The sequence below is a fragment of the Perca flavescens genome, chromosome 2, assembly GCF_004354835.1.
Source record: "Perca flavescens isolate YP-PL-M2 chromosome 2, PFLA_1.0, whole genome shotgun sequence".
Classification (NCBI taxonomy): Eukaryota; Metazoa; Chordata; class Actinopteri; order Perciformes; family Percidae; genus Perca; species Perca flavescens.
The window spans coordinates 13,577,313-13,633,845 of record NC_041332.1 but is presented as its reverse complement, the minus strand read 5'-3'; the positions used below and the strand labels follow the sequence as shown (position 1 = coordinate 13,633,845).

Sequence of the window (56,533 nt, the reverse complement as noted above, 5' to 3'; positions counted from 1 at the left end):
AACGTCGTGGATATAGACTAGTACGGGACAAACAGCTAACAGGATGTAAGGCCGTATCATTAGCTCCACCTGGTTCATTTTAACACTGCCTTAATTGCGTGTGTGTTGTTCATGTTGGTAGTCACAAAGCTTGAAGTCACAGAGGCCCTGGTCAGACCTGGCATTAACATGCGTTTTGGGTGATCCAGCCATAACTGGACAGCTGTAGGACACATATGGTCACATTCTTTTAGCAGGGTATATGCGAATGTGTCCTGGGCCACATTGATGGACAGCCTACTCAAGGGCCATAGGAGCTTCAAACCAGCTGATAACTGGAAAAAGTGGACATGAGCTAATCTCATGGATGAATGTGTTTTCCTCTGTTTGTGTAACCTACCACAACGATTTCAAAGAAATGTGAAGTATACCCATATAAATAGAGTGAGGGCCTCTTAGATGTAAAAGCCTTATTAAACATGCTTCAGTCAATCAATCAATAAATCAATGCAAATACAGTGTGACAGTTGGCCACTGTTTAACTGGTTTTCATTCAATAAAGCCACAGAGACTTACTGCAAACAATTTGTGGAGTGAAAGTGTACAGTATCTATGTACAGAGGAAGTTGTTTGTCATTTTTCTGTTGGATGTCATTTTTCTGTTGGATGTTCACTATCAGTGTGTTTGTAATTAATGAATAAAACATGTCTGGGGGGGATCTTTAATATAACCACTGGTCATTGTTTGATAAAACCTAAAACTCAATGCCTATTCTGTGGCATTGTATTCATACTCTCTACAGAGGGCAGTGTTGTCTTAACAGACCGTTTGTAAAATCACATTTCACTCAATTTATTGTGGTAAATGTACTTAAGTTAGCTGGCTTACTTTGGCAAACATACAGTAGTTTGGTTTCAAAAGCAATTTCTTAAAATGTATTGTAGTACAGCGGACAGTGACACATTTATTTTTGACTCTTTTATTTGTACCTAGTGTTCATTTACATTTCACAGAGAATATATACTATTCAGTATTAACAATTGGTGTTTATGATACAGAAATTACATTAGAAATGGCACAAAATCAGGCCTAGTTTATATATATATATCATACTCATTTATCTCACAAGGATTATATACATATATATGTCATAGAAACATACTATTAAAATATATTGGTAAAAAAAAAAAAAAAGGTGCATAAAGAGGTGGACCTGCACTCTCTTCTAGCCCTGCCACATCAGCTATCTTAGTACTTTGTTCTTTTGGATGTACAACGGGATTGAATGTATTGCAATTCTGACTCCTTTGGTCAGTAACCGTCATCGTACTCATTCTGGGCTTGCTGCCGGGCCAACATGGCCTGTATGAGAGCGCTGGAGCCAGCGGGAGATGGGTTTTGTGTGGGAGCTGGGACCCACTGAGGCCTGTCCTCTTCCTCTGCTATCTGCCTGGCCTGCATGACTTGCATCATAACACTTGACACAGAAGATGGCAGGTCATCTGCTCCGTCCTCCTCCTCTGCTCTCTGTCTGGCTTGCATCGCCTGTGCGACAGCGCTGGATGTGTTGATAGGATTTTCAGAAAAATCGGTGCTGTAGTATTCATCCGTCTCTTGACCCTCTGCCATCTGCCTGGCTTGCACGGCCTGTGAGAGGGCGCTGGAGGATGACAGGCGTTCATCTCCATCCTGGTCGTAAGCTCTCTGACGGGCCAACATGGCCTGAATCAGAGCGCTGGAGGTGGAGATGTCGGAGGGAACGGGCACTCCGCCAGTGTCGCGTCCCTCCTCCTCCTCTTCCAGCTGCTGGCGGGCGAGTAACGCCTGAACCATGGCGTTTGAGTTGGACTGACCGCCCAAGGAGTGTTCATCTAAACGTTTGGTGGGCTGAAGGACAGGAGAAAACATGCAGCGAGGTTGATAACAAATCTCAGGCGGAAAGGAGATTAGTTAGCATGGAAGAATGTTCACAACAAACCTTTTTTTTGAGTCTTCTGTTTGGATTTTTTATCAGGCTGACATTTCTGGAGGCTCTGGAGCTTGTCTAACAAGAAGGACTTGTCTTTCCCTTCCTGGCGAAAGGAAAATAAAGAGAAAACAGAGGAAGAGAGAGAAGGAATGAATTTCAAATGCGGCCATGTGATGAACAGGCATACAACATGGACAAACATACAAAGGCACAATTTTAAGAAAGTTCTAACACTCACATTAACAATCTGTTGTCTCAGTAGAACAATAAGCTGCTTGCGGCCCTGAGTGACTTGCCAGAAGATATATATGATGACTCTGAGTAGGAAAAATGATCATATAAATTACACAATAGATACAATTGTAAATGAATACACACACACTCACACTGTATGCACACATTGTTCCAGTCTGTATCAGCCTATGTTTTATTGTTTTATTAGTCAAATACAAGTCAGCAAGGACACTGCAACATTGTGACTGCTTGGTATGATGCAGTTTTTATGTTGCTGAATTGAGCACCATGTTTACCCTGCGTGACTGAATCACTGATGTACACTGCTTATTTAATGTCCTAGCAAACCTTAAAATCAATTATCTAAAAGGTTACTGCTTTGGACATGACAGACTATCACAATAGTACATACACAACACACCTAATGGACCATTTTGTTGACACATTGCCTCAGTTACTTAGTTTCTTAGTAAGATTTTTTAAAGCTATAGTGTGTAGTTTCTGTCACCCCCACTAAGTAATGACAACAACACTGTTGGCGCATCCACATGATACAGCCTTCAGTGATTACACACGCGCCCCCACCCCTCCTCCAAGCAGTTGCTAGTAGCTAAAGACGACACGGAGGATTAAAAACATGATGGACTCTTCAGAAGAGGTAATTATCTTCACTCGAGCGTCTGCACGGGAAAGTCACCGGACGCCACAATCTTCTGAACGTGGGTGGTGATGGCGCAGTGGATATGACATGTGACTTTGGTGTGGGCAATCCAGGTTTGATTCCCACTGCATAAATCAACCAATGTGTCCCTGAGCAAGACGCTTAACCCCTAGTTGCTCCAACGTTGCTCCGCATTTTACTTCTGAGATATATATATATAAAAGCGTCAGCTAAATGACATGTAATGTAACATAGCTATACTGAGAAAACATAGAGAGCTGTGTGGAGCTGATAGTCTTAACTAGCTTTGTAGCAACTCATTTGGCAATGGCTTCAATAATATCAAAACGTTACGCACTAAAGCTTAAATAATAATAATAATCTTCAGAATTATTTTTGATTCCATCAACACAAAACATACTGCACAATGTGCATGAGCCATGTATGGCTCATGCACAATTCATGTATGGCTCATATTCTATAAATATGTGTAACATAAGTACAGCCTGTAGGCCTACATATATTCAAAAACAAAATATCTAATTTCAGCATACTCATATTTTCAGCCACGCTAGCAGCGAGCCTCTATGACAATATTGGTCTGTCTGTCCTGACTGAAATTTCTCAACATCTATTAAAAAGCGTTGCCATGAAATTCTGTTCGGTGATCTCTTAACTTTTGCACCACGAGGTCAACATTCTGATTCATCCAATACTTTGATTTTGGGTGAGATTGAGGTGAGATTGTTTTTTCAACATTAAGAGTCACATCGGAGCTGCACATAATAATACAAGACAATAAACTGTGGTTTTTTTTTCTCCTGTTTGATCTGCAGGCCCAGAATGAGTGAAAATGTGTTTCGCTAAAGCTGATTCCGAACTGGACTTTATCCGCTTTAGCACAATCCATGCCTCACACACAACATATACACAACATAGCACCTGCACTATGCACTTACATGATGATGAGTGAGATAAGAAAGTAGAAGATTTCACTTTTGATGACATTTTGGTAGATCCATACGACCCACTGAGAACCAGGGATCCCCCCTAGATCATCTATCCAGACTCCAACCACACTGAAGGTGTTGTTGAGTCCCCGAAAAGGGCCGCACTGCTCTGAGGGAGTCAATCTAAAGAGCAGGACAAGGTGGACAAAACAAGACTCAGGTTCAGTTTGGGGGGAGGGGGGATTTGTGTACTGGTAAAGAGTGCAGCATGTGTCAAAAATTGGTATTGTTGGAGTTTTGTTACAATTTTGCTCTTGTAAAAATAATTCCAGGCTGTTATTGTGTTATTAAAGTTTATAATAGTCAAAATAGGTCATGTCCCCGTACATCCAGGCGGTGTATGCAACCATAGACAGGGCTCCCACAAAGCAGGGTAAGAAGAGGAGGGCGATGAAGATGGTTTGCATCTGAGCTGCTCTGCCTGATCGCCGCGGAGGCTGGCAGTTCCTGGTCAGGCTGACCTGGGGAAGTGGTAACAAAACACACTAACATGACCAAAGACACATAACTCGAAAACCAAATTTCCGCCCATTATTATTGCAATACCTCACGATATTATTAAAGTTTACAAAACCATGAGCTCATTTCAGCCTTACCTTCATATCTATTTCACTCCATTATAGAGAACACAAAGATCTCATCAGAGCTTTTAATGGCATTGCTTCAAAGGCCATCCCTCATGTTCATGAAACATTCAACAACACCAGATCCAGCCTGGGTCAAATTACCAATCGTACCAAACTCATTTACTCTAGGATTGATTGACCTTGCATGGTACAGTGCAACCGAAAGGTTTACTCCCTAAATCCCAAATCCTACCTGTTTTTTTTCATAACACAAAGTAAAGCATGCTGTCAGTGTGATGAAAGGATTTAAATCAATTATTGAACCAGGTGCACGTAACCTGAACCTAAAACAGTACATACTGGAGAGCGACTCGGGCTGCGATGGCATTGTATCTGCCTACGGCCGATTCATTTACCTTCTTTATGTAAAACAAGATGAACAATTTGAAGATCTGGATGGCAGGCAGCAGAGGAGAGAAGTAGATTCCAATCCTATGGAGAGAGGAGAATGTTTAGTAGTAAATAGTAAATAGCACTGAGACCAGGAGTGATTTTAATTCCACTGAGTTGGTACATCCTGTAGTAAGTGTTGTATTGTTCTTACCAAGCCAGAGTCTGTGCGTAGATGAGTTCAAGAACATTTCTGGCTACGTCAAACTCTGGAACCCCCAGACGTGGTAGTAGTCGTGTCCCAATCACACTGTTACAGAGAAATTATAAATATGAATTACATCTGAGGTTATACCTACGCCATTTCTATGATTGTGAAGAATACAAACACACTGAAAGTGTGTAACTCACTTGCTAAGAAACTCTCCAAAGAAGGATCCCAACATCAGAAAAAGGAAATCAAAAATGACCAGACGGTACAAAGCCTGTCCCACCATGGACTCCCAACACTGTAGAGAACACAGTAGGTTCATGAATGACTGTCTAAACCAATGTCTATTGGTGAAACTAGGCAATTAAGGGTTAATCCCTGTCAAACATACCGAAAACTTCTTTGCCACCACATTCATCCAGTAATAACACAATACAGCCAGAATGGACATCTTGAGTAAGACATTTCTGTGGGAAAACAGAAAAAAAGATTTCAAGCATTATTGACACTTAAAAGAAAAAATTTGACATTTTGGGAAATATGCTTATTTGCTTTCTTGCTGAGGGTTGGATGAGAAGATTGATTCCACTCTTGTGTGTGAGTATAGTATCAATCTTCTCATCTCATTCTCAGCAAGAAAGCAAATAAGTGCATTTCACAAAATGTCTTAACTCCTTCTAAAATACATTTTCCTCCATCTTATGTCCTTTAATTCATGTACTATATGTGTCCGTGCTGTCTAACCTGACTACCAGAGCGTAGATCTGTCTGCGATGGCTGGAGTAGTGCTCAAACTTGTTGAAGAGGGAGTAGAAGAGTGGGACAACCAGGTTCATCAGAGACACCACAAAGGGAACCAGGAGAGTCTGTGCCTCCTGCAGCAGAGACCAGTTGGCAGCATCTGTTGCCTGCTATAAAGATAAAAGATGGAAGTCAGCTTAAGATAAGTTAGACAACGAACACTGTGTGCAATGAAATTAACAAAACCCTGCGCTGCTGAGTTGCAAGTTTATTATGCATGCTGATATGGATTTTAAAGACCTAATACTAACAGAAAGTTAACCTATGCAGTTTCTCTACAAATGCAAACAAACTAAAGACTAATTATTTCACCTTGTGTAGCCTACCTGCTGTTCGTATTGGCAGAGATAATAGATGCTAGCTCCACAGCCAACAGTCAAGCCGGTGGAGAGGAGCCAGAAACCCAGATAAACCCCAAAGTGCTTCAGCTTTTCAGAGAGGGTTAGCAGCTCCCTCTGGGCCTTCTCTGACAAAGACTCCTGAAGAGATGGCAAGAGGACAAACATGGTGATGAAAAGTAATTAATGTGTCTTTAAACAGGAATTAACATCTAAGAGGTCTGAGATTTGTTGAAAGCTTTTTGTGAAAATATAAATTACAACCACAGCTGATATCTGAAACTACAAAGCATAGAGTATACCAAGTAGAAATATTAATTAATTATGTACAGTATATATTAAACAAGTTCCAAGTATATTTCATGATATGTATGTGAAATGATCCGGTAACACATTACAATAAGGTACATAAAAATATAGGTAGTTCCTGAGGAACGAATGAGTAATGAATGGTTTGATTAGTTACTAATTGACTGATTCAAGCACTAATGTTTAGTTACTGATAAACAGAATGGTAGCTACTGTTAAATGAATGAGTAACGAATGGTTAGTTAAGTCAAGTCAAGTCAAGTTTATTTATATAGCACATTTAAAACAACCAGTTGACCGAAGTACTGTACAAATTGAAGAGCACAACACAAGCACTAAAATCAAGCAAAAGGAGTAAAAAAGAAAAAAAAGCAATAAATGCAAAAAAACAAAATACAGTACAATATCATATTAAGATAAGTTAAAGGAACACGACGACTTATTGGGAATTTAGCTTATTCACCGTAACCCCCAGAGTTAGACAATCCATACATACCCTTCTCATCTCAGTGCATGCTGTAAGGCTGTCTGACGGCTCCAGCGGCATCAGGCCGAACAGAACATGCAGGTGAATGGTTCCAGCAATCCTACTGCTCCGAATAAGTGACAAAATAACGCCAACATGTTCCTATTTACATGTTGTGATTTGTAGAGTTACAGCGTGTACAAAAAACAACATAACATGAGACACAGCCATCTTCTAACTGTAAACAAACCGGGAACTATATTCTCAGGCGGAAGAATATAGTACTTGGGCGGAGTGATATGCTCGCAGCAAGCCTGTCTGAGAATATAGTTCCCGCTTTGTTTACTGTTAGAAGATGGCTGTGTCTCATGTTACGTTGTTTTTTGTACACGCTGTGACTCTACAAATCACAACACGTAAATAGGAACATGTTGGCGTTATTTTGTCACTTTTGTCACAATTCGGAGCAGTAGGCTAGTTGGAACCAGTTACCTGCAGGATCTGTGCTGGGCTAAGCTAATGCTGGAACCGTCAGACAGCCTTACAGCACGCACGGAGATGAGAAGGGTATGTATGGACTTGTCTTACTCTGGGGGTTACGGTGAATAAGCTAAATTCCCAATAAGTCGACGTGTTCCTTTAAGAATTAACTACCATTGGTAGGTGGTTGTTAATCATTAATGAATGATAAGTTAAGCATTAACTACCATTAATGCTTGAATCAGTCAATCATTAGCTAACCATTCGTTACTCATTCTTTCAACAGTAGCTACCAGTCTGTTTACCAGTAACTAATCAGTGCTTGAATTAGTCAATCAGTAACTAATCATCAACTAACCATTTGTTACTCATTCATTCCTCATTCGTTCCTTATCCGTTCCTCAGTAACTACCTACATTTTTGTGTACCTCATTGTAAAGTGTTACTAATGATCCTATAATGAAACACCTCTCTCTTTGCTCACTTGGTGTCTTGATTGACAAAAGTGGGTCTATAACAGACACTAATAGTCACCTTGAGTTGGACACGTAGATTATTCTTGCGCTGTCTCACTGCTTTCTCATTGGTAATACTAAAATCCCAGCTGCTCAGAAGTTGCCATGCTTTGTTTGAAGATGGGTCTGCTAGTACATAGTTCTTCTTGAATGAGCTGGCCATGCTGGGTGAGGAAAATAGGTACCATGATTTTTGTTTGTATTCAAACTTCTGTTAAACAAGGAAAATTCAAGGAAATGTACAATAAACCCAAAATATTGGGATCTACATTCCATAGTTACAACTGGACTGACCTAAAGATAAGTGCAATTCCACACAGAACCATGTAGATTGCAATGGTGAAGAAATAGGCCAGCTGCATGTTGTACTCCACCGGCCCCTTTAGGGTTTCATTGCTGTAGCCACCATAGTACATGACAGTGTATTGGAAATAACCCTGGACAAAACAAAACACATTTACTATGCATTGAACAAAAATATTGTTACTGTATTTTTGGCCACTTGTGAGCAGCGCAACTGGCTGTAAACGGAACATTGACAAGTTAGAAAACAGTTGCCTATTGACACATCCAGCAGACACAGAGTAACAATGATAGTCATTTGGAGTTTAAGTTCTGGAAAAATGTACATCCAATATCTACTCTTCTTTTAGTTCTATTTTGGTCACCATCAACTCCTGAGGGCAATATCTGGTTCTTTAGCAACTAAATATGCTCCACTATGTTCACCAGCTAGTTGCCAACTGTGTCTGCCACTTGGTGATTGGCAGGTAGTGTTGCAGAAAACCAAAACAATGAGCTGAAAGATGCTAAAAAAAAGGCTGGGTAAAGCTGAGGGGAACTGCAGTTGGGTGATAATTCTTTGTGGGGTCATCCATAAAAGCGTCTCTTTAACATAACACATCATTTCATAAATTATTAATTCAAAAATATTGATTAAAGCAGCTTCCAATTGCATGTACATATTTGAGATAATTTGAACATTTGTGGCTTTACAAAAAGGTATGTGGTGTGGTAAGAGCCTCCACTTACAGCTCCAGTCAGTATCTCCAGTCCTCTGAAGCTCACATTGGGAGGTATGTTGGGTGAGGGGTCAAAAACAAGCAGCGGGATGGTGATGAAGCCAAAGTTGACCAGGAAGGAGAAAATGTTGAACATAAGTAGCCACTTGAGGAACACGAAATAAGAGAGGACACTGGTTCCAAAAGTGCCACCAATCTCTTTCATGATGCCATGCCACAGCTCCAGGGTCTGCCTGGCTGACCTTAAACTGTAGCCGCACCTGCGGAAAGACTGAGAGAACAGCTTGTGACAGTAAGCATTTAAACATAGGTTATTAATCAGATGGCTGTACTCAAAATGACTTGTTTAAGTATGGCGTTGCAGCATATTGTTTACTTACCAGTGACACATTCTCAGAGCAATCTGCGAAACATGTGAACTGGCGAGATTGCTTGGAAGACTTAAACGCCAGCACTTGGCTCCTGTGGAAGTCATTTAGAACATACGGTACTGTTATTTGGTGTGATAATGAAATTAGTGCCATAATCTACAGTGGATGACCAGGGCAAATGCGCTACAACGCCCCAAAAAACTTCCATTAGGGAAAATGTGCAATAGATTGATATATAGATGAAATATGACACAACGCTGGAGAAAAAACATTGGACTTTCTGACATTTTTAATAGTTTCTTATGTAATGTACCTTGATACAAAAGAGCAGTGTGTGTTTGTGCACATTTAGCTTTTCCTCCAGTTATCTATATTGCAACACAGTATCACCTTGTTTTTGTATCCTTATCTTATGGCTCTCAACAGGGTGCAATGGTTAACTCAGTGCCTAGAATGATGCTGACAACAAAGCTCATAACCTTTGACAATGACTGCTTGTCAGATCAAAACCCACCTGATATGTTTCTTTTCGTCAACGCTCATCGGAAGGTCCCGAATGGCCAAAATTCGGTCTCGTGTTGACAGGGCAACGAGCTCCTTGACCAGGTTCTGTTCCTCTGTCACACACAAGACACAAGATAAGCTCTTGCTGTTATCTTTACACAGACTACCATGCACAATGTAGATCAGGTGTCACACTTCACATCACAATCCGACACCTGCCTTACCATTCTCCATCTCGTTCCTGATGGCGTCCTCTGTGAAGGCTATATGGGTAGGATTACCGTTAGGAAACATGCTCATCCTTCTCATTGTAATTCCCCTCCATCTCATTGTCATGTTACCTGGACAAACAAAAACGTGAAGAGTTGAATGTGTTTTGCTGTTTGGCATAGGTCAAGGCCTTTTTTTCTATGAGCTTGATATATAAAAATAAACTCAAGGGGAAGAAGGTTGGCGTTTTTTAAAAATGTAACACCTGCAGCTACTCCCACATGTAAACATTCACTCTCCCACCCCACAGCTTGACAGAGATTTAATTTTGTCTCTTTATATTTTCCTGATTAACTACTTTCAGTTATTGTAAAAGTGCTAATGTGGGTGCTAATATTCCACTGACTTTACATTATCTTTACTGCTGATCAGTGACGGACTGGTAATCTAGCATTTGGGCAGATACCAGAGGGGCCACGGGCCCTCGTGGACCGTTTGGGCCGGCTGGCCAATCAGAGAGCTGCATGATTGTCACAGCCACACGGCCCATGATGTGGCCATACGTCAATGGATGCGGCCCCTTAATTGTAAAACGGCAGTCCATAGCATTTCTCTCGGGCCCCCTTCAAGCATCAATAACAAAGTTCTTTGGTCATCTAGGAACCATAATTCCTAAAATCCCTCACACCTACTGTTGCTGTTATCTGATCAGTATTTGTACCACATATGATTCTCTTCATATTACTCATGGTTGCCCTCTACAGTCACAAACTTTTACATCAGTCTGTATTGTTTTGTAGCGAAATTACTTACTTACTCAGATCAGATGTTCAAAAACGTGCATGGTTTGAAATAAAACACATCTACCTGCATTTTCTTTATTTTACTATTTGTTTGCAAAAGTTAAAATGAAGCAATGCCTTATGCGAATGTCAAGACGGAATCACGTTGCCCGCGTCAGCGTGGTTGTTGTCGGAAGTTGAAGATTGGAACTTGAAGTTGGAAGTCGGAAGATATTGAATGAAAAAATGAAAAAACACAAGGGGGGAGCGGAGAAAAAAAGAGAGAAATACAAGAGAGCACTGTTGGCTGACGGTGAAAAATGCTGCAAACTAACAGATTTATTTTTAAAATCAAGTGCAGCTTCAGCTAGCACAAGTGCTAATACTACTAGCAATGTTAGCGTTAACGACACATTTGAGCCAGCACACCAGGGAGAAAATGACACTGAGGAATATGAGGAAGAACAAAACAAGGAAGAAGAGGATGAACAGACCATAGACAGTATATAATGGACCAATAGACCCCGTTGCTCTGGACGGAGACCAGTGAAGGCTATTAGAAGCACTTTTCCGGTGATGGCCAGCTTTACTGTGCAGCCTCCAACTGAGAGAATGTGATGTGAGCAACGTGTCTGAAAGTTGTAAGTCTTCTGGTAGCTGTGCCAAGAGAAATCTCAATCATTCCCAATCTTACAGATACGGAGACTGTAGGTGTATGTAAGGAGATAACATGGGCACAGGCTAATTATTGATCACTAACATGCTAGTTAACATTAGTAAATAAACCTAAACATCTCATGTAAGTCGAAACTGCCTGCGAGCTTCTCCTGTACTATACGGTAATTCCTCTACTATGCGACAGTAAATCACTTGGTTATGACACAATCGTTAGCTTATTTTTACAAAAACGTCTGCTACGGAGCCATAACGTGAGGTACAAGGTAATGAAGCCTTTTATACATTGTCGTGTTTCTTTGGAACTAAACAATGGACAAATAGAGTCTTTAAACGCTTCAGATGTAAAGTTATTCGCAGTCAAGTGACGTAAAAAAAAAAATGGCGGTCAGCGGAATGCTAACAGGAGGTGATGGCCAGTTAGCAACAAAATGGCGCCATGATGGCTCGAGTTCTGAAGCGAAGCTTACCCTCTTGGAACAGACAGACAACACATATGGATTACCAGCAACAGAGGTGACCAATGCTGCAGGAGGCGGGAGTGTAGCAAAAGGTACAGTGGCTACTTCAGAGGATCAGATCAACTATTTCAGTTGGCCAAACTCCACTACATTGAACTTGTTTTTCAAGTTTCATCCAAATTATTTGGCTGATGATGCAAATATCATGAAGGCATTTAGCCGTAAAGATGGATCACAACGCAGATGGGTCAGCTATAGCGCTGAGAAGCATTCTCTCTTTTGTGTTGTCTGTCTAGCTTTCTCAAAAAAGACTGAGACAAATCCTTTCATGAACGGATGTAACGACTGGAGACATATACATCAGAGGCTAAACGAGCATGAAAAAATCGCTACCCATATGGACTGTGTTAAGGCATACTTCTCATGGATAAATCTCACAGACCTAAGATCTCTGATTGATACTAACCAAATGACAGAATTCCGAGAACAAGTGCACAAAAGGCGTCAAGTTTTAGATCGGGTAGTGGACATAGTAAAACTGATCGGGAAGCGCGGGCTCAGCTATCGCGGTAATAAGACTGAATCTACACGGTCGTTATCTGACATGTCTGTTGACCACGGGAACTTTCTGGAGATACTTTTGCTGCTCAATAAATATGACAGCTGTTTACATCAACACGTTCAGGAGTGTATTGAGAAGAGCAGGGAAGGACACGGAAGAGGTTCTTTTGTGACATTAATGTCCAAAACCACAGTCAATTCTGTCATTGAGGCTATCCGGCAGCTTATTAAAGAGAGGCTTTCTTCTGACGTCATCCGAGCCAAAATGTATTCAGTGCAAATCGACTCAACAAAGGACTTGACAGCTAAAGATCAGCGCAGTGTCATTGTCCGCTATGTCACTGACACTATCCATGAGAGGCTCATCGCAATCGTTCAGTGTGAATCCTCAACAGGAGAGGACTTTCTGAACCTGCTCCAACACACGTTGGAGTCTTGTGGCATAGACATGAAGAACTGCATTGGGAATGCAACGGATGGGGCCACTAATATGCAAGGGACATACAAGGGGTTCTCTGCTTGGCTGTCCAAAGAATCCCCAGGCCAAGTCCATGTTTGGTGCTACACCCACTATTGCGGCTGTAAGCAGTCCAAAAGGTGCTGCCGCGAGGGGCTAAACACTGAGAGATACACACTGTGACGCGCTCGAGATTGTATTGCAATGATTTTTTATTCTTCTTCTTCCACACGTAAAATACACTTAGCACTGCAGTTACCAAATGTAATTGTTACCTGGTGAGTAGAATAATTGCGTTCATGCAGCGTGATGCGGTCAACAAAAGTGTTTGCTCCCAAGCTCACCCCCTCTCTGTCAATGCCCAAAAACCCAGGTGCACAGGTGAAGCAAACAAATAGACTATCACTTCCGCTCAAACCGCGATAAAACGCCCACCACCCACAACATCAAAGCACAACACAATAATAAACAAACAACATGAATAATACCATAAACAACAGCCAATATGTGGCTCCTACACCCACGTACTTAATCTGGTTATGGCCGAAACGACAAGTGTCGTTATAGCAGCATCATCATTGTTTACTTTGCTTAATGACATTGCGGTTTTTTTCCGTGACTTCTATCGGCGGATGAACACTTGGGAAGGTGTCAGCCAGGACCCCAAGCAGAGACGGGTTTCGTTGATAGGTGAGCCTCAAAACCCAAGCTCGCGGAAATGCGTGATATCAAGAGAATCATATGTGGTATGAATACTGATCAGATTACAGCAACAGTAGGTGTGAGGGATTTGAGGAATTATGGTTCCTAGATGACCAAAGAACTTTATTATTGATGCTTGAAGGGGGGCCGAGAGAAATGCTATGGACCGCCGTTTTACAATTACGGGGCCGCATCATGGGCCACGTGGCTGTGACAATCATGCAGCTCTCTGATTGGCCAGCAGGCCCAAACGGCTCACAAGGGCCCGAGGCCCCTCTGGCATCTGCCCAAATGCCAGATTACCAGTCCGTCACTGTACTAAAATGACAACTGTCATTCATAAGTAGTATGAAAATGCTTAATAATACAGTCTGCAAATTACAGTGTTATTAAATTACACAAACAAAACGAAACTAAACTAGTCCAACAAGTCTACAGCCATGCTAGCAGCTCTGTGAGTGTGTAATTAGACACAGCAGTGCTCTAAACTAAATGCTAGTACTCACAATGACAATGCTAACATGCTACTGTTTAGCTGACATAATGTTTACTACTTTAGTTTAGCATGTAATATTGCTACCATTTGCTCATTAGCATTGAACAAATAAAAAATGTGGCTGGAAATGTCTTGATAGGCATTTGGACATAAACCAAAGTATTGGACAAATTAAAATGTTGAACTGATGATGGCGCTGATGATGGCGCTACACAGAAAGTGAAGGTACTGTATCACCGAAGGTATCACAGTTCATCCTGAGAAATATGTGATTGTTTAAACATAATTTCATGGCAATCTATCTAATAGTTTCAGTTTCATTCTGGACTGAAATGGTGAGTCATAAATACTGTACGTAGATCTCAATTCAAGAAATTGTGGTTCCAATTGCAGCAAGTCTAAAACTTGACCCAGGTAAGATTGCTGCCAAATGGTTCCATCTCGGAATGGCAAGTGAGAGTGACAGATCATATTATGTGTTGTTTCATATGTATGATCATGTTTCTCCAAATGCTCTGTATAGTTTCTATTTTTTACTCCATATTATATTATATTATATTATATATCTTATTATTTATTTCTGTTACTTTTTTACTTATACATATGTATCTATGTTGTTTCTATTGTTCTGCTGCAACAACAGAATTTCCCCATTGGGGATCAATAAAGGTGTATTTTATCTTACCTTATCTTATGCTGCTTTTATGGCTAAAAATGTCATGTTAAACACATAAGCTGAAAGCTAAAGATGTAGTCATTGTACAATAATTTTGGTTACAGTACAGCACAAAGGACACATTGCATTTAACCTTTCACTAAATGTCCACTTTTCCTTTTTACAGACACATTTCCTTTAGATTATGTCTTTCACAACCTTTTCCACACAACCCCTTAACTCTGTTTATTTTCTTGGCCAACTTCCTTGTCTCCCTTGTCATTTGATGTTGTGCGTAGCGCCATTAATAATTATCCAAAGTTGATTGATAATCAACTTTGATAAGTTGATTGATAATCAACTTAAGTCAATAGTTCAACATAAATGTCACATTTATTTCGAAATGATTGCCTTGTAATGCACTAAACAACTTTGTGTGTTTAGCGATACCACAGCAACAGCCTACAACTATGAAAAGAAACTACTATCCATGGAGTAAGATTAGTTTAACCATTACCTGACGGTGCAGAAGGAAGGCGGACAGAAGTGGATCGATCATACTGAGAGCCAGGTGGGATTTGGAAGGTGCTGTGATCTGAATAAAAGTGAAGAGATAGAGTAGAAGTATCAACAAAAGTGTCACTAAGCAACACATAGAGGCACATAATGTGAGCCAAATGACATAGTCTAAGTAGTCAACAACAAATTTTCTACGACAGATTACAGAGAGTATAGACAATAAAATGCATACACAGACTTAATAGTGTTCTATAGTTAAGTGACTCTCAAAGTGAGGTCTGTGGACACCGACTATAGATTAATTCCTTTAATTTATCGTGATAAAAAATTGTGTTTTATTTTACAAAAGGCTTCATATCTCAACAAATATTTAAATTTTTAAATCTATTATAGTTCATAGATTACATTATAATCTAAAGAATCTATTACTCTTAGAATCTGCAAATATGTTTAATACAAATTTGTTAAAAAAATAGAACTGGACGCACTCATCTCACTAAGATACTTAGAAATGATGTCTCTTGCATTGTTCTTTCACATATCTAAGACTGCAGGTCTGGTATGTTCTCTATCTTGTAAGGAGTCCTTGGCCAGAAAAAAGATTGAGAACATCGGCCCTAGTTATATTTAGCTTGGCCACTCACTGAGGTCATGCTGCCATGAAGGACTCCCGGGGCGCGTTGACATGAGGCCCATGGGGATGCTTTCCCTCCCTTTCCAGCTCTCCTCCTGCCAGCCCCCCCAAGGTACTCTGCCTGCAACATCATCACTGCTGGTCGGACCAGTCGAGTAATGTGCGACTGCCCTGTCATCCCCAGCATAGGGGTTAGTGTGGTGGGTTTTGCTGGAAGACCTAGAGACCACACGGAACAAATAATGTGTGACGTGAGAGGTAGATCATTGAGGTCATACACTTTATGATACTTAAGAGCACTGTGGTTATCAATTCAAAGAAAGGAACTGGAATTTCAAGTCATCAAGATCCTAATCAGTAATTAAGTGTCATAGATATGACTAACATGGAGGTGAGGTTTTTTTCCCCCTGTAGGTAATTTTAAGGATACATATTGTAAGAAGTGAGATTTCCAAGTCTAGTGGCTATATAAATACTGTGAAAGTATTAAAAAAACACTCAACTCCTCATCCTCAGAGAAATGCACACAGCCCATATTCAGAAATACAGGTATATACAGACAGAAAGGATGACAAAATAATGTTGTTTTGAACATTTAAATATGTTCTAGCAGAAACCCATAATACAAGTATGAACCTGAAAGTCAGTATAATATGGAACCTTTAAGTTTTTGAGACCAATAAACATGAAGTTTACTGTCATGTTTTTGAGTCTTTAGACCTTAAAGTGTTTACCCAAAAGGTGAAAAATAAATTTAATCACTCTTACAGCCTGGAACATAGCCAAGATAAATACCACACAGCAGTCAATTCCTTGAAGACATCCTGTTCATTTTTCATACATGACATGCCCTTTGAAGTTCAAACACAACCCTCACTCAAATACATTCCTTGATAAATTAAAATGAGGGAAGCAATTTTTTTCAGGATAAATGGTTCACTCATGCACATTTGAAGACAAAACCACATTTTATGTTATTACATTAGCACAAACCTATCAATTTCCAGAGTCTCGCTGTCATGGTAGGCAGGGTTGAAGAATGCTCCGTTGCTGTAACTTGTCATGAAATCCTTCAAATTGATCCTTTGGCTCTTCTTTGGAGACAACAGCTCACCCTGTCGCAGTCGCTCTTCAATCTTTTGATGTGTGTACAGTCCAGTTCCAGTAATAAACTGCAAAACAATTGCTCTTTAGATGACTATAGTAGTGTTAAGTTATCATGAGAAATATAAGAGTGTATGCCTTCGTTACATGTTGTATTGAGGCTTCAGTTACTACGTCAACTTTAATATTACCTAAACAAGTAGCATAACGTATTGAGGCCAAGTGCCTTTCTGTGCTCAGAGTGACAGCTACTTTGTCAGGGCAAAGCATGCGTAATTTAATCTCTGGGTCCCATCCTTATCTGTTCATCATTAATTCATACATTAGTGTTGGTTTCCACCACATAGTCTATGGTTCTCACACAGAGCCACTGAAGCATGGCAGAATAGGAAAATCTCTTAATGAACAGAAAACTACAGTCTGACAAATCAACAATGGAAGTTAGAAAGAAACAGCTCCTACAGTGGGACTACAAATAGAGCGTGCGCGGATATAGGCTGTCATAGATTTACTACACTGTGCAGATAATGACAAAGCCGGATGAGTTATATTCTGTTCTGTTGTCAAACACTGCTTACCTGGCAAATTTGTTGTGATGTTAGGAGAATTTAGAGAAGATAGTCCAGACAAAAATGTTGTAGAGTGGCAGATGCTTAGAGCCTTTAAAGAGTCTTTTTAGCAGTCCATGCAGACCAAGCCTGAGAAATGATCTGTGAATCAGCCTGAGAACCACCGTCAGTAAAAATAAAACAGACTGTCTGGCTACCAGGAAATGTGTGTGCTGACATATAAAGGTAAAAGTCCACTGCTCCTAAATTGGTCATGTAAATCCCATATGAACACTTGTGTTGTGACAAAAATAATTAAACCTCTAAGGTTGCAATTTTAATTGGCTTCCTTATTAGGACTTAGGTGTGTGTCAAAGAGTCCATGTTGTATCTACAGTACATCTGTATAGGTTGACCTACGGTGGGGCTTAGTAACTAAGTAACTTAAGACGTTCTGTTCAGGGAAGCAAACTGGATTTGGTCTAAAGGGAAATTCCCCCGACACAATAAATATGCCCTCAGCACTTAGTTTTACACACTTAAATTTCATTGTAATTGCAGAACTGGTACAGTCAGATATTACACTCACATAAACATCTAAAAAAAATCTGTTCTTATATTTTTACAACTTTATTTTTGTAGGATATCAAATGCACCAAATGTCTTCTTTGGGGCTGGAGGGAAAAGTCTAAGAAATATAACTCTGACGATGTCATCAGAGTTAATTATCTCAGGTGAGACTTTTTTCAAATTTAAATTTGACCCTTGGATGGGGTATGGAGTTTGACAGACATGGGCATTTACCTTTCACAAAAGATGGTATTGAGTTGCATTATGGGAAATGTATGATTTTTTTTTTTTTTTTTTACCCATTTAGCAACCAAAACTCAAACTGGGCTGCATCCATTTAAACCATTCTTCTTTTTAAAGTGTCTTTTGCAACTTTGTTAAGGGGCAATACTAGACGCGTTATGAGTAACCTTTAGCTCTTCATTTCAGACAATCTAATTCATTGTCCATTCTATTTTTAACAATGTAATACCACTTTATGAAAAATGTATGTAGGCTATACAAAATTTAATTAATTTAAAATGTCTAAAACCGGTAAAGTAAGACGGAATGAAATAGGAAAAGGTACAATAAAATTACATAATACAGTGAGACTCTCAGGTCTGAAGTCAGAGTCGCTCCCATAGACAGTATAGGTTGCTCCTCCTGTAGGCTATCCAAAATCAGGAAGTTGTCTCTGGGAATGTGTTGTCTTCCTGACAGAGGAGTCAACTCCTCCCAGCTGACAAAGTCTGCTAGGTTCATTGTTAGCTAATAGTATTAATAAATAGCTATTGTTATTCAGAAAAGGGAACGATGGAGGTCGACTCAGGTAAACTTCAAGTTAGCGCGATAGTTGTGTCCGGTCGCAGCTATCCTTACTGATAAGTTATCTAGGTTCATTAAAACTTACCGCAGCGTTAGCTAGCTAACCAGCTAACGTTAATAAACTTGGATCAAATAGCAGCTAACAACAGCAACAACTTTGACCTGCTAGTTGATGATTTGATAAAGGGTCTTTGGAAGAGCACAAGTTAAAGCGTTTAGGGTAGTTGTTGACTTTGTCGTCTCTTTACTAACGTTATCGTAACTGTTGTTTTTGCTGCATTTGCTGAGTCTGCTTCTTGGTTAGCCATTGTGATGTGTAATGCTGGATAAACACAACAAGCGAGAATGAATAGTCTCAATCAGTATGTGTTGCTCGCAACAGAAAGCCTTACTTTAATTGCCATAAGCAGCAACTTGTCTTACTACAGTTTTAACTTTTTAACAAGTTACACTGTCGGATGGGATGATGGCTGGCAAACTAATTCATCAAAAACATTCCTTTGTAGGCCTGTCATTTTGAACATTGTGTAATGTATTTTTCTTCTTACAATAATTTCATCCGTCATCATACCCAGGATTCATTACACTGAATAACACGGATGTATTTTCAGTCCCACTCAAGATATTGAATTGTGGATACAATCTAAAATTGGTAGATCAAAATCAAATATACAATCATTAACAAAATGTATATCTTTACACAACTGTTTTTATTGTGGAAAGTCACTTATGGCAGGCAAAGGTATCCTTTCAAGGCATGGAACTACCTGTTGATATTTACATGGATGGAAAACCATTTTAAAACATGAATGGTGATGAATAGGCATATCATTATGTGACTGACATAAGTACAACTGCAGTGATTATCTAAACACAGTGGATTTTAATTGCCCCACATACATTTTTGATCGATTCTCTTCAGTCTAGTCGAAGTAAAAAAAATATACATTTCACTTTATGTCAGTTTAAAACCATATCGTAACTGTTGTAAATGAAACTTTTAGAATTGTATTAAACGGGAGCCTTGAGCACCACAATATCGAATACATTAACTCTGTAAGATCTAATCATATTTGTTTACCTTTTCAAGTCTTCTACACTGATCATAGCGGAAGAGTCCACAATAACCCACTGCTGGACCAGCTCCCCAGCTACCAGTCCCTACTGTACCGCAGGAAGTCGTCCAATAGTGGCACCAAACGAAGGAGTAGCTCCAGAGGACGATCTGGTTCGTCTGGCAGTGGGAAATGGGGTGTGAGCACTGTCAGCCGACGTGAGGAGAAACAGAAAAGTCAGATGGTGCAGAGACCCATCAGGGAACTAGCCACGACCATGGCGGAGAAACGCATACACGTGTAGGAAAGACATTCTAGTATCCTTTCCACATCTGTTTGAAAATGTTCAATACATTTTTTTCTTGTTGGCACTGTTTAAAAGGTATCATATAGCGTAAGTTCTCAACAAACAATGTTTTTGACTTTTAGAACACAGCGCTTGGAGGAGGCCCGAGAGCTCAGTAGTTTGAGACAGTTGAGGCAAAGCACCCGCAGGCATCTGCGGAGGCTGAGGGACGATGCCCAGGCATGGCTGAGCTGGCTGAAGCTCTGGAGGGGAGACATCCGCCTGATAGAGGGTAAGAATGACTGTCCTTAGCCTCGGAGGTAGGGCTGCGCAATTAATCAAAATTTGAATTGCGATTACGATTTTGGCTCCTAATGACCACAAAAACGGATGAATTGAATAAAGTGATTATTTTGCACGTTACGTTTTGCAAGTGAACTCTTATTTTGTCTTGTGTTCTGAATGGAAGCAAAAAAAAAGTAAAACGGCAAAAGTATGAAGGGAAATTTCACCGTTCAAGGTGTTTTCATTGTTGATTTGATTAACCGTTTCCCTTTTTCTTTCTTTAAGTTCAATAAATGCAATATCTTTCCAAAAGACAATGAGCAATCGTGTTAAATAATTGTGATACCAATTTTGACCAAAAATAATCGTGATTAACTTTTCCACAATCGAGCAGCCCTACTCAGAGGCAAGTATTGATAACATGAGTAAATACACTTTTGCTCTAACGGAAAGTGTACCAATCAGGGTTTTGTTGTCCCAAAGTTATCCCTCTCTTCTCCTTTAACATCCTCAATAGGGATGTTCGGCACAGGGATCCTGTCTTACTTCTCCTTCCTGCGCTTCCTCGTCATGCTCAACTTGATCATCTTCGTGCTCATGTTCAGCTTCATCATGTTACCCCTCATCATAGCCCCCCATGCTTCAGGAAATATCACCTACACCCAGAAAGTTGGTGAGAGGACGCTTGTTTGTTTCAGCCTTGAGCCTACACTAAGCATAAGATAGTCTTGAGCTTATACTTTCCTGTATTTTACTACAGGAAGTGTGTGCAGTGAGTATTCAGGCACTGCCCGTCGAGGTCTGGTCAACTTTCATGAGCACATTACAGATCTGCTGTCTGGTGGAGTAAGTATGTATGATTGACATTTAATGGTCCCTGGAAGAAAAACAAGTTTGGTTTCCTCACTCACCTTTTTTGTGCTTTGCCTGCAGGGCTTTCTGGAACGGACCTATCTTTTCTACGGCTACTACAAGGTGGACAAAATACACTTTCCCAAGGCCACTTACAATTTGCCATTGGCCTACCTGTTGGTCACCATAGCCTACCTGTTCCTCAGTCTCATCTGGATTGTTAAAAGGTACTGAAAAGATGAACAAAAAATCATGAGGAATTAATTTCAGCTTCTGGAGATGTTCACTTTGAATAACTTTATTTCAAGGTCTGCCACGGGATTCAAACGCAACCTGATTCAGGATGAGGATCGCTTTCAGAGCTTTTGCAATAAGATTTTTGCTGGCTGGGACTTCTGCATCACCAACGAGAACGCTGTGAGGCTGAAGAGAAGCAGTTTGCTGTATGAGCTCAGGGTCAGTTGATCATTTCCTTTTTTAAATCCGATGTTTCATAGGACAGAATTTAGCAGGAGGAATAAAATAAGATAAGGCATCAATGGCCGTGTTTACATGAGTTCAATGTAAACCTTAATAGCAGGATAGTTTAGGAGAAGTGTAAAGCTATAATATAGAAGTAGGAGTATAACTAAGGTTTCTATCGCTCACTTTCTTCTGGATGTTTTTATTTTTTAAACCCTTTTCAAAAAGCTCTAATCAGTCATGAAGACTGATGTAGTGTTTTTCCCACAGAAATGCGCTGCTGGTTGCAAAAGTTGAATCTATGTATCCATTGAACGTTTGCCTGCCTCATTCTAAAAGTGTATAATTTTATATCCCCAGACGGATTTGGAGGAGGAGAGGATCAAACAGAAAATAGCAGATCGCACCCGCAAGGAGAGGTGTCGGATTTACCTCATCCGCCTCATTCTCAACCTGTTTGTCATCGGTGTACTGGCTGCATGCTTCTACAGCATTTATGCAGCCACCATCTTTTCCCAGAAAGTACAGATGGATAACATAAAGGTGATGAAATGTTGCTGGTGTCCTTTGAAATCCACTTTTGTCTTGTATTATTATTATTATTATTATTATTACTATTATTACATTATCAAATAAATGCTTGTCATTGCTAGAAACTTAATTCACACTGATGTTATTCTCTTCTAGTTTAAAAAATATATAACACATTTTATAAAATTGAGCTCCTGACTCTTAAATGTCCTCTTTATCCTATTGGGACAAAAGCTTTAAATGCATCACTTTTTGATTGATTGCAGGAGAATTTCATCGTGGATCTCATCTATGAGTATTTACCCTCAATAGTTATCACCTTGGCCAACTTCGTCACCCCCCTCCTCTTCTCCGTTATCATCAACTATGAGGACTACTCGCCTGCCTTCGAGATCCGCTTCACTCTCATGAGGTTTAGTGGCTTCCCTTTCATTTGTTCACTCTTTGTCTAATAACCTTTTCCACTAGAATTAGCACATGTATGCAGGTTTTTTTAAACATTGGAAAACCACTAAAAATAAGCCATAGATTATTTTCCTATTGCCAGTAGACGAATATGCCTTTCTGATAAAAAATAAATAAATAATGGTGCGTCACGTTCAGCGACATGATTGTGCCGGAAAAACAGGTGTTAAAGCTTTAGTGCGTAACGTTTTGATAATAATGAACGTCCGTTACATTCAAGCCATTGCTAGATGAGTTGCTACAAAGCTAATTAAGACTATCAGCTCCACACAACTCTCTCTGTATTTCTCACCATGGCTATGTTCAGAAGATTGTGGCGTCCGGCAACTTTCCTGCGCAGACACTCGAGTGAAGATAATTATCTCTTCTGAAGAGTCCACGGAAGGCTTGTACCATGTGGACGCGCCGACAGTTTTGTTGTCATTACAACAGAAACGCACTCTAGCTTTAACTTTTCCTGCTAAAGCTTTCCGATACAGTGCGCAAAACTGCAAACCCTGCTGTACATTCACTTGATTCACTACTAAACTTAAACTCTCCTCCGCACAGACCAATTTCTCTGCATTCACCATCACTCTCTCGCTCGCTCCACCACACACTCTTATTCAGTCTCTATATTTCAAACTCTGTGCCGACTAATTTGGAACGATGTTTGAGCGCTGCTTAGGCGGAGACAGACAGTTTGTGGCCTAGTTGACGAGCGTCTTTGCATCACGCTGGAAAAGTAGCCATGTCACGTTTCCATCACTATCAATAAATACCCATGACCCCCTGGAATGAATGCCTATTGTAACTTCTTCCACTAAAGACTAAATGCCAGATGTTAGATGATGTAGGTGGGATTTTTTGTCCAGGAGCTTTAATCATGAGGTTTACTTGAAAAGTAATTGCTTTAGGAAAAATGGCATATTTGCCAGGACTTAATACATAGTCAGTACAAAGACAAAATGTGTAGAACTCGGGGTGGGGGAGTTTTGGTAATTCTGCCAAGAGTTTGTTTACTTCCCTGCGAGTGTGTGATGCCTCCTTTTCATAGTGATACATCGTGGATATGTTTCCGCTGTAATGCATGTAACACTATATAGCTGGATTGCTGTCTGTAAAACATGTACTAAATTGTTTTCTGTACTTCTTTCTCTTCCTTTTTCTTTTCTCCTTCCTTTTCTTCGCAGGTGTGTCTTCATGCGGTTGACCAGTATCGGGGTTTTGCTCTTCTCTCTCTGGTCTCAAATCACTAAATGTGACAACGGGCCCTGCGTCTGTGGCTATAACAATAAGCTTTACTCTGTAAGTTTCCTGCATTCCAATACAATAATCAATGATTCCTTGGAATAATACACAGGTGCCAGCATCAAACCCACCTTTTATCTCTGTTTCATCATGCATACGTGTAGCCCAAAGCTTCTATCTAAGGCAGGGGTCTTCATCGTTTTTTAGGCCAGGGACCCCTCAGCTGAAATAGAGACCGAGTAGGGACCCCCTACTGCGTACGGTTATTGTATACAATTGAGTTGCATATTAAACTGGGCCAAATAGATGAAAATAAATGGTTATTATTTATACATCATGTTTTAACATTAAACATACCATACATGTACCTTCATGGTTGAATGCACTTAATAGAAGTCGCTTTGGATTAAAGCGTCAGCTAAATGTGATGTAATGTAATACATGTGGAAGGCACAGTTGATCCTTAAGCTTAACTGTATGGCTGCCATAGTGGCTACCTTACCTACAGTATACCTACTGTTTTGTTTTTTTTCACAAATAGGCCAGTTTATCTTTGCTATTAATATGTTGGATTCGTATTAATGTATATTTTCAGATATTTAAATTCTAAAAGATTTTTTTAACACAATGTGGCGGCCATCCTGCACTAACTCTGAGGACCTCCTAGGGGTCACGGACCCCCTGTTGAAGATCCCTGATCTAAGGTGTTGCCAAGCTATTAAGATTTCATTTTAGACTGGTAATCCTGTATATCTCTTTAAATAAACCTTGGTTGGATAACTGCACAGGTTTGTGCACTTTTTTTTGGTCTTGATAAAAATGCCATTCATAGGTAAGTGAGCACTACATTTGTTCAGTCCTGTGTCACTCGTTTTGATTTTCAGTAGGAAATCCCATCTTAAACTGTAACACAGGGTGGAACTGATCCTGGGATTTCCTCCAATCTTCTGGCGATACATTCAAAGTACTTTTGTTGTCCACAGTGTTGGGAGACCCGTGTGGGCCAGGAGATGTATAAACTCACCATCTTTGACTTCATCATCATTGTCGCAGTCACCATCTTTGTGGAGTTTCCCAGAAAGTAAGTCCTCATCTTAAAAAAAAAAAATCTCAATAAAATCTTCAAAAACTTCTATTAGTCTAGTTTTGTAGACAAAATGTCATCTTAATGCATTTCAAGACGTTTAGACTTCTAAATCGTATAAAAGTACTCTGTCTCTTTATGACTGTTGACTTACAGTATTTTTGAAAGCCTTGCACAACTTGAATACCGTGGTATTTTATTCTATGTCACCCCAATCAATTGTCTTGCCTTCCCTCTGGTGATACTTTTAGGTGGAAATCTTTCTCACCCTTTGTTCTTTAGTCATTTGTAACGGTGTCCTTGTGTTGTCCCGTGCGACTCAGGTTGATAGTGAATTACTGTGACTGTGGCCTGGCTAAGTGGTGGGGCCAGCAGGAGTTTGCTATTCCTCAAAATGTGCTAGAGATCGTCTACGGTCAGACCATCTGCTGGATCGGCACGTTCTACAGCCCAATGCTGCCTGCCATCTGCACTATGAAATACTTCTTTATCTTCTATATCAAAAAGGTGATTTTTTTTTTTTTTACATGGATCAAAATTGGATATTTTAGAAATTTCCGATGTTCTAGTACCTTTCTGCTCCGTGTATGTAGGTCTCATTGATTAACAACTGCCGTCCAGCCACACGTCCGTTTAGAGCTTCCAGCTCCAACTTCTTCTTCCTGGCTGTGCTGCTGATAGGCCTGGCTCTGGCCTGTGTGCCTGTCACTTTTAGTATGGCACAGTGAGTAATGCATGTGTGTGTGTGTGTGTGTGTGTGTGTGTGTGTGTGTGGATAGATGGATAGATAGATGGATAGATGGATAGATGTCCTTTCTATCTTCTGAATATACAAATTTAAAAAACAGAATTTCCAAAAGATGTTTTATCAATGCGTGTAAGTCATGTAGATATCCAGAAGATGGCAGTCACACACAGCAGTACACTGTATTATGTATTCATGATATTACACAGACTATAAGGTCTGCATTAAAAAATGGGCCTGATTCAGGCCCGCAGGAATTTTGAGAAATTACAGTTGGCCCAATAAGGTTCGGCCAGACAGTCAAAGCTCTAATTATCTACTCCTTCGCCTATCCCTTGTTGCACAGAATAAACTCTTCCCACGCCTGTGGACCATTTGTTAATTACAACACCTCCTGGGAGGTGCTGCCAACTACAGTATCCAAGCTACCAGGTGGAATCCAAAAACTCCTCTTGGCTCTCTCATCGGAGGCCTTCGCCGTCTCCTTCTTTGTTGTTACATGGTACGTGTTTCCGTCAGGTATTCCAGCAGTTATGATCATTGCAAAACTGATGTTTTTAATGGTTGGTAACAAGTGGTCTTTTCTCTCTTTGGTTGTTATTTTAAACACTTTTATTTTGCCCCACAGTTTGGCCATGTTTTATGTGATCGCACTAGCTGGAGCTCACAAGAGAGTTATTGACCAACTAAGGGAGCAGCTAGCCATGGTAGGTTTACTCAAAAACCAAGTATTGTCAAGTCTATTTCACTCTGTTCTTAATCATGCATTGACCATGTTTGATCATCATTTGAGTTATTACCAAAATTGGGCTCTATTATCTGTGTGTCATTTCCCAGGAGGGCCGTGACAAACGTTTCCTGATCCAAAAGCTGTGCCAGGCCCAGAGGCTCTCGGCTATCAAATCCCCAGTGTCCAAATCTCAGCCCTGCATAAGCAGCCCCAGCTACCACACCAGCTTCTCCAACAATTTTAACGAAGCTGTGTTCCTGGCACACTCCCCTCCAGCGTCCTCCACACATGTCTGAGGCAAGGGCCTGATATTCCCGACTCAAAGCAAGAGACTGACCAGATGGAGTGGAGTTAAAAACGCAATTAATATCTTAAAGAGCCCCTATTACGTTTGTTTTGGATTTTTCCCATCTTTTAGTGTGTTATATATTTTGTGTGTGTATGTAATAGGTGTATAAGGTACAAAAAACACATTTCACTCCAAATGGACCTTTCTCTTCCACAGACATCACTTTTTCTCAACTTCCTGAAAACGGCTCGCCCACATTCCAGTTTGAAATTCCTCAATTAGTGATGTCATTGATTGAGAAAGCCAGCCCAGTTTTTTAAATGTGCTGCCCATAGGTGCTGCCTGAGCAAGCACAGCCCACCTAGTGGCTTGTTTGAATTTGGTTGACCAATCACAACAGAGTGAGCCAGTTGACCAATCATAGTAGGCTGGGCTTTCAGGAAGGTGGGCCGAGAGCTCAGAGCTCATGTGAAAATACTTCAACTAGGGAGCTTGTATGGACCTGCTTACATTATTAAGTATTTTTAAACCAAAAAAATTAGTGCTGTTTTTTTGTGGTGTTTTATCCTGCTGTATTTACAGTCATCTTTCCCTTCTGAGAAGGACTTGCTACTAACTACTGGAGTTTGAAAAACCTTTCTGAGTTGTATGCACTTTAAATGTATTAACACTACAGTTTTCTCACTTTTACAACCTGTTTTTACAGAACAGTGTTTTCATTGTGCATCTTGAGTGTTTTTAAATCTACCGTTAATCATTATTAACCCTGAGGTTGTATTATAATGCAAAGAACAAATACATTTAAAAATACTAAACTAATAGTTCATTTGACCATTTCTTGTGTGAGGATTTTCTATAGGTTTTCCAATACAATCTACATCTTATACACTTCTCTCATTAAAAAAAACAACCAACAAATCAAAACATGCAACACACACATAGTATTTATGTTTTACTTGTTTTATATGTTTTACTTTGTGACGCATTGTATGTGACCTTGTTGACTGCCTTTACTATTAAGATGTTTAAATGGAAAATAAATATTCTAATTCGTCAACACGTCTTAGTCTTTTTTTTTTTCTCTTTCTTTCTCCTATTTTCTCTTTTCTAGCCCATTAGATCTGGCCTCACAGAGCTGTCATTAGCGTCTTGTTATACTAACTCCAACCCAGAAGGGGTCGCTGCTCATGACACTTTCCATTGTCACTGACAGCTGCTCGGCTGGTACGGAACCGGAGGCAGCGTGCTGTTGCTCGGCTCTTCGAGATATCAGTCAGCCAAAATGTTGAGAATTACGATCCGGGCAGACGTGGGGGCCATTTGGGTTTTATTCTGTATCACCTATTCCCAATTCTTGACTGTTTCATCTGAGGACATTGTGGTGGCATGCGGGGGATTTGTGAAATCCGACGTTGAGATCAATTACTCTCTGATCGAGGTGAGTGAAAACCTTCCGGCTAGCTTGCTAGGTAGCTAACAGTTAGCTGGTTTATAGTAGTAGCTAGCTAAGCTAAAGGTTACCTATGTGAAGACTGGATATTTGGTTGAATGATAGTTGCATGAAATTATCACAACCATAGTCTACTTTATCTCAAAGTTAGCTCTCTGTTGCTAGCTAAACATGAATATAATGCAAAACGTGAAATTTGACGTTTATTCAGGTAATGCTATTTTGCTAGCTACTTCTGATGTTTTCTCTACGCAGTGACGGTTGACTAAAAAAACCCATATGTTAGCATAATGTTACATTAGCTTTAACATATGTTACACTGCTCACTCTTAAACCATACAGCCTGGCCGTCTGTTGACGAGGAAGATGTTAAGTGCTAGCCATCAGTCTTATAATCCTTGCTCATTCACAGGCTCCATGGGATTAGCCATTTAGTGAAATTAACTAATCCGGATAGCTAGACTGGCCTGGTTGTGAATGACATCGGATACAAACTACTCAACCATTTTGCTGTTTAACGTAGTATTTAAAGCAACAGAGACGGCTACCTAGTGCCATAACGGTTTAGGAATATTAATTAAAATATATACTTAATAATCAATTTCTGTCTGCTTTCATGCACAGATTAAACTGTACACCAAACAAGGTTCTTTGAAATATCAAACGGACTGTGCTCCAATCAATGGCTACTTCATGATCCCCCTCTATGACAAGGTATGAGATTCACTCCTTTGAGTACTTTTAACTCTTATTCACTGATGATGATTGTAATCTTAAGACTTGTCTCTTTAACACAGGGAGACTTTGTTTTAAAGATTGAGCCTCCTCTCGGGTGGAGCTTTGGTAAGATTATCTCATCCTCACAATTAATATTTTTTATGCTAAACTGTTGATTTTATAATGCAAAGACAGTCTAAGAGGCGGTTTTGCATAGGCTAATCTATATTCCCGCGTCTGTCTTTTGGTGTTTGATTTTGCTATTTGTTTTATTTTTTTACTTGTGCTTTAACGCTCACCAGAGCCGACCAGTGTCGACCTCCATGTGGATGGAGTGAGTGACATCTGTACAAAAGAAGAAGACATCAACTTTGTTTTCACTGGCTTTTCAGTCTCAGGAACGGTGAGAATTGTGAAGGAGTTGCCTCATTAATGGGAACTTTTTGTCTTGAAAACTTTTGACTGAGATCAAAGAAAGTGGAAAAAGTGCTCCAGTTCAGCTCTGCACATCAGTGTCTATTTTGTGTGTGTGCTAATAACTACCACTTCCCATCTATGCACCAGAAAAGAATTAGTCCAGGAATGAATTCATGTCATATAATATATATCTGTCTTTAGGTTCTGAGTAAAGGCCATCTCCTGGGTCCGGCTGGAGTAGAAGTCAAACTCACCCCAGCGGGAACAGAGGAGAAACTCCAGAGTGTTGTCACACAGCCTGGAGGAAAGTAAGTGGCTCTCACCTTTCTGTTTGTTAGGGCTTTACACAGGTTTTTCTGCAATTTAAAATATGTCTCTTTAGACTGTTTGCCATTTTAAGGGCTTTTCTTTCTTTGGTCTACCTAACACAGGTATACTTTTTTAAAAGTACTCCCTGGAAATTATGACATCACAGCTGCCCATCCCTCCTGGACTCTGGAGCAGGTTGGTACCAAAACGTTTCATTAGGCCGTATTAACAGCACAGACTATTAGTGGTGTACACAAACAATGTTCTCAATGCTCGAGTTCATGTGTAGAGCCACTGGTGATACTTCGAGCAAAGTTTCACGATTTTGATGCGATCATAGTAGTGCCCCTAGCACTCCCATTCAAAAGGCTATTTCACCAAAAACGAGAATACGGTAAATCTTAAAAGTGGCGTTTCCGTCCTAATTATGCTTTTTAAACGGAAGTTTGACTCGGGTATTTTCACAAAAAGACCCTAGGTTCCATTTTGGCAAGAGTTACGCTTTTAAGGAATGTTTAAATTTAGGTGTTCTTCCTTCTGCCTGCTTTGTCATTTACTGGTGCTGGAAAGTCCTAATTTTATCAATGTGGTGGAGCTGTGGAGTGATAACCTGGCAAACGTCCCTGTTAACCTCTAATTTTAAGCCTTGGTATGTTTTTATATATATATTTCCCCTGGTGACACTTCAAGGAAGTTGAAGATAGCTTTTGGGACCCAAATATGTATTATCTCTATATTGTGAGAGTTAATTAATATTACTGAGATTATTTTTCCAAAGACCTCACTACAATAAGAGATTTCTTCTTGTAGTCATTATAAAAAACTACATCATAAGGCCCTTTTGCGCTGGCTTCAACACTTAGCCCTGCTTACTGCTCCTTCATCAAACCACTTTGCAAGACATTGTTGTCATAGTCAAATATTTCTTTACTCTGTGATTCCCCTAAAATGTTACTAACATTCTCTAACAAGAGAACAAACTATATGTATACTCTAAATTGCACAGACACTGTAAAAAAATACAGTAGTAGATACTTGTATAGCTCGGAATATAAATAGAGTCCACCACAATGATGGTTTAGAAAAGATTGATGAAGACGCTTGCTCTACAACAATACATTGTTGAGTGGAGACCTTTTGGAATAGCGTCCGAGCAGATCAGCAGCTTTGTAGCTAATGATCTCAGCCTTTCAACTACATTTTGTCATTGTTTTCTTTCCCATACCCAGGTATTAACCCATTGCTGGCTACCAGAGAATGGCACTTCTCCGCCTGAGCAGTGTCATTAATACAGCGAAGAATGCATTATCTCAGAGGTCTTTTTAATTCGGTGTCACTTTTAGTGTGGAACACTTCATTATTCACCTACTTGCTTAGCTGATAAGGTTCCCTGTCAGCTCCGCAGGTTTATAAGCATAATGATCTCCAGCAGTAATGGAGCACTGCTCCTGACAGAACCATTACTCTGACTCTAACTGTAACTTCCGTGGTGACCATTTGCCGTCTTCCTATAGAGCACCACCTCAGTGCTCGTCTCCAATGCCAATGCCCCAGCCGCTGACCATCTGGTAGTTGGAGGCTACGATGTCTCGGGGGAGGTCCGCAGTGATGGAGAGCCCATGAAAGAGGTCACCTTCCTACTGTACTCTGCTGCAGTCAAGAAAGAGGTAAACCAACATTATTTAAAAGTCCCATGACATGGTGCTCTTTGGATGCTTTTATATAGACCTTAGTGGTCCCTAATACTGTATCTGAAGTCTCTTTCCCAAAATCCAGCCTTGGTGCAGAATTACAGCCACTAGAGCCAGTCCCACACTGAGCATTCCTTAGGATGTGCCATTTCTGTGTCTGTAGCTATTGCGGGGGGGCAACTGCCACTTTGCTCGTTTGAAAGCCATGATGTCTCTCTCTCATGGGTGGGCCAAATTCTCTGGGCGGGCAAAGCAGAGAAAGGGGAGATAATCTTGCTCCTTATGACCTCTTAAGGTTTACACCTATCGCCACTGGGGGGACCATAGGCAGGCTGAGGGAACGCATATTAATGTAAAAAAAACTCATAAAGTGAAATTTTCATGCCATGGGACCTTTAACATTTTTGGAAACAGTGGGGAGTCAAACTGGATCAGGATGTTATAGGGCTTGTCGGATTTATCCTGCATTATTTGATTAAAGTCGTGTAGGTTATGCTGTTTCAGTAGGATTTCTGAAATATCATGGGACATTGCTACATATGGGTGTGCTTGTTTTCAGGACGTTGGTGGCTGTAATACATCCCCAGTGGATGGGGCAGATTCTGGGGACAGCTCCCTAGTCTACCTGTGCAGCTCTCTGTCCAGGGAAGATGGGACCTTCGTCTTCCCCTCACTGGCCAGCGGCGACTACACCGTGGTAAGCTTTCTGTAAAAAAAAATAAGGAAGCAGACAGCTGTCCTGTCCTAATCTAGCTCAAAGTTGTACTTCTTAAGGTTAAATCCTGGTTGGCATAACGTTTGACTTGAATATACCACATTAGCATATTCAAGGACTGTATTACATCATGCTGTAACCACAACTGAATTTAAAATCCAGCGTGGCTATGGCGGACTCTGCCACTACCACTAAAAACTACCATAAGGAAAGATGATTACTCAAATGTAATTAGTTGAATGGGTATTGCAGAAAAATGGAGACAACAAATAGTGTAAAACATGGGGTTTGATTTTTTTTTATGGCAAAAATATTGCCTCTCTCTCATGTAAATATAATTACTTCTGTTTTTGTGAAATCCTTCCCCCCCAGGTGCCCTTCTACCGGGGAGAACGGATCACATTTGATGTTGCTCCTTCGAGGATGAATTTTAAGGTGGAACACAACAGTTTGAAACTGGAGGTAAAGTGTCATATTGTGTTATTTTTTTATATATATATATATATATATATATATATATATATATATACATACATACATACATACATACATACATACATACATACATACATACATACATACGTACGTATGTATGTATGTGTGTGTGTATATATATATGTTTGAATAGTTTTCATTATCTTGCAAATATGAACACATTTTATGCATGGTACCTAGGGCTGGGAAATTTTTTTTTTTGATTTTTTTTTTTTTTAATCCAAATACAGTATAAATAATTTAGATGTTTAACAATCTTTGTTGCACAGTGACTTTTCACTTAGAGAAAGGGTTTGCCTTTGCAATTTTGTTTATGTTGATGCACTTTAATTAAATACAATAAATATATATACAGTTCGCAGTTATTTTGTTTTAAGTGGAAGGGGGGGGGGGGATCGAATTGTAAATCGATTTATTTTTTTTATTTTTTTATAAAAATAAATCGCAGATTTTTTTAGGGGAACAAATTGCCCAGCTGTAATGGTACCACATTTTGACAACAACAAAATGCTTTTTCTGTTGCTCCGCATGCAGCCCATCTTCCGTGTCATGGGCTTCTCAGTGACAGGCCGAGTTCTCAACAGCGTGGGTGGGGAAGGCGTCTCTGATGCCACAGTGTCCCTCAACAACCAGATCAAAGGTAGCCATACTCAAAGACTCAATGCTTTAGTTAGTGTCTTAAAAGCAACAAAAACATCCGAACAATTGTGGTAATGCTCTAACTTGTGCATTCAGTGGTTCTCAATGTATACACATTTTCACACTGTTACGTACTTTGCTCTTCTGTCCTCACAGTGCTCAGCAAGGAGGATGGTTCTTTCCGGTTGGAGAACATGACGGCTGGTACCTACACCATCCGTGTCAGCAAGGAGCTCATGTTCTTTGAGCCAATCACAGTGAAGATTGCCCCAAACACACCCCAGCTGCCTGACATCATCACAGCAGGGTACGTCTGGCCTGTCTGCTCACTGCTTGAGCTGCATACATTTCCATTTCTTACAAAAATCAGCTTCAGTGCTGTCAGCTTGGTTTTTCACATTACCACATTGGTAACTGGCTTGATCTAAATTCTGCTGTTGGTGCCACACAGGTTCAGTGTGTGTGGCCAGATCTCCATCAGTCACTTGCCCGAGGGCATGAAGCAGCAAGGCCGCTACAAAGTCTCTCTGACACCCCCGGGCCAAGACAATGCCGCCAGCAGGACCATCGACTCCGATCCTCAGGGGGCCTTCTGCTTCCAGGCCAAACCTGGAGACTACAGTGTCCATGTAAGACTGGCAGCATCTAGGTTTTTATATACGAGTGAGGACTTAAGGAGGACTCCTCAGTCAGTGCAGGGGGGGGGGGGCTCCAAATTATTGTAAAGTCTTAAAGGTGCAATATGTAATATTGTGTGTAATACTGGCAGCTAGCGGTTAAAATAGTTACTGCACTACCAATTCAAAATACTGGAGAGTCGTCTCCCCCGCCCCCTCCTGCCCAGACTCGAAGTTCACGGGGGTTGCCAGGCTGAGACCGCAGCATTCACAACAATGTAGCTGGACGCTTTTCTCACATAGCCAGACATTACTCCACAGCACAGAGGAGTAGCTAACGTTAGATGCTAGTCTCACATAGCCAGACATTACTGCACAGCACAGCGGAGTAGCTAACGTTAGATGCTAGTCTCACATAGCCAGACATTACTCCACAGCACAGCCGAGTAGCTAACGTTAGATGCTGGCTATATTGACAGTCATAAAAGCCCGTGCTCACGTGGAGCTCTGTAACCAACTAACAGACACACTTTTTCGGCTTAAAATTACAGTATGAACCGCTAAAAACACAACAACCTCACTGTCCTCTCCACACGCCAGTCAGGCACACTTCCTCGGCTTAGAATTACAATACGAAACGCTAAAAATACCACTGCCTTGCCGACGGAACACACTTTATTGGCTTAGAATTACGGCAACAATCGCTAAACACACTGCAAACTCATAGACCCCTCTTTCCGATTTACAGCCCCCCTCTCGTGGCTTAAAATAACTCATCGTTGTCGGCTCCAGCCGCTGACGAGGCTACACGCTGTAAACAGCCATGGGCCGCTTGCCTGGTCCTCCCGGTAACGTTAACAGTTAGCAGGGTTAGCATGGCGGCATTAGCCTAGACCAGTCGGGATCACTTTACTGGCTATGTCTCAATTGTTTTTGCGAGTAACCAACTCGGGTACTCTAGCTATATAATTCAATGTGAGTACACAAATGTTGAAATGACAAAAAATGCCCATCCCTAGTAGCTGTGATAAATTAGCGTGGAGCTAATGCTTACCTGTTCAGGAGAAAATAAGCCAACTCTGCGTTCTTTTGGGATCAAAGCTGTCTCCATCTTTCAAATACATCTCCAATATTTCCTAGGGGGTTGTTACGTCTCTGGTCATGCAACTGTTAGAAACATGCTGTTTTCTTTTTTTTAGGTCATGTAGAATCTATCTCCGTTGATCCTGTTCGTTTGTTTGTTGCTTTCATGGCTGTACTACCGTTACAGCTGTAGCGCGCTGGGTTTACGTTTTTACAGGTATATCTGGCAACCCGGCCTGCCTGTCAAACTGGGCCGTTGATAACAACACACAGATCAAAACATAAACATAAATTCCGTCACTGAATGTAAATTTCAAAAAGAAAAAATACTGAAATTAGCATTGTTGTCAGAAAAGATAGTATTTCAGTTTAACATGTTTCCTTAATATCTGATGAGGCATTGGTGTCATTTTTGGATTTATTACAGTACAAATATTACATATTGGACCTTTAACATGAATCCAACAGTAAAGTAGTCACTAAGGCCATCCACATATGCAGTTCATCCTAAGGGTTCACTGTGCTACATGTATGTTTAATATTTAAACATGATTTATAAAAGCATGGCAACAATTAGTAGGCTATTTTAATTAATTAATTAATTTTAGCGTAGTATTCTATGCAAAAAGGTAGAAAGGCGGCCCTACACATTATTGTAGGCCCAGTTTGTTATGCAACTTCATTTTAAACAATATATGTAGGAGGGGGTCCCTGCTCTATCTCTCTCTAAGTTAAGGGGTCCTTAACTTAAAAAATGACCCCCGATTTAAAGGGAAAATCCACCCTGAAAGTGAAATGACATACTGTTATATTTATATAAAATTGTAGAGCCCAGTTTTAGTGGGTCGTTAAGTCTGTCATTAAGATGCACAGCTGACAAGATATCTAACACCTTGTCCTAACTGACTGTGACACGAGCGGGCGTCGGCGCCAAAATCAGTTGGATTGCATTTTTGTTTTTTATTGGAATGTCCTAACTGCCCACAAGTGACAAGCTGAACTTTTGTCAGGCGCCCTATTTCTTCCTGTTGTTTACTTTGAAAGCATTGCAATGGGCAAGGAACGGCTGATTAGTGAAATTGAAATGAAGAGTTTTCTACACAGTGCCTCTTAATTTCAACAAAAAAGCAACTTTTTCAAAACCAAAATTTTGTCAGCCTCCATTTTCAGTCACTAATATAAATGGACAAGAAGCCTTCAATGCTTGATTCTCAGATATGTTTAAAACATAACGTATAAGATTATAGTCTAAAGGAAAGTAAGGAAAGCGCAACAGCCCAAATCTTTAACGGATTCAGAAACAATCCAGAATAAGTAAATACTACTAAGTTTTGGGATGTATTGCCAGAGATATAATTATTATAATAGATAGATAGATATAAACTTTGCTTTCTACAAGGTAACTTTGGTTGTATTTCCATGTGTGCAGGTGTTGCTCCCCGAGGCCGAGGTGAAAGCAGGCCTGGCTCTCCAGCCTCAGGCCCTGGAGGTCTCCCTTGTGGACCAGCCCCTCACAGACCTACTTTTCACCCAATTTATGGCTTCTGTCTCTGGAAAAGTCTACTGTTTAGGTAAGAACCTGGTAATGTACACTTAGTTTTTTTCTAAAAAGACACTCTTTTGTCTGAAATGCAGCTTTAACCCCATTAAAATATGACGTCTTTGTGTAGTTGTTCATATTTTCACTGAGCTTGTGTCCTCTGCTTGATCGCTAGCGTCCTGCGACGACCTGTCGGTAACCCTGCAACCAGTGAGTCGGCAGGGAGAGAGAAGGACGGTGTCGCTGCCAGGCAACAGTGACATCCTCAGCTTCTCCTTTGACGACGTCTTACCAGGGAAATACAAAGGTCAGGACGCCCTACCAATAACACTTGACATGCTAAATACTAGTAGTATTAATAATTGTGATTAGGGCTGCATGATATGAGGCAAATATGTGATTTGCGATATCGTTGAATATGGCGATAACGATATTACTTTCTATAAATAAACATTTATTAAACTGTACTGCTTGTTTAAAGCAAATGAAAGAAAATCATTTCCAGCATTCTTTTATTGAACATTGAATTGAATATAAAAAGTCGCCACAAAAAAAAGAGAGTTAGGCTACATTTTATTCTTTCGCGATATGTCGCAGCCTTTCTCGGTGGGCTTATAGCGCCAGTCAATATCGCAATGACGATTTAAAAAAAACAAACGATACATTGTGCAGCCCTAATTGAGATTGTTTTTCATTTTGTGATTTTTCTTTTATTATTGGATTAATTAGAGCAGTAACAAATTAGAAGTTGCAGTTGAATAAATCACCATTTAAGGAGAGCACAGATGCAGAATCAGCATGCAAGTTTTGAGTGGAAGAACTCAAGCCGACCATTGTATATAAACTAATTCCTCCATCCTGTGTACATTTTTATTCAGAAATTGCACTGATTACTCTCCCAACGATTGCGGTGAAATCAGTAATTAGTCATTTCCAGCTTCCGAGCATAGCTGATATTTAGCACCAGCTTTCCAGGAAGCACACATTATTCAGCCGGTGTTTCGGTACCTTCTGGTGCTGCACCCATCTCACTCGCTGTTCACTACACTCAATCTGTAGCCATCTGCACACACCGCATCTTTTGAAGCATGTTTACTCAGCGTGCAGTGTTGCCAAGCCCAAGTAGTGTAAGAAGTTTACTTTCTTAACCATTTGTTTAAAGATGATGATTATGATAATTCGGGCGTCTGGTTAGCTCACGTGGTAGAGACCCATATGGAAAGGGTCGGTACTCAATGCCGCGGGTTCGGTTCTGACCTGCGACCCTTTGCTGCATGTCATTCCCCCTCTCTCTCCCCTTTCATGTCTAAGCTGTCCTGTCACAAATAAAGGCCTATAATGCCAAAACAAATTATATTTAAAGATGAGATCATTATAAAATGGGAGAGCCTCAATCTGATGTGATCGAGGCTTTTGAGTTTTTTTCCCTCCTTGCATGGTGTGACAGATTTAACCCTTTTCCACAAATATCTGTTACTGTTTAATCTATTTTGTTAACTACTTGTTGTTCTCTCCCATGTTTACACCTGCCAGTGAGTATTACTCATGAGGAGTGGTGCTGGAAGCACAAGTCCATAGAAGTGGAGGTTCTGGACTCCGATGTTGTGGGGGTGGAGTTCAGACAGATTGGCTACATCCTGCGCTGCTCCCTCTCACATGCCATTACTTTGGTCAGTAAATCAGTACCTGGCGTGTGTTGTTAACAGTTGGTGGCACGTCCACAATTGTTCTAATTCTAACTGAATGTGTCTTTCTGTGCAGGAGTTCTTCCAAGATGGCAGCAAACCTGAGAACGTCGGCGTGTACAACCTCTCTAAGGGAGTCAACCGCTTCTGCCTCTCCAAGCCTGGTGAAGTTTATTCTATTGACCCCCCTCATTAGCATGAATTAGAATATCTAGAAAAAAAAAATATCAGCGTACCAAATATTCCCTCATGCATAGTTCGAGTACAGTGTCTTGAGCCTAAAAGGTCCGTGTCAGACTTAGCTAAATATAAAACTGGAGCAAAGTAATTAATCAACTAAAAATGGCTTGTCCAGGTGTTTACAAAGTCACCCCTCGCTCCTGCCACCAGTTTGAGCAGGACTTCTACACGTACGATACGTAAGTAATGAGATGCTGTGTCCGTTTTCATTTCTGGGTTAAAAGAGTGTTCTCCCTCGATACAGTTCAACCAAGTGACCGTTAACCTGTGTCGAACAGCTCGGCCCCCACTATCCTGACCCTCACCGCAGTGCGCCATCACATGACTGGGCTCATCACCACCGACAAGATCCTAGACGTCACCGTTACTATCAAGTAAGGACTCGCCATGGCTAGGCCTGTAACAATAATTACACAATTGTCTAATTGTCAGTTGTTTTACATAATCGCGGGTTTCTCTGCTTAACCTTAATGAATTGCTAACAAGGTCTTAAGGCATATGACCGGTAATTGTTGATTTTGTTTAGATATGCCAAATTGTAATTATAGAAGTGATTATTGGTCGGACTAAATAGTTTTATTATTATTTCAATTGTTAGTTGTTGGCACATGACCCTATATACATGTTCATAGTAACAAAAATGACAAGGGGGATACAGTTAGAAAACATTTTTTATGATAAAGAGGCGTTGTTTACTTCATAGGCTGTGAATTGGTGTTATTACATTGTCTGGGTCAGATACCAGTAGTATCGCTTTGCCAGACCCTCCTCCAAAGCGCATCCAGGTCTGGCTACTCCACGTAGCATTCCGGGATGGGAAGAAAACGTTCTCTGGTTAATTGGCTTTTCTTTAAACCAATCACAATTGTCTTGGATGGTGCTAAGCACCGGAGAAAAGCTGCGGTGCCGCTGCAAAATAAGCTCGGAAGGAACTTGTTTTGGTGGTACGTGTACGTTTTCAAAAGTTGTTTTAGTCGTGCAACAGAAAACTCAGATTGGACAGACCGTATAGCTAGCTGTCTGGATTTACCCTGCAGAGATCTGAGAACCGTAGTCCTCATAAATCGACCGGAGTTTAAAATGCCAACACAAAGGAAGCCTAAGGCAACTGATATCCGGCCAAAATGAGTGAAATCCGGCAGATTTTCTGGCTGCAACAGCGCCATCCCAGAAGTGGAACGTCAAGGATATAGACTACATACCAGCGATATAACCAAAAGATGTATCCTGGAATTCATTCAAAGCTTTAATTTGTTTAAAAAAAGTAATAAATAAATATTTTTTTTAATTTGACTGAAAGAGACAATTATACTATACTTTTTTTATATATATTTTTATATTATATTGCAATTATCTCTGAGACAAATAATTATACAGCAAAATTTGGAATTGTTACAGCTCATTGTTCATAGAACCCTGTGTGCTAATATTGGCACAAAGAACATCCTTATGCAAATGTCTATCTTACATGTGTGTTTTTTTTTCCCCCCTCCCTCCCCTCTATCAGATCATCTATTGAGAGTGAGCCGGCGCTGGTGCTGGGTCCCCTGCGGAGCCTGGAGGAGCAGAGGCAGGAGCAGCAGCTGCAAGAGATTCAACTGCGCCGTCAGGAACGTGAGCGCCGCGCCGCCGAAGAGGATGGGGGTGCCAGGGACGATAGCCCTCCTATCCAAGAGAAAGCCGATGAACTGACAGGCCCCTTCCACTATGAGCTCTCCTACTGGGCCCGGTCAGTCACGCTGCATTTTTCCATTTCTACTCTTTTTGTTTCTGGGTTGCATTCGTTTGGCATGGTGGATGGCTCTTAATATAACTGTGCCCATGAGCCATTGCTATTGCTCAGACAGAGGCGAGACTCAAAGCTGTAGCAAATTTGAAATGCTTTGTCATTGCAGTTTGGAACAGAACACGGCACCATAGATGTGGTATTTATCAGTTTTCTACAAAGCATAAGATTTAACCTCCACTTGTCTTTTAGCTGCACACGCAACAGAATGTTAAACTCAGTGATTGGATGTTTCCTAATAAAAGGCAAGTCGAGGAGTTGTAATAAACTTCTCTCTTCTCTGTTAATGCCCACAGGCTAGGTATTGAACGTCCTGCTATGACTGTTTTTTGTTGTTTTTTTGTAATGAGCACACTGCACCAAATTCGTAGCAACTTGAAAGTATTGAATCTTGACTTTTTATTTATTTAACTACATATTTTCTTACGAAGTTGCTTATCTTTTTGTATTGAAAATCTTTAAAACCGCTCCAACTGTGAGTCCCTTTTAAAAAATTGTCTGGACAAAATGAACAGGACTTTCACCTCCAGAACACTAGACTCCCAAATAACCCCCATCAATTTGCAACTTTATTATTAGCGGCTGGTTGACATCCACTAATAATAAGAGTCTTGCTTAGTCTTGAACCTCATGTGATGATGCAGTGAGTTAAAATAGACTGTATGACTGTACAGGGCTGGAGAGAAGATCACAGTGACACCCTCATCCAAGGAACTACTGTTCTATCCTCCTGAGGTAGAGGCAGCTATCACTGGAGGTAAGTTCCACATACACACGCACACACACACTCTTGCACATGCTTATAACATTTTTACCCTGACTTCCGACTGTATTGTTTTAGATGGCGAAAGAGCACATAACATAATAGCATCCTAAAACCTCTAATACCAACATGCTACCTAAAAAGTAATGACAATCTCTCGACAGAGTCGTGTCCAGGTCGGCTGGTGGACATTGCAGGGCGTGCAGGTCTCTTCCTGGAGGGCAAGGTGTCACCGGAGCTACAGGGTGTGGAGATCTCAATCAGTGAAAGAGGAACTGCTGCACCACTCGTTACCGTGGCCACCAATGAGATGGGAGCATACAGGTATGAGAACCCAGCACTTCACATGAGCGATGAAAACTAGAGGAAGGATGCGACACAAGCTGCAAACAGCCGTCCTATAAGTCTGGATGCTACATTTTTGTCATGCTGAAAGGAGAAGAGTCCAGATCTTAGGGCTCTGCTATACGTTTATGGGCTAAACAAGTCCTAAATATAGCTAGAAGCCAGTCCATGAACACATTTGAACGGAGTGTGTATAAAAAAAAAAAAAAATAGAATCCCTAGATCCCCAGATAATTAAATCACAATCTGCACCTGAGAGACCAACAAGTTTGTGCAGCTGTTTAAAAGGACCTGAGGGTAAACACTGTCAAAAGCTGCACATAAGAGTGCCAGGCCTGGAGCTTTTAGCTCATGAAGCGCTGCATCTGTGCCGTTCTGTGGCATGAAAACTGTATTGAAATTTTTGACTTGGCTTTTTTTGTTCAAGCTTGCTCAGTTATTCTTCTCCAGTGTTTATACAGATGTTTGGTTTGCAGATGAGCAGGTGGTTGAGAGTAGGGCTGAACGATTTTTGAAAATAATCTAATTGCGATTTTTTTCCACAAATATTGTGATTGCGATTCGATATTCGATTATTTTTTTAAGCTCTTTGTCTTCTGTATTATTCAACAAAGACAAACAAATCATTGTATAGTATGAACAACACACAGTTAAATAAGTAAAAACACATACACACACACATATATATATATATATATGTATGTATGTATATATATGTATATATGTGTGTATGTATATATATATGTGTGTATGTATATATGTGTATGTGTGTGTGTGTGTATATATATATATATATATATATATATATATATATATATATATATATATATATATACACACACACACACACACACACACACACACACACACACACACACACACACACACACACACAGAGGAGCTGCCTCCAGCCCCTCCCCCTTGTGAAGTTGCGTGCCGACACCGTCAACACTGCACTAGCTCAGAGAGGCTATCGTTACGTTAGCTGCTGGTGGTCTTGCCGTGGGATTAACTGTACTAATAAAATAAGTTGAAACCCCGCGGCCACGCTGCTTTGAAAGCTCCCCGAACCGTCATTTATCAGTCTGATTGTTACCCCTCTCAGTGGCAGCTCCTCCACCCATATCTTTATAACGGAGCTAACCGTAGCTAACCGCTAATCAGAGCTAGCTCGTTGCCAACCGAGCCTTCAGTTCTGCGTGCCTGTATCCATTAACTGCATGTATGGACTCGAGCCCGAACAAAACCCTTCATTTTATTAAAATGGCTGTAAAAGTTTTAAACTTCAACTCAGAATTGTTTGAATGACCGAGATCAGCTCAAAGTACAGTGTAGCGTTAGCGTGCTAAGTTGATGCTTTCTCTGCGTAGTGCAGACTGATTTGCTCTCGCGAGTCATCAAATCAGCCTTTGCGATTAGGAAATCGCGTTTTAACATATCGCGATATTATCGCAAATGCAATTAATCGTTCAGCCCTAGTTGAGAGTAGTTTTTAGCCATGCTAGCAACCATGACACAGACATTAAAGGTTTAAGATTTAGTGTGTCACTTGTCCGGTCGAGCAAGTGGAAAAAAAAATTCTACTTGCCCAAAGTCAATTTTTACTGGCCCCTATACAAAATTGCTTTTGTCGGGAAAAAAGAAATGTTGAAAGGGTCAAGAAGCACCTAAAAAAACAAATTTTACTGATACCCACATTACACGTTGTAAAAGTGCAATTTTAAATGTCAAAATGAATCCGTAGGTTAATTTTCCTTGACTTGCTCTGTAAGATCTCCTGCAAGTCTTGGGAATCTTGAGGGTTTGCCAGCAGTTGCCTTGAACCCTGAAACAAAAATAGTTCTGTATGTGGGATAGCATATAGAGAGCTAGTAGCTATGTGCAATGCCTTTTTATTTATTTACTACTGCTGCGTTGATTGCCACCAACATCATTTTGTTGTGTTCATAAAATGACAATAACATATCTTGAATAGTATTGTAATCACACAACACACAGTATAAAATATGCAACCTGGAGTCCTAACCACCGTTGTGCTCCTCTCTTTGCCTCAGCGTGGGTCCGCTCCACAGCAACCGGCAGTACGACATCAGTGCCAGTAAAGAAGGTTTCGTCCTGAGTCCAGTGGAGGGAACCCTGGGAGATTTCAAGGCGTTCGCTCTGGCTGGTGTCACCTTCAAGGTACAATGTGACCAGTCCTCACATGCATACACGTACATATTAACATCCCAGTAATCACTAGCCACTTTTAGATCTGCACTAATTTAGCTGACACTTTCATCCAGAATATTTTACAAATTAGAGCTCTTTGTTCACATTTACTACTTGGCCGTGATTATGTGGTTTAAATTGAATATGAAATGACATGATGAGAGGCTGCTGTTGGTTCCTACTTTGTTTTCAAAAAATACAATTAAAAGCAACCATCACTGATAGTTGAATCACTGCTCTGCTTTGCTGTGTGCTGCTGCCAGTGCGTCGCCTTTTGTACTGCCTTTGTCAGTGGGGTCTGCAATTATCTACGCCGACCATGAGATCCTGGCACAAATGATCAGTTTTAGTTTCCCTTTTCAGACTGTGTGATGAATTGCTTTGAAATCTTCTCTACAGCGTTTACAATGTGTTTTGTGTCCTTATTTATCCTTCTATTGTATATCCTCTCTGGAATAGAACACTAGAGATGCTAAACTCACCTGTCTGTCTGATTATACCCATCATTTCACAATTTGGCTCTCGCAATTTGAGCTCTGACTAAGTGATGTCATTTCTCTGTGCTAGTATGGCTTTATTGCAATGGCCATTTTTCACCTCATACTCCTTTTTTATTTGAAAAGATTACCTCCCAGTCCATCCACAGCTACAACCCTTTTCAAATATGTCCAATTTCTATCATTTGTTTTGACACACTCATGGGCTATAATCAGGGGTAAATTGGGATTTGTTATGGGGGGGAGGGTTCTGGTTTCAGGGTTGCCATGGGTGCACATGTGTGTGGACATAGATTACAAAATCTGATTTATCTCATTTGACAAACCATAAATAAAATATAACAAGGTTTGATGACGTGTTAAAGTCATCGTTGGAATTTTTAAGACCGAGGGGAAAAATGTAAAAATATATTTGTTGAAGATGTGCTTAGTTAAGCGTCCCCTGATGACATAGAAGAGCGCAGGCCTATGTGCGGTTGCTGAGCCCCGGACAGCCCCGTCCCAATTTAACCCCTGGGTATAATATAAAGTGCTGAAACCGTAAATGAATCCATTGGTAAATTTACATGGCGTGAGATCTATAACCTGTGCTCTCCCTCTCTTTCCCTCTGTATTGTAGATCAAATCGGAGGATGGTGTTCCCCTGTCAGGTGTCCTCCTGTCTCTGAGTGGAGGACAGTTTCGCTCCAACCTGGTGACTCAGGACACCGGCCTGCTCACCTTTAATAACCTGGTAGGGATCCAGCAATTTCTTAATATGCCTTCACTATTGTAATTTTCTTTCTGTGTTGTGAGATCTTAATTCTGCTAAACTGTGAAGCTGATTGTAGGGATGCTTTGACTTGTGTTGTGCTCCAGCTAATGTATATATTTATTCTGCTTTCCATTTGATGTACCCACTGCTTATCTCTGCTCCAGAGTCCTGGTCAGTACTACTTCAAGCCCATGATGAAGGAGTTCCGCTTTGAGCCAGCGTCTCAGATGATCACAGTGGAGGAGGGTCAAACCCTCAGTATCGACATAACTGGCATTAAGACTGCGTACAGGTATACAGGTGTACCTTGATGCTGTTTGTTCTAGGGGTCCAGCTCCAAAAATGTCCACAGCACATCGTCCTGATCCGTGTCCTGATTTTGTACTGTCGTCCTCAGCTGCTACGGAGCGGTGCAGTCTCTGAGTGGGGATGCAGAGAGGGATGTGGCCGTGGAGGCGGTGGGACAGGGAGAGTGTAGCCTCTACAGCGAGGACACCGTCACCGATGAGGAGGGTCGCTTCAGACTCAGGGGACTCCTGGTGAGTACGTTAGGAACATGTTCAAATCATATCGGAGGGTTTTAAAGTGCTCATATTATGCTCATTTTCAGGTTCATAATTGTATTTAGAGGTTGTACCAGAATAGGTTTACATGGTTTAATTTTCAAAAAACACCATCTTTTTGTTGTACTGCACATTGCTGCAGCTCCTCTTTTCACCCTGTGTTGAGCTCTGTTTTAGCTACACAGTGAGGCATCACACTTCTGTTCCATCTTTGTTGGGAGTCGCACATGCGCAGTAGCTAGGTAAGGACTACTAGCCAGTCGGAAGCAGAGAATGAGGGAGTGCCACGCTAGCAGCTAGGCGAGCATTATGACGTGTTACAAAGTGACACGTTTGTCACGGAAGTAAAGGCTGCATGACTACAATAGAGCTGTTTGGAGCGGTTTGTGAACAGTGTTTTCTGTTGGAGATGGTTCCCTTTGGGGTGGACTTTGGGCTTTTTCACTTTGTAAACCTATAACGTGCACAAAAAAAGATATATAACACAATAAAGGAACGGGGAAAAGCCCAAAAAGCATAATATGAGCACTTTAATTAACTAAAGTTGCTGCACTCTACAGGTTATTGTCCTGCCTTCTAGATCTCTACAAAAAGTATTGTTTTGGGGCGACCTCTAGCTCACCCTGTACGAGCGTGCGCCCCATATAGGCGGAGTCCTTTGCAGCTTCCCGGGTTCGAGTCCGACCTGCGGCCCTTTGCTGCGTGTCATCCTCCATCTCTCTCTCTCTCCTTTCCTGTCTATCCACTGTCACTCAAATAAAGGGAAAATCCCCCCCAAAAAAAATCTTTAAAAAGTATTGTTTTGACCTTGTAAAACACATTGTGTAAGCAGCTTTGAACATACTGTATATATATTTTATTTTGTACACAGCAAGCATATTGAACCCTGGCAGTTATCAAATGCTATACTTTTACTGTGTCTTCTAAAACCGTTTTACTGTACATGTCATATGACTTGATGAATGTTATGTTTCCTTGCAGCCGGGTTGCAAATATCTAATTCAGCTGCGAGCGGAAGGCAACGACCACATAGAGAGGGCCTTACCACAACACAGAGCTATAGAGGTAAGAAGCAAACTTAATAACGGCCTGATAATGCCTGAATTATACTTCTTCTGTGTTGAATCTGCCCTCTGAATAACTCTACCCCATGGATGTATAAAGCGCGTTTAGGCAGAGCGTGTGTTGCGTGTGGTCACGTGAGAATCTGACTTGTAGAGGGTTTAGAACATGTAGACTTTAAGAAGAGGTTGTACAAAGTATATTTTGTAACTTAATTACTAGTTATTATATTACACCCATCTTGAATGTTATCGTTTATAAGGGAATTCAAAATGGATTAATTGAAGAAGAATTTGTATTTTTTTTTTATTTAATGTTGTAAAATATCAAGTTATTTTTTTACACATTTTTTTATGCATTTCTATTATTATTATTATTATTATTATTATTATTATTACATGCCATTTAGCTGCTGATGCTTTTAGCGAAAGCGACTTCCAATTAATTCAATTCAATTTTATTTATAGTATCAAATCATAACAGAATTATCTCGAGATACTTTACAGATAGAGTAGGTCTAGACCACACTCTATAATTTAGAATTTACAAAGCCCCAACAATTACAGTAATTCCCTCAAGAGCAAGCATTATAAATGGCTATTGCGACAGTGGCGAGGAAAAACTCCCTCTTGGGAAGCTGGGGCTGATCTTTTCGTGGCCCTGTATGCAAATACTAGTGTCTTGAAGCGGATGCAGGCAGCAATTGGTAACCTATTTCTGCAGCCCTACAACTATTTTATCTTTCAACTTTGAACTTCTAGTAACATGCCATTTTTTATCCTCCAGTCCAAACAGTAACACATTTTCAGTGTCTTAGTTTTTTCCCTTTTTATATGTGGCAATGAAACCTAGTTAGGGTATGGAAAACTTTTGTTATTGAATTGTTAAAGTAACTGTGGGAACCCTGTGATTATGACTTATCTGCAATTTTATCACATGGGCCCTTTACTGTACGCAGAACAAAAGCAGAGGTAATCCCATTGCGAGTTTAAACCTCTCGGTTTATAATTTTAGCTCGTCTGAAAAGTGCCGGCCCCCTAATCTTTCTGGCAAGGCTGGAAATGCCTTAATTCCACTTAATTCTCTGTTATCACACCATGTGACTTGTACAAAGCCTTATCCACAGTTCACATTTGGCGTTTTCTTTAAGAGCCCAGGGTTGTATCTGTACATTAAGCTCTGTGTTCCCCCTCAGGTCGGCAGTAATGACATTGAAGGGGTCAACATCATCGCATTCAGGCAAATCAATCAGTTTGACCTCAGCGGAAACGTCCACACATCCCCTGAACATCTGGCAACTCTATCGGTAGGGCTGCTTGGCTTAAATTATCCCTGCATTGTGGTCCTTTTTTATTGAACAAACGCATACATTTCTGCTACTCACATGGCAGGAATGTGCAGAGTTGTTGAAGTTTTACAAACGTTTCTCCCCTTTCATTTGTCCAGGTGAAGCTTTACAAGAGTGACAATCTGGACAACCCAATCAACAGCGTCTCTCTGGGACAGTCCCTCTTCTTCAACTTCCCTCCTCTGGACAGAGATGGAGAGGTAGCTGCTTTTATTTCTGCTCTCTTAGTCATAGGGATTTTGTAAAGCCCAAACTGCTGAAACATTTTCCTCATAGTCCTTAAACCAAAAGTCAGATTTTCTAGTATACGTTATTCACATTCTACAATTACATACTGTATACAGCCCCTTTTTTCTTAATGTTAAATAGTTATATGTATGTGTTATTTGTTTCTATATTTATAGTTTGTTTCAGATTGATGTTTAATATGTTTATGTATGCACCAACAACAAAGGCTAATTCCTCGTAAGTGGCACTTACTTGGCAAGAAGTCCTTTTCGGATTCTGATTCAGTGGGTATAAATCTCCGTAATGTTGACACAATTGTGAATTTAATAAATGTATAGACCCAGGACATGCTGCTGTTGGATCTAAAGTCGCCTTACTGTTTTTCGGATTTTACCACAGACATAAAAAAAAAATATGCTATGGGGAAGTGCAAGTTTAGCAATACTTGGCTTGAAAAACTGAATTTAGGGCTCAGTTGATAAAGGACAATAAAGGTCTTAAATTTAATTCATAATGTTCTTAAAAAGTCTTAAATTTGATTTGTTGAAACTCTGCCTTCTTCTCCAGAGCTATGTGCTGATGCTGTACTCCACGCTGTCCCGCTCCCAGTACGACTTCACTCTACCTCAGGTCACCTTCACCTCCAATGGCTACCACAAGCACATCACACTCACCTTCAACCCCACTGTAAGATGTTTGTTTTTTTAACCCATCCTTTAAAGGACAAATCTGGCGCAAAATGAAACTAGGGGTTAGGTTAGGTAACACGTTTACCAAGTCGACCGTTCTCTGGGATATGTTTTCATGCTAATCGTATGTGACCAGTTTTAGCGCAAACCGCTAATTAGCTTATAACGCTAGTCGTCGGGGCACGGAAAACAGTCACGATCAGTCGAACGACGAACGCCGTGCTTGAGCTATGTTACTGGTTACACGGCGTTCGTCGTTCTGCTGGTGTTGACTGTTTTCCCAAGATGGCGCCCGCCTGTATACGTGAACGGTACTTTCTTTTATAAACTCTTTTTAATAAACTGTCTGTACATTTACAAAGTTCTCAGTGCTTCGGTTTACATGTAGGGACCCTTATTATGCTACCGTGGAAGTGTGGTGCTATTTTGAGCCTTGTTAGTGGTATAGAAATAGCGACGACTAGCGTTATAAGCTAAAACTGGTCATATTTGATTAGCATGAAAACATATCCCAGAGAATGGTTGACTCGGTACACAGTGTTTTACTTAACCCCTAGGTTCATTTTGCACCGGAATTGTCCTTTTAACCTACAGACTATTCCAATGAGTGTTTTCTGTGCAGAAAACATCAATTGTTTTTTGGGGTTTTTTTACTGCTAAGAACCACAGGATTCCTGACTCGTAGTGACTTATATTGTACAGATATATGGCTTTTTTTATTTTAATTTTTTTTAACTCCATAACCGTATTGATTGAGCGGTTTCCCGTCTCAGGTTGTGTGTTTTATGCGTGTGCTTTCCCACAGCGTAAAGTGCCTGACCAGGATGTTGCCCAGGGCTCCTACATAGCTCTGCCCCTCACTCTGCTGCTCCTGTTAGCAGCATACAACCACGAGAAGGTACATCATCCCCTCCACCTGCTCCAGACTAATATGTTCAAAGAGCTTTTCTTGCTCAACCGTTGAATTTCTCAATCGCTTTAGTTCGAACAAACCTCACTGGAATTTTGGCTTCATCATGGCCAAGCTTAAAATTTGGAATGACGTCAAGAAAAATGTCCTATTTCTTGTTGTTTTTCTTGTTTTATAGTCAGTTCTTATTCACGTTAATCACCTAAAATATTTTTCAATATTTCAAGTAAGAAACTGTTAATCCAAAACGCATTTGTTTTAATACCTTTTTTTTATATTTTTTTTTTTTTTTTTTGCTGATGTGTTTGCAGGTGATCCCCCTCCTGTTGCAGGTGGTGAACCGTATCCAGGGAGTGAGGAGCATGGCCCAGGCCAGCGGGGAGAGCGCCGCTCTGGACGAAGCCAAACGTCAGGCCAAGAGACAGAAGGCCAGGCGCACATGAGGACACAACCACGGCTCACCTCCGACCACATCTTTGTTCACTAAAATGTACACTTGCACCCATGGTTACAGCCTCGGAGAGCTCGTAGAGGAGATGCTGGTTCACTAGATAAACCTCTTTAATGTTTGGAGTGGCTAATTGTGGGACTAGTGAACTATTTAGGGCACTAAGATGTGATATGGCCCAGAGTGCCCAGCACGGACCACTCTACGCGCACTACCACCAACCTCATCAGCCGTTCAGATGCACTGGACTTATAGCTGACAATTTTTTTTATTTTTTTTTTATTTGTTTAACTCCTTTTTTCCCCCAGAACACTCATTGTCTAAGAAAATTGTTAATATTTGTGATAGAGTTTGAGCCATTTTTATACCTTTTTGTAATTTATCTAGGTCAACAAAAAATCTTTTGCTTGTGTTTTGAAAGGACTTGAATGCTTTTGATTTGAGTCCCAACATAGTTTAGGACTATCAGGCACTGTGGAAGATCATGAGTCTCTCACCTACCAGCATTTGGGTTAATTCAGAAAATACACAAAGGACATTTTCATCAGAATGTGGCTTTGATAAGATCTAATCATGATTACCAGTATTAACTTAAGGTTATTTAAAATGTATAGTTTAAATTGATTTCTATGGGATCAAATAAGGGTCAATAAGATTTAGAGCTTGACCAATGATTGTCAGAAATCATTTCAAAACTTTTGGTATATCACGCTTGTAAACCTGTGGGAAACTGCATGAGTTGTTTGTGAATGTGTAGAGAAGATTTGTGGTTAACATTTGAGAAGAACACATTTTTCACCAGTGAGGGTGATAAACAATCACAAGCTTTGTATTTATTTTTAAATGTCATTTCCAGAATCTCCAAATCTTTTTGATGCTTATTTGACCCCATAGCTTTGATATTAAACAGAATCAGACCCAAGCTGAATTGACTTCTATAATGCCATTACAAAGGTGGGATTGTGTAACCGCTAACTATGATTGAAAGACAGCCAAAGATGAGCTTATAAATGCTTTTTTTTTCATGTCATATCACTTAAATGTGAAACACCCACGAGTTACTATAATTCACTCCACTTTTTGATGGTATTTTATAAGCTGTTAAGTGTGATGCAAGATTGACTTTCTGTCAGTTTCAGCTCAGGAAAGAGGTGGTTGAAAGGATGCTGGAAATTTGGGTTTGAATACTGAGGTTTTTTTGCAGGGGGTGAACTGGGGTGGTGGTGTGTGTGTGTGGCGGGGGGGAGCTATAGAGGATAACAGATAGTTGATTAATTTATTAACATATGTCTAATCAGATGTGAAAACCTAGTTTGTATGCTGGGGAATGTCCTTCAGAAGTGTGTTTTGCTTTTTGAAAGATATTCTGTCAGATCAAGTGTGTGACAAGTTATTTTAAAGAGAAACTTAAATTTAAGAAGACTGACGGGAAGGGAAAATGGGAATATCTACCAAGGGTTTGTCATGACTTGAGTAAAACTGCGAAAGATAAGGCAGAATTGTAATTGTAAGCTCATTGTGTTACCGCTGAGCTGTGTTATGCACTGTGAAAACTATGGACCCCAATTATTTTTCCGTATTTAATTCATCGGCTCTAAGTTGTGGCTGACTTCCGTTGAAAGATGAAAAGGCCACTGTCTATTTACTGATTTAAGATATTCCTATTAGTCCACATTTAGGGGGAGTTGATTAGTTTGGTTGAGGTGGGAGAGGGAGGGTGTAATGTCATTTGGTCAGAATCTGTTGATTTTGTTTTGAGATAAAGAATAAATTTCAGAAGGAAATGAACTTGGCTGTTTTATGGTTTTACCTCCAGGGGGCAGTGTAACTTTAGTCATAAATATGTTCAACAAGATGGTAGGAATTTTAGATGTTTAAAGTGCTAAAGTACAGAACTCATCAATTATTGATTTAAAAATAATATTCAATAAATAAATCAATAATTAGATTGACGTAGCTGTTTTTCCAAGCAGCATGTGGTATAAAATGATTTAGGGTACATCAGGATGCATCCAGGACAATAGAGAGGCATAGAGAGGTTTAAATGCTCTTATACTAAGGCTGTCTATAAAGGGCCATGTTACTGTTTTTCTGCGTAAATCTTACTGTTCTAATCTGCAAAAGGAGTGTAAATATGAAACACTAATTCCCTCTGCACTCTGGCTTAAGAGCTTTACCCTGCTGCCTCTCTTTGCTGTCCATTGATTAGATCGTGTAAAATGTGTCGCATAGTAGCAGAGAGCACAGATTTTAATGAAGTGCAGTAGGCCCAACTCCAAGGGAGGCTGGGAAGGAAGAAGATGCTCAAAAATCCTTCTACCACTTTGTAAGATCAGTAGTCCTTGAAGAAGTATACAGCATTAGATGAATACCAAAGCAAAGCTTATGGACAACTACAACGTATTTGACTGAACTTAGGATCAGGTATTTGCCGCCTGTTAAACAAAAAGGCTTGTGTGTGGTTTGAAAGAATTAATTGAAAAAAGATCAATAGTTTAACCACAGCAAATTAGATTGCAGCTTGACAGATCTGGTGTTAGGATGCTAAAATATAAGCCACACTTGTGTGTTTGTGCTAGCTGGAATGTAGTTAGGTGGTGTCATGAGGTTGGTTGAGTTGGAGCGGTCGGAGCCTACCTACTACAGTTCCTCAACTGTTGAACTGAACTCCTAAAGTTGTATTGGGTGTCTTTTAAAGTTTTGGCCTCTATAAAAGATGCAACTGGCCTTTTCACAGCAGAGATTTTGACATGTCATAGCAGTAAAAGCACAGGTGGAACTAAAATGTTAAAGCTTTTGTGCTTTCTTTCTATTAATGAATGTTACATTCAAGCCATTGCCAAATGAGTTGACACAAAGCTAATTGAGACTATCAGCTCCACACAACTCTCTCTGTATTTCTCAGTATGGCTATGTTCAGAAACTGGTGCCGTCTGGCGAATTTCGCGCGCATTAAATCGAGTGAAGCTAATTACCTCATCTGAAGAGTATATCATGTTTTTTTAATCCTCCGAGTCCTCCTTGGCTACTAGCAACTGCGTGGAGTAGGGGTGGGGGCGGTGCACGATCACGGAAGGCTTATATCGTATCATATAATTCGGGTACAGGGTACAAAACATGCGACTGAAGCGTGCACCAGCCAATGAGCTATTGAGCCTTTTGGCAAAGGCAGACCAGATTTTATGTGTTGTATTGACTGTAAAAAAAAAAAATAGGTTGTAGCCCCAATAATGTGACTTGAGACATCTCTTTTAAGCCTCCTATGGCCCTGGTAATGTGCATGCTGGCCTATAAGATATGGCTTACTGAGACACTTGAATGGGATAGATAGCTTCATTAGTGCAATAATTATGCCTGCCATGTGAAAAGGTCTGCTGCAAATAAAGTATATTTTTGACCACGAGGGGCAAAAATACACTTACAGAAACACATCCCTGATACGCCTTTAGCTTTTTACATTTATGTTGCTAACGCGTTAGCAAGTAACTGACACATCCAGACAGAGTGCAACTTAAAGATGCCGTAGGTAAGACTTATAAAACTAACTTTCTGTCATATTTGTTGAAACTGACCCTATGTTCCAGTAGAACTACATGAAGCAGGTCATTAAAAAATCCTCCTCTGGTACCACCTACAGCCTGTAGTGCAATTTGCAAAACTGCGAAACTGAGAAGTTGTCGATGTACAAATTCTTTGGCTAAGTCCTGGATCTTCACAATCCTACCTACAGCACCTTCAAGCCTCACATTGGAGTTGTGTTTCTGGCTGCCTGGGGAATAAGTTCAATTTGCATTTTAGCTCTAGTTTCAAACTCCTGAGGAAAATGTCTGGGTAAATGAAGGGACTTTGTTCACCATCCAATCATTTAGTTCCACTCTACCAATTTGTGCTGGCAAGCTAGCATTAGCATACACTCAGCTAGTCTGAATTTGTTTGTTAGCCATATAAAGATGAAGTTTAGAGATGGGAGAGCTAGTTTATAGGCCTATGCTAGCTCCAAAAACCAAAACAATGAGATACAAATGCCTTAAAGCTGCACAGAACTGAGCAGTATGCAAGCTAACTAACACATGGACACTCAAGTTTGAAATGCTAATGTAAAAACAGGGTTGTGCTAGCATGGTTGCTCAAGACACTGCCCTCTTTCACTGTGGTGCCTCTGTGTGGTCCAAAAATAAATAAACCGTCTATTTATTATAATGTTTACTGCTGGTAAACACACTGCTAGGACCAGTGAATCTTTATCATGTGAAATGAAATAATTCACGATGACAATAGCTAATGTGAAATACAGTTGTTACACAACAAGAAGCTGACATCTTATTCACAGGCTGCTATTATTGGGGTTTTCTGTCCATATCTATTGGTGTACTGGATAGTACCACAATTAGAACATCATTAAACAGCAGGCTTTGAAGGTGTGACAATGGCTATGTAATAGAACATATTTTATTGACTGATCAGTCTCCAAATACAGAGCTAAAATGCAACAATTGTGTGCTAGTGTGTGCATGTGAAAGATGACTGTATTGAAATACTTAAAATATATAATTTAGGAGTGGGGCAGTAGTGAGAGGGGGAGGGGAAAGGAATCAAAAATGTAATTTTATATTGAGTCTTTATACAGATAATATTCAAGGCTGACATATTACAATCCACAAAATAACAATGAAATGCCATTTGAAATAATTGACTTATTTGAGTGCTGTAGGTTAGTAAAATGTATTGTTGAAATGACCTCCCTTGAAGATTCTTAGGATTTAGATGCTTAAAATGCTTGTGTTTTTTAATCTGGAAAGAAGTCTTTTCTGCTATTCTCCTGTTTATTGTTTGTATTCTCTTCTTTCCAGTTTGAGCTTTAAATGTTTTTTTGCCCATCATTATCATCTCTCTCCTCACCATTATTAGTGTTAGTGTTTTCCCCCTTTCTTTCTGACACAGACAGATTTGAGATGGCGCTGTCTTATGTAGCTTATGTGGATCTTGCACTGGAAGGGCTACCTCCTTATAGCCTGTCCACTCCAGTAAAGATGAGGCCCATTGTCTGAGAGCTTGTCACTCAATGCAAGGCCTTTTGACGGTAGCTGAGACACAGCGCTGGGCTCATCTGCTGGCATTTTGTCTTGATGAGATGCAGCCAATTAGTGTGAGCAACTCATCTTACGTCTGTCTGAAGTGACCTGAGGAATGAAAGAAGCAACAACACACACCAGGGTCACTACGTTTGTAACAAATGGCAGCTTGCTGTAGACCTGAGTCATAGTTTTTAACTTATTTGCATTTCTTGAGAAAACTGTGGGTATTTTCTGTCTTGCAGCTGTTTTCCCTGCAGGGATTATTATGGTACAATTTGCTGACATTTTAGTATGATTTTATGCAAACAGCTGTTTCACGACACGTATCACTCACTGTCATTACCGACACTTTCAAAGCATTATCTGTGTGCTTTACCAAGCTGCTGAGTAGCTCCTTAATTGTATTTCAGGGACCCTCCCGGATCCTTGAGGGCTTATAAGAAGTCCACATCAAAGTGTGGATTAGTAGAAGCTTTTTAAACTAGATAATGTGTCATATTTGTTGTCTCCTGCAGAGCTACACTATAATAGCTAAATCTTTATCACACACACAACCTTTTAAATTAACTTTGATGTCTTGCTTTAGGTGAATTTATCCAGAGTTTATTAAATGCAAATGATTGGAAAGTCTTATTTGAAATCCATACAGCGTCATGACTGGTCCTGCGTCTGCTGCATTTGCATCAGCGTGTCACCTAATCTAACCCCTCTCCATTCATGTCACCCCACACTCCAGTAGCTTGCTGCCCAGCCTGAGTCACCGCTACCAGTCATAATGCATTGACCAGGACACAAGTCACTGTAAAGAAGAACGGAGAGAGCCACAGCACACCGTCTGTGGCACATTTATATGATGAGAAGGCCCGAGTGGGGGAAAGGAATTGAATATTCCTAGGGGATGATGGTAAGACGTGTAGCGGTGAGAGTGACGTGTAATAGTATCTACTGGCTGCTTTTTTTGTGGGAGCTGTTTCTATCAGCGCAAGAGGTGTGTCATGTCACCCTTTTATAAAACCTAATGCCTACTTACTGTGTGCCAGATGGGATGATAGTTTAGGAGGCCGCGTCCCCAATAATGTAATGAGAGAGATCAAAAGTGCACAGACGGCATTAAAAGTCTTGCATCAGTCATACATACTGTGACTCAGAATAAGAATATAACTGCACTCTTGGGGATAAGTCACACCAACCTTTATAACGGCAAGATTGCAGAATCCGTTCATTACAATTGAAT

At 40.4% G+C, this 56,533-nt stretch overlaps 3 protein-coding genes across 3 annotated transcripts; 2 read left to right on the top strand and 1 right to left on the bottom strand.

Moving 5' to 3' along the window:
- Nucleotides 1–1,291: 1,291 nt before the first annotated feature.
- tmc5 (transmembrane channel like 5) lies at nucleotides 1,292–17,043 on the bottom strand. Its single transcript, XM_028588612.1, has 20 exons — nucleotides 16,973–17,043; nucleotides 15,990–16,198; nucleotides 15,344–15,421; nucleotides 10,052–10,168; nucleotides 9,838–9,940; nucleotides 9,333–9,414; nucleotides 8,963–9,223; nucleotides 8,225–8,367; nucleotides 7,950–8,094; nucleotides 6,149–6,301; nucleotides 5,766–5,929; nucleotides 5,413–5,488; nucleotides 5,220–5,319; nucleotides 5,025–5,112; nucleotides 4,837–4,912; nucleotides 4,182–4,315; nucleotides 3,804–3,977; nucleotides 2,188–2,266; nucleotides 1,959–2,052; nucleotides 1,292–1,851 (listed from the first exon to the last, which is right to left on the bottom strand). The coding sequence occupies exons 1-20, from the start codon at nucleotides 17,041–17,043 to the stop codon at nucleotides 1,292–1,294; spliced, it is 2,907 nt and encodes a 968-aa protein (XP_028444413.1).
- A 1,778-nt stretch (nucleotides 17,044–18,821) lies between these two features.
- tmc7 (transmembrane channel like 7) lies at nucleotides 18,822–28,079 on the top strand. The gene is made up of 16 exons (XM_028591881.1): nucleotides 18,822–19,012; nucleotides 20,099–20,363; nucleotides 20,493–20,641; nucleotides 21,152–21,307; nucleotides 21,395–21,480; nucleotides 21,568–21,713; nucleotides 21,795–21,942; nucleotides 22,309–22,491; nucleotides 22,746–22,891; nucleotides 24,117–24,231; nucleotides 25,158–25,255; nucleotides 25,582–25,765; nucleotides 25,852–25,982; nucleotides 26,350–26,505; nucleotides 26,632–26,710; nucleotides 26,841–28,079. The coding sequence occupies exons 1-16, from the start codon at nucleotides 18,997–18,999 to the stop codon at nucleotides 27,027–27,029; spliced, it is 2,247 nt and encodes a 748-aa protein (XP_028447682.1). The 5' UTR covers nucleotides 18,822–18,996; the 3' UTR covers nucleotides 27,030–28,079.
- A 100-nt stretch (nucleotides 28,080–28,179) lies between these two features.
- nomo (nodal modulator) lies at nucleotides 28,180–52,012 on the top strand. Its single transcript, XM_028591870.1, has 31 exons — nucleotides 28,180–28,460; nucleotides 29,097–29,186; nucleotides 29,270–29,315; nucleotides 29,492–29,592; nucleotides 29,808–29,914; nucleotides 30,038–30,110; nucleotides 31,430–31,582; nucleotides 32,166–32,303; nucleotides 32,694–32,783; nucleotides 33,351–33,456; nucleotides 33,612–33,762; nucleotides 33,907–34,084; nucleotides 36,585–36,726; nucleotides 36,871–37,002; nucleotides 38,229–38,365; nucleotides 38,457–38,544; nucleotides 38,736–38,799; nucleotides 38,899–38,994; nucleotides 40,128–40,349; nucleotides 41,081–41,163; nucleotides 41,334–41,493; nucleotides 43,569–43,695; nucleotides 44,842–44,955; nucleotides 45,141–45,268; nucleotides 45,374–45,515; nucleotides 46,521–46,604; nucleotides 47,797–47,907; nucleotides 48,048–48,149; nucleotides 48,745–48,864; nucleotides 49,672–49,764; nucleotides 50,088–52,012. Exons 1-31 carry the CDS (start codon nucleotides 28,305–28,307, stop codon nucleotides 50,217–50,219), a joined length of 3,666 nt encoding a protein of 1,221 aa, XP_028447671.1. The 5' UTR covers nucleotides 28,180–28,304; the 3' UTR covers nucleotides 50,220–52,012.
- The last annotated feature ends 4,521 nt before the right edge of the window (nucleotides 52,013–56,533 follow it).

Coding starts and splice junctions, on each gene's coding strand:
- tmc7 (XM_028591881.1), top strand. Junction 24,232..25,157: donor ATAACAATAAGCTTTACTCT/GTAAGTTTCCTG, acceptor TGTTGTCCACAG/TGTTGGGAGACCCGTGTGGG. Junction 25,766..25,851: donor TTATCTTCTATATCAAAAAG/GTGATTTTTTTT, acceptor CCGTGTATGTAG/GTCTCATTGATTAACAACTG.
- nomo (XM_028591870.1), top strand. CDS start 28,305: ATGTTGAGAATTACGATCCGGGCAGACGTGGGGGCCATTTGGGTTTTA. Junction 28,461..29,096: donor TCAATTACTCTCTGATCGAG/GTGAGTGAAAAC, acceptor TTTCATGCACAG/ATTAAACTGTACACCAAACA. Junction 33,763..33,906: donor CCTGACATCATCACAGCAGG/GTACGTCTGGCC, acceptor GGTGCCACACAG/GTTCAGTGTGTGTGGCCAGA.
- tmc5 (XM_028588612.1), bottom strand. CDS start 17,043: ATGACAAGTTACAGCAACGGAGCATTCTTCAACCCTGCCTACCATGAC. Junction 16,199..16,972: donor GAGACTCTGGAAATTGATAG/GTTTGTGCTAAT, acceptor TGTGGTCTCTAG/GTCTTCCAGCAAAACCCACC. Junction 4,913..5,024: donor TACGCACAGACTCTGGCTTG/GTAAGAACAATA, acceptor CTCTCTCCATAG/GATTGGAATCTACTTCTCTC.